The 70169-nt window shown below is 53.9% G+C and overlaps 2 protein-coding genes across 4 annotated transcripts; one reads left to right on the top strand and one right to left on the bottom strand.

Annotated features, from left to right (window-relative positions):
• The first annotated feature begins 21410 nt into the window (after positions 1-21410).
• On the top strand, positions 21411-49073 carry Ppp2r2d (protein phosphatase 2 regulatory subunit Bdelta). 2 transcript variants are annotated; one of them, XM_048338012.1, is made up of 9 exons: positions 21411-21695; positions 21772-21873; positions 37238-37335; positions 39331-39496; positions 39889-40001; positions 41683-41860; positions 43009-43173; positions 44062-44323; positions 48545-49073. In XM_048338012.1, the coding sequence occupies exons 1-9, from the start codon at positions 21689-21691 to the stop codon at positions 48822-48824; spliced, it is 1371 nt and encodes a 456-aa protein (XP_048193969.1). In that variant the 5' UTR covers positions 21411-21688; the 3' UTR covers positions 48825-49073. The 2 variants fall into 2 exon arrangements, with proteins under 2 accessions (XP_048193969.1, XP_048193970.1); XM_048338013.1 differs by having other exon boundaries at positions 21625-21695; positions 21781-21873.
• Bnip3 (BCL2 interacting protein 3) lies at positions 48516-69874 on the bottom strand. Of its 2 annotated transcripts, XM_048338016.1 has the most exons (8): positions 69718-69874; positions 61983-62133; positions 61358-61442; positions 60520-60626; positions 60303-60452; positions 57676-57733; positions 57614-57617; positions 48516-48527 (listed from the first exon to the last, which is right to left on the bottom strand). In XM_048338016.1, exons 1-6 carry the CDS (start codon positions 69761-69763, stop codon positions 57688-57690), a joined length of 585 nt encoding a protein of 194 aa, XP_048193973.1. In that variant the 5' UTR covers positions 69764-69874; the 3' UTR covers positions 48516-48527; positions 57614-57617; positions 57676-57687. The 2 variants fall into 2 exon arrangements, with proteins under 2 accessions (XP_048193973.1, XP_048193972.1); XM_048338015.1 differs by lacking the exon at positions 48516-48527 and having other exon boundaries at positions 57189-57733.
• Between the last annotated feature and the right edge of the window lie 295 nt (positions 69875-70169).

Below are 70169 nucleotides of genomic sequence, written 5' to 3'. Positions count from 1 at the left end.
AAGGACGTGCTCACAACATCGTCATCCACAGAAGGTGGCACTGCGCACGTGTCCTCCGGCAGATGAGCGCGTCACGCGTGGATTACAAAGGGCAATGATACCCTAGGCTGTGGTAACAGAATGTTGTAAAGGACGCAGCTTATAAATAACCAATGCATTCCTCTCTGTTCCCGAGGCTGGAAGTCCAAGATCGAGGTGTGAACACAGTCAGTATGGGATGGAAAGGCCTTCACTGGGAGGGGGCGGGGGTCTTTCCCCAGGCATGAAGGGAGGGGCCTCCTAAACCAGATCACCACCATCGCTCCTAAACATCTGTCCTCGTGAGCTAGTCACCTCCTCGTGTCCCTCCTCTTGGCACTGTTGCCCTGGGGAGACATGAACACGCAGACTGTAACGGCACTCTCTAAATGCAATGGACTAGCACTCAGCCTTCCTCGGGGATAAACTTCCTCATCTCTCAGATTACCTACAATGCGAAGAACCACGGAAGACATGAGGCCAGTCCCCAAAGGACAAACAGCGCGTGGCCCCCACTCCAAGAGCCCCCACGGACACTGAGACTCACAAAGGCAGGAAGGAAGTGGGAAGGGAAGGGAGGCCTAAGACGAAGAGCCCGAGAGCAAGAGAGGCCTAGAAACGACAGCGACAGTGGCACAACCGTGCAGTGCCACTCGATGCCAGGAGCTGAGGATGCGTGCCCCATGGCAGCAGTCAACACGCTCACACCACGCGTACCACGCACAGACGTCCTCACCACGCTCACACCACGCGTACCACGCACAGACGGCCTCAACACGCTCACACCACGCGTACCACGCACAGACGGCCTCACCATGCTCACACCACGCGTACCACACAGACGTCCTCACCACGCTCACACCATGCGTACCACGCACAGACGGCCTCACCACGCTCACACCACGCGTACCACGCACAGACGGCCTCACCACGCTCACACCACGCGTACCACGCACAGACGGCCTCAACACGCTCACACCACGCGTACCACGCACAGACGGCCTCAACACGCTCACACCACGCGTACCACGCACAGACGGCCTCAACACGCTCACACCACGCGTACCACGCAGACGTCCTCAACACGCTCACACCACGCGTACCACGCACAGACATTCTCAACACGCTCACACCACGCGTACCACGCACAGACGGCCTCAACACGCTCACACCACGCGTACCACGCAGACGGCCTCAACACGCTCACACCACGTGTACCATACCACAGACGGCCTCAACACGCTCACACCACGCGTACCACGCACAGACGGCCTCACCACGCTCACACCACGCGTACCACGCACAGACGGCCTCAACACGCTCACACCACGCGTGCCACGCACAGACGTCCTCAACACGCTCACACCACGCGTACCACGCACAGACGTCCTCAACATGCACACACCACGCGTACCACGCACAGACGGCCTCACCACGCTCACACCACGCGTACCACGCACAGACGTCCTCACCACGCTCACACCACGCGTACCACACACAGACGTTCTCAACATGCTCACACCACACGTACCACACACAGACGCCTCACCATGCTCACACCACGCGTACCACGCACAGACGGCCTCACCATGCTCACACCACGCGTACCACGCACAGACGGCCTCACCACGCTCACACCACACGTACCACACACAGACGGCCTCACCACACTCACACCACGCGTACCACACACAGACGTTCTCAACATGCTCATACCACACGTACCATACCACAGACGTCCTCAACACGCTCACACCACGCGTACCACGCACAGACGTCCTCACCACGCTCACACCACGCGTACCACGCAGACGGCCTCAACACGCTCACACCACGCGTACCACGCACAGACGGCCTCACCACGCTCACACCACGCGTACCACGCACAGACGGCCTCAACACGCTCACACCACGCGTACCACGCACAGACGGCCTCAACACGCTCACACCACGCGTACCACGCAGACGTCCTCAACACGCTCACACCACGCGTACCACGCACAGACATTCTCAACACGCTCACACCACGCGTACCACGCACAGACGGCCTCAACACGCTCACACCACGCGTACCACGCAGACGGCCTCAACACGCTCACACCACGTGTACCATACCACAGACGGCCTCAACACGCTCACACCACGCGTACCACGCACAGACGGCCTCACCACGCTCACACCACGCGTACCACGCACAGACGGCCTCAACACGCTCACACCACGCGTGCCACGCACAGACGTCCTCAACACGCTCACACCACGCGTACCACGCACAGACGTCCTCAACATGCACACACCACGCGTACCACGCACAGACGGCCTCACCACGCTCACACCACGCGTACCACGCACAGACGTCCTCACCACGCTCACACCACGCGTACCACACACAGACGTTCTCAACATGCTCACACCACACGTACCACACACAGACGCCTCACCATGCTCACACCACGCGTACCACGCACAGACGGCCTCACCATGCTCACACCACGCGTACCACGCACAGACGGCCTCACCACGCTCACACCACACGTACCACACACAGACGGCCTCACCACACTCACACCACGCGTACCACACACAGACGTTCTCAACATGCTCATACCACACGTACCATACCACAGACGTCCTCAACACGCTCACACCACGCGTACCACGCACAGACGTCCTCACCACGCTCACACCACGCGTACCACGCAGACGGCCTCAACACGCTCACACCACGCGTACCACGCACAGACGGCCTCACCACGCTCACACCACGCGTACCACGCACAGACGGCCTCACCACGCTCACACCACGCGTACCACGCACAGACGGCCTCACCACGCTCACACCACGCGTACCACGCACAGACGGCCTCACCATGCTCACACCACACGTACCACACACAGACGTTCTCAACACGCTCACACCACGCGTACCACGCACAGACGGCCTCACCACGCTCACACCAAGCGTACCACGCACAGACGGCCTCACCATGCTCACACCACACGTACCACACGCAGACATCCTCAACACGCTCACACCACGCGCACCATACCACAGACGTCCTCAACACGCTCACACCACGCGTACCACGCACAGACGGCCTCAACACGCTCACACCACGCGTACCACACACAGACGGCCTCAACATGCTCACACCACGCGTACCACGCACAGACGTCCTCACCACGCTCACACCACGCGTACCACGCAGACGGCCTCAACACGCTCACACCACGCGTACCACGCACAGACGGCCTCAACACGCTCACACCACGCGTACCACGCAGACGTCCTCAACACGCTCACACCACGCGTACCACGCACAGACGTTCTCAACACGCTCACACCACGCGTACCACGCACAGACGGCCTCACCACGCTCACACCACGCGTACCACGCACAGACGGCCTCACCACGCTCACACCACGCGTACCACGCACAGACGGCCTCACCACGCTCACACCACGCGTACCACGCACAGACGGCCTCACCACGCTCACACCACGCGTACCACGCACAGACGGCCTCACCACGCTCACACCACGCGTACCACGCACAGACGTCCTCAACATGCACACACCACACGTACCATACCACAGACGTCCTCAACACGCTCACACCACGCCTACCATGCACAGACGTCCTCAACACGCTCACACCACACGTACCATACCACAGACGTCCTCAACACGCTCACACCACGTGTACCACGCACAGACGTCCTCAACACGCTCACACCACGCGTACCACACACAGACGGCCTCACCATGCTCACACCACGCGTACCACACACAGACGGCCTCACCATGCTCACACCACGCGTACCACGCACAGACGGCCTCACCACGCTCACACCACACGTACCACGCACAGACGTTCTCAACATGCTCACACCACACGTACCACACACAGACGCCTCACCATGCTCATACCACGCGTACCACGCACAGATGGCCTCACCACGCTCACACCACACGTACCATACCACAGACGTCCTCAACACGCTCACACCACGCCTACCATGCACAGACGTCCTCAACATGCTCACACCACACGTACTATATACCACAGACGTCCTCAACACGCTCACACCACACGTACCGTACCACAGACGTCCTCAACACTCTCACACCACGCGTACCACGCATAGACGGCCTCAACATGCTCACACCACGCATACTATATACCACAGACGTCCTCAACATGCTCACACCACACACCACACATACTATATACCACAGACGTTCTCAACACGCTCACACCACGCGCACTATATACCACAGACATTTTTAAAGGTGAAAATGAAAAAGAAAATGTTCTGGGGAACAAAGCTGAAGGTGAGGCCCTTGGACGCCCCTGGCCAAGCCTGGACATGGACATCAGAAGGGGCCAGACAAGGAGACCGGTGCCCCGCCCCCGCCACCAGGGACTGGCGGGAGGTGCCACCCATGCCCAGAGGGAAGGAGGCTGAGCCAGGCCAGCGGAGGGCCCCATCCCTGCGTGAAGATTTGTGTAATGTGTAATTATACAAAACTTGAAAGCATAATACAAAACACAGTCGCGATGCGCAATAAACATGTAGTCCTTCCGCCCTCGGTCTCAGAAGTTCCGTGTCAAGCACTCGCTAGCTCCTGTGGTGCCCGGCAAGGCCCAGAACCCCCGTCCTGGGCAGGGGGGGGGGGCGCTGTCCTCACGGAGAGCCCACGATGGCCGTCACCTGGAGGTCAGGGGCATCGAGGAACCAGCTGTCTCCGGTTTCCACAGCCGTCCCTGCAGCCGGAGGTCTCTGACCCTCGGAGCTCACGGCGTTTCCGCGCCGGCTCCCGGTGTCCCCATGTCCACGAGCAAAGCGCGTCAACTGGGAAAATGGAAGGCCGGCTGAATTGTGGGCTGGCTGGAGAAGCGCCGCGTCCTCCCGCCGGTGAGTGATCCCAGACGCCATCAATCCGCGCTCACGAATGGAGCTGCCAGCATCCGTCATGGAAAGCACAGAGTCGACTTTTCACCCCTAAAGCCTTCATAATTGCCTTTACTATTGTGCCCGAATTTTATCTCCGTTGAAACTTCTTTGTTGGATCTACATAAAAGTGCCAATGGGCTGTATTGAAGACCTTACCTCACAATTATGTTGAGGAGATAAATAAGTACAGTTCTTGGTCCATTTAAGGAGAAAAAAGAATCAACTGCTGTCTCTGTTGTGCTACAGGATATATAGGAAGGATTCTGAGGGAAGGAACATTCAACACTGCCACAAAATAGGTAGGTAGACAGACAGACAGACAGACTGACTGACTGACTGATACAAGTGCCACATCCCTAGGTTTCTACTAGCCAGAAATAAAACTTCAATGATGTGGTTTGGAGAAAAGGCAACCACTGGTAAAAGGCTAGACAGATAGTGGCTAAGAAAAATTGAAAGAAAAAAATTACTGAGCCAAGTACCTATAGCTCATGCCTGTAATCCTGACTGCTCAGGAGGCTGAGTTCTGAGGATGGCAGTTCAAAGCCAGCCTGGGCAGGAAAGATCATGAGATTCTTACCTCCAATTAACCACCAAAAAGCTAAATGTAGAGCTCTGGCTTATGTAGTAGAGTGTTAGTCTTGAGCACAAAAGCTCAGGGACAGTGCCCAGACCCTGAGTTCAAGCCCCGAGACTGGTGCACTTGCATGCATGCATGTGCACACACACACAAACACACACACACACAAAATTTCATAAAGGATACACTACTAGACATAAAAGATCATATGGATGCTAACAAAATAACAGTTGGTACCTTTAAGACTCCCTCTCTCCAATAGATAAGTCATCTAGATCAAAAACAAAATCAATAAGGAAACATCAAAATTAACTGACATTATAGACCAAATGAGTCAACACACATCTACAGAATAGTCCACCCAAAAGTCTCAGTATACACACTTTTCTCAGTGTTCTCCAAAACAGATCATATTTTGGGACATAAAACAAGTCTTAGCAAATTCAACAAAATTGAAATCACTCTTTTCCAGGCCACAATGGGATAAAACTAAAAATCAATAACAAGAAAAACTCTAGAAAATATTTTAACATGTGCAGGCTGAACAGTTGACTTTTGAATAATCAATGTGTTATTGCAGAAATAAGGGGGAAAGTAAAAAAAAAATCCCAGAAGAAAATGAAAACACAACTTGCCAGAACCTTTGGAACACAGCAAAGGTGATACCACATGGAAAGATTACAGGCAAAAGTGTGAAAAAAAAAGTCAGAAAAATTTTCAAATACATTGCCTGATGATCTCAAGCACGTAAAAAGTCAGTAGCATGACAACCATAAAGGCAGCAGATGGAAAGAAATAATAAAGATCAAAGCAGAAATTATCAAAATGGAGGCCAAATTTTTAAGTTTTTGAAATTTAAACAAACCAACAACTAGGAATAAAATGGGCATACCTCAACATCATACTAAGGAAAAGTTGAAACTATTTCCTTTAAAGTCAGGAAAGAGACCATAGTGTTCACTCTCCTACACTTACTCAATATCGTGCTAGAATTCTTAGCCATGACAATAAGGTAAGAAAAAGAAATCAGAAACAGATAGTAAAGAAATCAAATTATCCCTGTTTGCAGCTGATATGATCTTACACTTAACAGAGCCTCTACAGAATCCACCAAAAACTCTCATGTCTGATAAACACAAAAGTGTCAGAATATAAAACCAGGGCTGGGGATATAGCCTAGTGGCAAGAGTGCCTGCCTCGGATACACGAGGCCCTAGGTTCGATTCCCCAGCACCACATATACAGAAAATGGCCAGAAGTGGCTCTGTGGCTCAAGTGGCGGAGTGCTAGCCTTGAGCGGGAAGAAGCCAGGGACAGTGCTCAGGCCCTGAGTCCAAGGCCCAGGACTGGCCAAAAAAAAAAAAAGAATATAAAACCAACATTTTAAAAAATCAATAGACCCACGGAGCTGGGGATATGGCCTAGTGGTGAGAGAGCTTGCCTCGTATACATGAGGCCCTGGGTTCGATTCCCCAGCACCACATATACAGAAAACGGCCAGAAGTGGCGCTGTGGCTCAAGTGGCAGAGTGCTAGCCTTGAGCAAAAAGAAGCCAGGGACAGTGCTCAGGACCTGAGTTCAAGCCCCAGGACTGGCAAAAAAAAAAAAAAAAATCTACAGATCCAGTAAAAGAAATAGAAAAGTCAGTGCTAAAATTCAGTTTGGAAGTCCAAAAGATTACGAATAGCCCAAACAATCCTGAATGAACAGCAACACTGGAGATATTGTAATACCTGACTTTAGACTATGCTACAGAGCTGTACAACTTACACGTGTGAATAAAATGTAATAATAAAATGAGTATAAAACAGGGCCATTTGGGATGGGAACCACAAGTAGGGAAGGCGAAAGAAGAAAGTGGAGGAGTTAATATGTATAATCAAAGTAATATATATATATATAGTGTGTGTGTGTGTGTGTGTGTGTGTGTGTGTGTGTGTGTGTAATAGGGTAGTGATGGGGTTGGGAATGTGGCTTGCCTAGCATGCATGAAGCTCTGGCTTCAATTCCCCAGCACTACATATACAGAAGGCTAGAAGTGGCGCTGTGGCTCAAGTGGTAGAATGCTAGCCTTGAACAAAAGAAGCTCAGGGACAGTGCCCAGGCCCTAAATTCAAGCCCCAGGACTGGCAAAAATAATAAGAATAATAAACATAAAATAAAATAGAATACTCAAACCAATTAAAATTGTTTAAAAATGGGGGATGGGGGCTGGGAATATGGCCTAGTGGCAAGAGTGTTTGCCTCCTATATATGAAGCCCTGGGTTCAATGCCCCAGCACCACATATGTGGCGCTGTGGCTCAAGTGGCAGAGTGCTAGCCTTGAGCAAAAAGAAGCCAGGGACCATGCTCAGGCCCTGAGTCCAAGGGCCAGGACTGGAGGAAAAAAAAAAGTGGGGAAGGGGATTAAAGAAAAAAAGTAATAAGGATAATAACCAAAGGATATTTTATGTATGTTGTGGAACTATCATGATTAAATCATGTGTACAGTTAATATAGGATAATAATAATAGGAGAAGATGAGATAAAATAGCTTGGGGGAGCAAGCACTAGTGACTCACACCTGTAGTCCTAGCTACACAGGAGGCTGAGGTCTGAAGATTGTGATTTCTCCCAAGGCAGGAAAATTCATGAGGCTCCTCTCTCCAATTAACCACCAAAAAGTCAGAAATGGCACCGAGAGTCAAGTGGTAGAGAGGTAGCCTTGAACAAAAAAGCTTGGGAACAGCTGACAGTCCCTGAGTTCAAGGCCTAGGACTGGCAGAAGAGAAAAGCGGGGGAAGCCTGGAGGAAGCTGTTAGGGAGTAAGACCAGATGGGCACCCTAGGAGGACGCATCCCTTCTCGGGTACCTCCTGGGCCTCTGGGACTCTGGGATAGGTAGACGCGGGCAGGGGGAGGGGTGGAGACTAAGCTCTAACATCTGACCAGACATCTGACCAGAAGCAAGCTTCCCCGTCAGCCTCGCTCAGCTCAGCCCAGCAGGGAGCTCAGGATTCAGCCCAGCAGGGAGCTCAGGATTCAGCCCAGCAGGGAGCTCAGGATGCTCTCTAGCAGCTCGGGCACGTCCCACCGTCCTGTGCCGTCCCTCGGAAGTTCCACACCTCTGCCGTCAGCTGCCCTGAGGACAGGGCCCTAGGCTCCAGTCACTATGCGACTGTTAGGCCCAAGCAAGCTGGGCGCCCAGGAGTGCCGCACACTAGAAATCTGCAGGTCCAGGGGCTGTGGCCACAAACACCTCTCCACCCCAGGGAAAGCTAAGGGGGGAGGGGGATCCCCAAGGCAGAGCCAGCAACGTTTACATGCGTGTAGGGAGCTCAGGCACTGACAGACGGGGCTCCGGCTGGAGGAGAGGTGGACTTACAGCACACCTCTTAATTAAACCCAAGTGACGGCCAGTGGTTCAAGACCTGGGTGGGTTTTCAAGCAGGAATTACAGCTCAACAATTGGCTCCAGGGATGTTTTTCCTCTCTAGCTGCAGACCTTTCCCTTTATCTTGCAACTCTGTATGGCCCTTCCCTGTAAATCTGGTGTCAGGTGAGGCTAGGTAGTTCACTGTAGTGACAGCCAACACAGTGTGGACACGTGGTTTATGCATGTAAAATATGTTTGTTTGGTTTACATTCACATATAAAGAGATTTTAAGAAACGAGTTGGTGTAACTCCAGAGATTGACAAGTTCCCAGACTGGCTGAATAAGCCAGTGAGGCTGGGTATGTCACGGCTATTTTAACTAACAGGAAACTCAAGATTACCCATTTATTGCTATCTGTATTATTTAGAGTCTAGTTTCCCCAAGTAAACTATTCTCCGCTGACTCTGATACACCAGTCTGAAATGACAGGTGTTGAAGTATTGAACACAAAATGAGTTTCAAATGACGGAGAAATAAGTCTTCAGATGTGGCAGAAGAAACGTCCAGAAGCGCATTTGAAATCTGAGTGCACAGGCAAGGTGGGCATAGAGACTTCTGAGTTCCAGAAGGAGGAAAAGACATCTGGAGAACAGGCAGAGTGGCCACGCCTCTCGTCCCGGCCACTCCTGCAGCGGGGCGGGAGGACCACCTTCCAAGGCCAGAACCCGAAAAACAAACCAAGGGAGAAAGGGGCCTGGGTACCAATGGCCCAGTGCTGGCCTAGGAACTGCAAGGTCCTGAGTTCAACCCCGAGGACTGCCAAAAGAGAAGAAAGTGGACCCCCATTCCTTTTTTTCCTTAGAAACTGTAGGGTTGTTTTTTTTTTAATTTTTTAACTTAATTTTTTGTCAAGGTGATGTTCAGAGGAGTTACGGTTACATATGTAAGGTAGTGAGTACATTTCTTGTCAAACACTGTTACCCCCCCCCCGCCCCCATTTTTCTCCCACTTTTTCTCCTCCCATAACCCCCCCAGCCCCACCCCCGGCCCTGCAAGTTGTGAAGGTCATTTCTAACACAGTGTCTTGTGGGCATCGCTGTTGCTTTGGTTCTCCTGAATGTTCATTCTTTACCTCAGCAGAGGTGCACCTCATCCTAAAGCAGACACGCCCTAGCAAGGACCACACCTGACACATCTCCAATCAGCCAGGGCCCGGGCCAACCCTGGGGAGGGCCAGGGATCCGCGGTCCCGAAGGCCCCTGCACCCTGGTCCAGCCCCTCTCGGCTCCCTCCCCTTCTCTGATGGCAAGCCCATCTGGCCTGAGCACCCTGTGACCCTGGCCCCTCCCTCTGTGTTCTCCAAACAAGCCCCCCCACCCCCCGCCCCCGCCTCAATGCGGGCTGCCTCTAATCCAGTCCAGATGAGTCACTGAGGGGCGGTGCACTCCCTGGGGCTCCTCCCAAGTGTGTCAGGGCACGTGGAGCTCAAGGCGAAGGGCTGACCCCACCACGGCTGACCTGGGGACGGGGCGCCAGCCCTGCAGAGAGCAAGTGACCAGAGTGGGATGTGGATCGTAACGTGGAGGTCGGATCCGGCCAGTGCCATCATCGCCCACATGGCGAGTTGTACTCTCTGGCATCGGGTCTTGAGGGGCGTGCCTGGATTCCCACAGGAAGGGAAGTCCTGTCCCAGGCGATGGGTGCTCCTGAATCCCTAGAGACAGGGGTGGGCACATGGCCTATAGGTTACTGAACCCGTCAGTCCAGTGCCTGGGACTGGGAGCTTCCTGTGACCCCGCCCCCGACCTGACCCTACTTAGGCTCAGGCCAGCTCGGGCACCATGACGCCATGCCACACGTCTCCATGTTCACGTCCTGTGTCCAGTGTCCTGACTCGTCTCTGGTCACCACGGCGTCCCACGTCGGCTCTCCATTGGGGCTGCGTTGGTTTGCTGGTGTGGTTTTTGTTCTTTCCTCCCTCTCTGGCCTGTTTCCTGGCAGTGCTGAGGGTCTGTGTGGGCTGCAGGCCTTTGTCACACCAGCTGCCTGCAGACTGCTCGCGCTCCGACGTCACCCAAGCCCTTATCAGAACCCCAACTACGTACGGGAGAATGTGGGATGTGGCTTTTCTACTAACCCGCTAACTCCGCTTCTGTAACTGTGCGCTTGCTTGAATGGGGAATCGCAGCTTTGATGTAATGACCACTGTGACTAAAAGGAAAACTGCAAAATTTTCCAGGGAGTGATTACACTGATCTGGGAAGCGTGGTAAGAATGCTGAAAGTTGAGTTAATATTCTGTCAGCCTAACCGCGCGCAAGATTCCACTTCTGTCAACGGCTCGCCTAACCTGTTTTCAACTTGCTTTGACCACCTTCACGTGGTTTGTGTGTGTTTGCCTTTTAAAACCCAGCCCTGCTGAGGCTCAGGGCCGTTCTTCCCTGTAGTGGCAAACAGACACCGACGCTGTGCACAGCTACATAAAGACTCTGCCCGATTGACTGAGTGTTGGTGACTTTGTCAAGGGTTCAAGTCCCACCCGGGTGGCCAGACACTCCATCCCTAAGGGGCTGGAGCCCCTGAGCAGCACAGCCGGCTCCCTGCGGTGGCCGGGTCCGTCCCCTCCCCCCTCCCTGAGGTGGCCCGCCCCTCCCCCGAGGGCACTGGCCCTGGCTCCTTCAGACGTGGAAACTGCTCTCAGCTCAGCTATTCCAGGGCGCAGGCCGGTTTCTAGAGTGCTTCCCTGAGAGGGGAGGCTGGGGAGAAGTCCAGGGGAACCATGCCCAGGCCCCGCTCGGCTGGAGGAGGAAGACTGACCTGCCCGGTGCGGGCAGAGGCCTCACCCCCTAGAGGAAAGCCTGGCCGTCCTGGGGGCTCCTGGGGGCTCCTCCCGCCTCCCCCCACAGACAAGCAGCAGGGGGCCGGGCGCAGGGACCCCACGGCAGCCCCGCCCAGGCCTTCAGGAAGCCCCATCAGCTCCCTCGGCCTCCCCAGTAATGCTGGGCACCGCAGGCCCTATGGAAACCAGGGGTTCCATTTAACACCAATCGCCCTCGTTCTTACTTATGTAACCGTAGCCCCTCTGTACATCACCTTTACAGTAAAATAAGAAAAAGGAAAGCCAAGGAAGGACCCAGGGGGCAGGGCCAGGATGGCAACGCCGTCCCGCAAACCCTCTTCTCTAATTTAACTGGCCTGATTGCTGGCATCAGCATGCAAGGAAGGTTCGAAGCCCACGGTCCCAGACCTCCCGAAGACTTGCTGGCAGAACTGTCTCTCACTCTGGAGAAAACCGAAGCCACATCACAAAGGAGCCAGAGGGGGGACACTCCAGCAGCGTTTCCAACAGACAGGAGGATGAAGGGCCAAGGAGGAGAATCACCTTGGGAAAAACCACCTCAAAACCCCAGTAAGTTCAACAACGCCACCATCTCATTTCGTGTGTCTTCTCTCTCGTTTCCCAGACAAATCAGCGAAAGTGAAGAACGTTTCCTTGGCTACATCCCCGAAAGTGAGGTCCAAGAGCGCCACCCTGTGGAGAGGCTGCGCACCTGCACCGCAGGCCTGCTGCCGCCGCTTTTCCACTGGGATCCTGGGGGCCCCTACGGCCTGGGGTGGCGGGGAGGGGCTGCCCTGGGCTTCCGTCTGCTCGGCAGGTGGGGAGGAGGAGGAGTTCTGCAGCCCCCGACCAGAGTTCTCCGCGGTCCACCAAGGACCACGGGCAGCTGGCCTGGAGCGGCTCCCCGTCTCGGCCCAGACAAGGTAGGCAAGCTTGGGCTAGGGTCCTCCATGCAGGCTAGGGAGTGGAGCTCCGTACTCAGCAGAAGCTCCGGCACCAGTCATACTCTGCACTCTCCCTCCCCCTCCCCCCTCCTCCCCCCAGGTTAGGGAGAAGCAGCTGTCCCCTCCGCCAGCACCTAAACCTGCTCTGCTTTGAAGTTTCAGGAGCCACCTACCCAGCTGTGTGGCCGGAGGAAAGCACTTCCTTTTGCTCCCCTGCTCCTCCCAGCCAGGGCACCGCACCCCGGGGGCACAAGTGTCCTGAGTGGGACCATCCCAGCCTCCTAGGCCCCCACAGTGCCCCCATACAGAACTAGACTTTTAAAATCTACTTCCGAAGGGCAGGCTGCCCCTGTAAGGGGCCACATGAGAGGTCTGGCCACGATTCCAGATCGAAGAGGAGACCCAGGAAAGACTGCAGGAGCACGAAGAGGACAGGGATGGGGGGAGCTGAGGAGGAGGGGTTGGCATGCAGAAGCTGGCAGGTCTGCCAGGGCAAGTCAGGCCACGAGAGGCAGGAGCTATGTCCTCGGGGCGGGAGGCCATGGGGCAGGGGCTGCGACCTCAGGGTGGGAGGGCCACTCGGGGCAGGGACTGCGTCCCCAGGGTGGAGGGCCACTCGGGGCAGGGGCTGCGTCCTCAGGGTGGAGGGCCACTCGGGGCAGGGGCTGCGTCCTCAGGGTGGAGGGCCACTCGGGGCAGGGACTGCGTCCCCAGGGTGGAGGGCCACTCGGGGCAGGGGCTGCGACCTCAGGGTGGAGGGCCACTCGGGGCAGGGGCTGCGTCCTCAGGGTGGAGGGCCACTCGGGGCAGGGGCTGCGACCTCAGGGTGGAGGGCCACTCGGGGCAGGGGCTGCGTCCTCAGGGTGGGAGGCCATGGGGCAGGGGCTGCGTCCCCTCAGGGTGGAGGGCCACGAGGGGCATGTCAAAGGAAAGCTAGGTTAAGGTGTCTGTGATCACAGAGAGCAAGACTGTTTATGTGGGAAGTCCCAAAGAGTTGCCAACAGCAAATAATCAGCCCCAACAACAACAACCCTCTAGGGCCAGGCACTGGGGGGTCCTATCGCTGTGGGGCCCGCAGATTGACAGGCAAAGAGAAACTCAGATTAGAAAAAAATTTAAGGATTTTACTGAGCAGAAAGTAGTGGTGCCCCAGGACTGCAGGTCGGGATCCAAGATACAGTCCGGGGCCCTCTCAGAAGGCTGCGTATGTACCCAAAGACTACAGGAAGTTTCCCTCTATCTTATTGTAGGGGCTTGTTACAACAAACAGGTCTTGATCTTCACTGGAGATCACCCAACAACCAGGTGGCAAAACAGGATGAAATTCTCCAGGGGGAGGTTACAGGCGTGATCAACAGAGCAAAACGAGTTCAAAGCAAACTGGGTAAATACAATGATAACTTTACAGCAGGGGCCAACTTCAGAAAAGTTTTACATTGAACACTACAGAACAGAAAAAGAAAAGTTTTACATTGAACACTACAGAGCAGTATTAGCAATGCTCTGTTGTTGAACGCTAGCATAGCAGCAACAGATTAATTATCCTCATCACTTCAATATCCATCCTCGCTTCTCAGGAGACTGAGATAGGAGGGTTCTGGTTTGAAGCCATCCCAGGCAGGGAAGTCCATGAGACTCTTATCTCCAATTAGTCACCAGAAAAGGCCAGAAGTGGAGCTGTGGCTCAAGGGGTAGAAAACGAGCCTTGAGCAAAAGGAGCTCAGGGACAGCACCCAAGCCCAGAGTTCGAGGGGGTGGGGGGAGGGGAAGAAGAAGCCTTAAGAAACAGAGCCCAGGTCCTAAGTTCAAGTCCCAGTACCATCACTAAGTAAATACATAAATAACGAGATCCTTGATGGATCTAATCACAATGTCACCAGCAAGGCGGTTACTATATAAGCACCAACTGCTTCCTTCCTAAGGACCAAAAATGAGTGACTGGAAATTGAGGAAAACACAGTAGCAAGGCGCATGTAACAAAGCGCAAAAGCTGAGTTCAACCCCAGTACCACCCACAAGTTTATTGGGAGGTTTTAGAGAGTATGCAGAGAGGTGATTAAGAGAGACTTTCTTGGGGTATGCAGGGAGAAGCAGAGGTGATTAAAAGAGACTTTCTTGGGGTATGCTCCCCGATGGACTCTCCAGTTGGGATCAGAGAGCCCGCACCTGGGCCTGGCTCAGGCAGGGTTTATATGGCTGGGGCAAAAAGGCGGACAGTTAGTCAGCGGGAACTTTTTGGTCAGCTGTGGTAGTTAGCACGTGGCTCGATCTGCAAGTCCGGGTGATCTCAGTCCGTCTCAGGCCAGTGCTACTAAGGAGCGCCGATGTAGATGGTGTTTCCGGATAGGGAGGTCGTTTATTCTCCGTGCCGGTGAGCCCTCCAGCGGCCTGACTTTTTTGGGGGGGGCGGGGGGGACTCAGAAGGGGTTGTTGAGTGCTTTGCCTATCAAGCACAAAGCCCTGGGCTCAATCAGTTCAATCCCACAAATAAATACGCACGCACAGCAAAGACCTATAGATCATCACAATGAAAACCCTTACACAATTAAAATATACTAACCAAAATAAAATAATAAAAAGACTGCAGAATGTAGCTGAAGTATAAATGTAACAAATTAAACACAAGTCCTATATGAGGAAACCATAGAGGTCTAATGAGAGAAACAGAACTGAATAGAAGTCATGGTTCGGGTTAGTAAACTCATCGCTGTCCAGATGTTCTTACCAACTTCATCCACAGACTCAATGCAAACCCAATGACAAACCAATTCCCAAGTTCACGTAAGAAGCCAATTTCCAGCATCACCCCCAGAGCAATCAGAAACTGACTGCCTAGCCTCAAGTCTTAGGAGAGAGACAGTCACCAAGTGGTAGTGGAAAATGAATAAAGGAACAGATGCACTAGTGGGATGGACTAGAAAGCCCAGAAAGAAATCCACACAGTATCACCTGATAATGTCATCTGACCTATGGCAAAGGCTGTCTTTTCAACAGAAGGTGCAGGAATACCTAGATGTCAAAAAAAAAAAGAAAAGAAAACAATAAACCTAGACATAGACACAGATCTACCCTTCACACATCTGGCTCAGCATGGATCCCAGACTTGGAGGCAAACCACGCACTGTAAGGTTTTCAGGAAGTGGCAAGGGAGTGGTGTGCTCCAGGCTCACTGGACTTCAGAAGGGACCCTCTAGGCCTTCTCAAACCCCAGTCAAGCCAAGGACATGCACAGACCTGGAGGACATTGTTTCCAGGTACATGTCTGGTAAAGAGCACAGGCTCTTTACCTGGAAGACTGTTCCAAAGTGAGATGCAGAAAAGCCCAGAGAAACTGGGTTGGTGACTATATTTGTTCCTGTGACTGCAGGGGCAAACTGCCATGTTCTCTCAATTCTGAGGCAGTGTCTAAACTCTGCATCAGTAGGCAAAATCACTGGAAAAATTCAAGTGGGGATGCTAGGTCTAACCGGCAGCATGTTGGCCACACAGTGGACAGGGAATTGGGTTTAACTGGCGCCATCTTGTCTCCATGGTGGAGGAAGGGTGATGGGCAGGCCTGAATTCCGAGAGGCAGGAGCAGGGATCTGGATGATAGGTGACTGGACCTGTCAGTCCTGTGCTTGGAAGACTCCTGAGTGTCCTGTGACCTTGCCCCAGACCTGATGCCATTACACCGGCCTGTGGGCTGTGTTTCTGGACACTGGCTCTCCACCAGTCACCACGGTGTCCCGCTTCAGCGCTCCACTGAGGTTGATCTGGTTCATTGCTGGTGTGTCTCTGCTCTTTCTTTCCTCTCCTGCTCTCATGGCTCAGTTTCCTAAGTGTTAAGTGTACTCACAGGAGTGCAGGTCTTTGTGACAGGAGTCCACCTGCAGATGCCAACTTTCTAATAAAAACTCCCAATTTAACCTCTCACGATGTGGCTTCCCTGTGGGCGGGGCTGCGCTCCCTCGGGAGGCTCTGGGACTCCTTCCTCCCTGCGCTAGCTGGGCCCGGGGGGCTGTTCACTGTAGTCCCCTTGAGCTCCCCACAGCCTTCTCCATGGCTTTCTCCTTTGCCTCTAAGTGTTAGCATTTCCCTAGCCTCGGGTCCTCAGCTCCTCCCATTAGCCCCCAGATCCACCCATACCAGAACTCCCTGCCCTAGAGCTACAATGCCCCCCCACACACACACACTCACCATTCAGACCTACTTACTTCCCCTTTAGCCCCGGAGCTATATAGCTACCACCTGGGTAAGGCACCGAGCCAGCCAGCTGCCATGTTGCTCCCTCGCCCATGGGAGATATGGCCCCATAATAAACCTCCTTATTAACCTTCTCCCCTGTCCGTGACTATCTCCGCATGGTCTCCTGGGATGCTGGGACAGATCCTGTCAACAAGGACACTTGAGATGGCACCTGGAGGCTGCCAGGACAGCCCAGGACCATACTGTCACCTCGAGGCCCTCCGGGTGACCACGCTGCCAAACCTTCACCTAAGCAAAGTCATGTTGGCCAATGCTGAGAGCCGAACACGACCCGGAGAGCCACCGGCAGCCGGCACTGGGAAGGGTTAGCTGGGAGGAGCAAGGGAGTAGGCACAGCAGCTGGGGGCTTGCGTAGCACGTATGAGACCCTGAGTTCAAGCCCCGGTACAGAAGGAAAAGGGGGAGGGGAGCCAGCAGCCACCTGGCTAGCTTCCGCAGCTGGGCGAGGCGTGGGGAGGAGCGGCAAGGCTCCTGCAGAGCGGAGCACGGCAGCACACACGGAGCACCACAGCCCACGCACGAGGAGCACAGCAGCCCACGGAGCACGGCAGCACACACGGAGCACCACAGCCCACGCACGAGGAGCACAGCGGCCCACGGAGCACGGCAGCCCACGCACGGAGACAGCAGCCCACGCACGGAGCACGGCAGCCCGCGTGGAGCACGGCACGCGTGGAGCAGGCAGCCCGCGTGGAGCACGGCACGCGTGGAGCATGGCACGCGTGGAGCACAGCAGCCCGCGTGGAGCACGGCACGCAGGAGCACGGCACGCATGGAGCAGGCAGCCCGCATGGAGCACGGCAGCACACGCGGAGCACCACAGCCCACGCACGAGGAGCACAGCGGCCCACGGAGCACGGCAGCCCACGCACAGAGCACGGCAGCCCTCGTGGAGCACGGCACGCATGGAGCAGGCAGCCCGCGTGGAGCACGGCACGCGCGGAGCACGGCAGCCCACGCACTCTGCCCGGCTCCCCCTCCCAGAGGCTGCAGCAAAGACTCCACTAGCGCCCAAGTCCTCTGGGCACCCGGCTCCTTCTCCCCCGTGTTCTTCCGCATGCAAAGGGGAGTCTGGACACGCGTGGAGGTCGGGGATGCAGCCGGAAATGCCGGCCGCTTGAGCCACCTGCGAAGTAAATCCTACCTGTGGGAACATGATCACAGGTCACACGTGTGCACAGAGCACACCTGCAGATAATCTGTTACTTTACACTAGTTATGTAGGAATGGACTTCACCATTACCTTTCCACACACGTTTACAGTATGTCCCGATCAACCCCACCCCCTCTACCACTGGCTCCTTCCTCTCTTGCCCACTTCCTAAGGTAATGCGTACGATGTAACTTACACTTCCTGGTGACTTTCTTGGTCTACCTCTGCTCCATGCTACTGAGCACCTGGATCCTTGCCAACCTTGGCAACACCAAAGGGTCCATCTGTTTTTTTCCTGTGCATACGTCTGTGGTGTGGGCCGGCTTCCCACTGTGGCTCCTGGAAGGCAGTCTCAGGAATGAGCTGCGGGTCCGCCAGGGGCCTGGGGGCAGCCAGAGAGACGTCCTGGGGCAGGGGCGTCCCTGGGAAGTCTCAGCTCTGGACAGCTCAGACCCAGGAAGGCACAGTGCTTTCCCAGGTGCTTCCCAGTGTGAGCTAGCTGGGTCCAGACAAAAGCATAATCTAAAAGTGGACTAAAACAACAGGGGTGGGAGGTGTGTCTCACGGGGTAGAACACCTACCTAGAAAGCACAAGGCTTGGAGTGTGAACCCCAGTCCTGCCCCCATTCCCTCGAAAGAATAGCACAGGAAGCTCTGGCCCAAGAGCCTCCCCTTGGACAGGCACACGGTGGCCGGAATGCCTCTCAGGCTGGGAGTGCCATGCCAGATGCCCCAGGTCCTGGGGTGCAGGTCGGGAGTGGAGCAGGTGACTGTAGAAAAACAACCAGCTCCCCGTTCCACCCCCGGGTCTCTTCCTGGACAAACTGCTGTGGGCACTGAGCCGCTTCCCCTGGCTCAGCCGGCAGAGGGCAGCAACACCCAGACGAGAACACACGGGGAGGAGAGTCCCCTGCATCGTCGAACAGTGAGGATGACAGCCTGCGAATGATTTCCTTCCTCAGAAGCTCAATATCATTTATTTGCTTGCAGGAGCTTGCATTAGGTTTTCTTTTGACCTCAAAATTCCTCACGGTTGGCTTGGCAGAAGGGGAACAGTAAACAAGTCCTGGCTATCAAGGAGCAAGAAACAAACTCCAAGAGACAAGAACTGCATGAAGGGCCCCTGATTTGAAGAAGCAGATGCTGCGGCTCTGGACTTACAGCCCCAGGGCTCCTGCCTTTGGCCAGCAAGATGTTGGCAGCAGCTGAAACAGAGCTGTTTAAGCTCTGGCCTGGGGCATGCCGGAGTAAGTCCAGGTTCTGCAAATATGCTCAGTTTCTTCCTGGGGTTCAGAGCCATGAACTGCTGGACACATTCTTACCTTTCCTGCAGTTGCTACTCCTTTTAATCTAGACAAGAGACTCAAAAGCAACCTTGTGTTATAATGAGTGGCTGTCTAGGTGTGTCCTCTGCTTCTCTAGCTCTGAAGGTGATGCCTGGGGCAGAGATCACCAGCTAAGGAGGAGGGGGTGGGAATCGGGGCTGAGACTGGAGAGGGACCAGGTGGGTGCAGCAGCGCCTCGGAGCGGCAGAGCGGCCCTATGCTAAGTGATCACATCCATCAGGCTGACAAGACCTCCCCCGGGAAGACAGATGAGTCACATTGTTAAGGAGCTTTGATGTACAAAGAGCTTTTTTCAATATACAGAATTCCTAAGTTACTAAGATAAATGAGGGAAGATCTGACATTTATTGTGCATAATTTAAATTGAAATTGGCTCCTGGTGAAGGGAAATCACAAGAAGCTGAGCTGGGTCCGTGCCTTTCCGTGCAGGGGATTCTGCACAGCTTTCCATCTGCCTTAATCTTCATAATGTAGAGAACAGAACCAGGCTGTGGAAGATTGGGAAGCTGTATTTTTAATTTTTGAAATGAAGTTATCTCCATCTGTGAATTATTTCTGTTTTAAAGAAGCACTTAAAAATGAGCAAATGTTTTCCTCTCTTTTAAATATCCAACTTAAAAATAGGAAATAGCACATTGCTGACGGTATCTCAAAAACACAGAAAAATGCACAGGTGCAGGTGTGTATCAAATCAGAGAGGAAAAGTGTGAAGCCGGGGTGGGGTGGGGGAAGGAACACAGGGCCCAACACAGAAAGGGAAAGGCCCAGGAAGTGGGTGTGCTGAGACGGGGGCACCCCCGTGCTGGAAGACTTAGGAGGGGCGGACAGAGGTCGGGGAAGGAGGGAGGGCCAGGAAGTCAAGGCCGAGACAGCGGGCAGCGGGTGGGGAAGGCGCTCGCTGCGGCGGGCGTGGTCAGGGAGGAGTCGAGCTTCCCCTGAGCCGCTCTTCCTAGAGCAAGGGGTGCGGGTGGGGTTGGCGAGAGCCCCCCCCCCGCCGGCCTGGGGCCCCCGGAGCCCGCCCGCCCGCCCGCGGGTCAGCCCCGGGGGATCAGTTGCTCGGTGAATGACCCTCGCACCCGGCGGTCGGTGTCGCCCTGGAGTTCAGGCGCGTCCCCCGTGACCTCGCCGCGCCCGGTGGAGGCCTCGGCTCCCCTCACTGGAAACCGGCGCCGTCGGAAGTTAGCACAGCTGTTTCCGCCTGGGGACAGGCGTTGGCAGAGTGTGCCGAGCGTGCCTCCCCCGGCCCCGGCCCCGGCCCCCGCCCCGGCCCCGGCCCCGGCCCCCGCCCCGGCCCCGGCCCCGGCCCCCGCCCCGGCCCCCGCCCCGGCCCCGGCCCCGCTCGAGGCCCTGCGGCCGGCCGCGCGCTCCTTCCCGCCCCCGCCCCCGCTCCGGCGGTCTCAGCACGCACCTCGGCGCCGCCGCGGCCCGACGGAAGGGTGCGTTCCACCGGGCCGGGGCCGGGCGCGGGAAGCCCCGCCGCGGGGCACCGGTCCTCGGGCGGAGCGGGAGACTCGCCGCAGTCCCGGGAGGAGGGGTGACGCGCGTGCGCGTGCGCGCTCTGTGACAGCCCACACGTGAATCCGCCCCCCGTCGGCGCCAGCCACACACGCTCACGTTTCCCTGGGGCCGTTTGGGGAGCGTGGCGGCCCCGGTGGGCGCCCACGCAGGGCCCGCCGTCCCCCGAGGAGGAGCGTGGGCTCCGGGCACCCGGCGCCCCGAGGCGCCGTCCGGAGAACGGGTCCCGCCCTCCCGTCTGCTGAGCACTCGCCATTGGCCGCTCCGCAGAGAGCTCACGCGCCCATTGGCGGAGACGCTGGGGAGGGGCGGGGCCTCCAAGCGGCAAAACATTCGACGGCCCAGGAAGCCGGCCCGAACCCTCCAGAGACGCGGGAGGCCGGCGACGGCCGGCGGCGGCCCCAGCCTCGGGGAAGGCAGAGGACCTGCCGCCCAACCCGCACGTCCCTACTGGGACCCGGGGGGACGGCGGGTCCGGCGCCGGCGGCCTGCGCAGGCGCACTGGGCTCGCGGGACGCCCCCGGCAGCCCCCGCGGCCCGGGCTGCCGGTGGAGGCGGAGGGAAATGACGTCATCCGACGGAGCGACGGGCATTGGGCGCCATTTTGAAAAGGGAAAAAAAAAATCCCTCCCCGGCGGCGGCGGCGGCGGCGGCGGCCGCCGGAACTGAGCGCTGCGGTCGCCTCGGGTCGGCCGCGCTCGGCTGGGCGGGCGCCGTCCCGCGCCGCGGCCATGGCAGGTGAGGCCTCGCGCGCGGGGCCGCGGGCGGGGCGGCGCGCGGGCGGGGCCGGCCCTGACCGCCCGTTGTGTTGCAGGAGCGGGAGGCGGCGGCGGCGGCGGCTGCCCGGCGGGGGGCAACGACTTCCAGTGGTGCTTCTCTCAGGTGAAGGGCGCCGTGGACGAGGACGTGGCGGAAGGTGAGGCCCGCCCGGGCGCAAGGTCACGCGGGAGCCGGCCGCGGGGACACAGGCCGCGCCCGGCTCGGGCCGGCTCGGGCCGGGGGTCGTGCGGCGGGGCGGGGCCGGGCCGGGCCGCCGAGGCGGGCGCCGCCGCCTCTCTCGGGGACGGGTCTTCCCCGGCCCCCCGCGCCGCACGCCCTCCTCCGGCGGCGCGTCCGGGTGCCCGGCCTTGCCCGTAACCGCGCGCAGGGAGCCGGGGCGTGAATCCACGTTGTGGGGTGGCCCGCGGGGAGCCCTGCAGGAAGCGCTGTGGCACCGTCTTAGGAGCTCGCAGGTTATATTTCTTATTGTACAGTCGTGGTTTCTTTTTTGTTGTCGTTCATCCATCTCTTTGAACGCTAGACCCTTCACCTTCTCCTAGAAATGGTCCGTCTGTCCACCATATACATCTTTCCTCCCCAAACACACAGCCTCCTCCGTATGTGCTGTCAGGTCTCGGTTGAGCCGCCTCCGGCGCTCATGACCTTTCGCTCCCTCCTTCACCCCGGACCTCTCCCTGGCTTAGCATGTGTCCCTGGATAGCATCTGCAGTTCCTCAGACCCGAGGGACCCGCCCGCCTAGGTCATTAAGCAAATGAGACCAGCGCTCCGGAATCTGCAAAGGTATACGGTTGAGATTGAACAGGTGGCCTTTAATATACCTAAATGCTGTATGGATCTAGTTTCTTCCGTTCTGTTTTGTCTTCCACGTGCCTCATCAGTGGAGGTGGGTCCACGTCAAAGCCTCAGAGTGGCTCTGTTAGAGTGAGCTGGTGAGTCTCTCAGTTTCTATTTTTAATTACACTTTTTTTGTAGAATGAACGAGCTAGAATGATGTAGTTAAGTGCGACTTTACACTTACAAAAATAGTATTCCTCTCCTCTAAAAGAAATCTTGATCTAAATGCATAGTTTGCAAACCTGAAACTGATGGGAACTTTTTATGTGTGTGTATTTGTTGGTATCTGTGTATCTGTATCCTTGGGCTTGAACTCAAGGTCTGGGTGGAACTTTTCACTGATTTGTGTATGTGTGTGTCAGTGTCAGTCCTTGGGCCTGAACTCAAGGTCTGGGTGCTGTCCTGGCCTTACTTAAGGCCAGCCCTCTACCACATGAATCACAGCTCCACTTCAGATTTGGGGTGATTAATTGGAGAAAAGAGTCAGTCACCAACCCTCCTGCCCCAGTAGGGTTTGAGCCACGATTCTCATAACTCAGCCTCTCGAGTAGCTAGGATTATAGGCATGAGCCACCAGTGCCCAGAAGGAAGATTGAATTTTGAGACCCGCCTAGGCAAAGTATGCCAGAGACCCCATCTACAGAAACAAACTAATGTCCAAAAGGGACAGAGGTATGGCTCAAGTTGTAGAGAGCTTATTTAGAAAACTCAAGGCTATAAGTTCAAAATATAATGCCGCCTCCCCCCCCCAAAAAAAAAAAGAAAGGCTAGTTTGGCAAAACTTGAAAGAGAAATGGTGATAAATAATAGGTGGATGGTCTCAGATGTTTCTGATGCTTAGGCCATCGAGGCTAAGCATGCCTTGCGAGACTTTTTCTTCTGTGTGAACCCAGCATTGAAGAGTTGCGTGGACCCCTGTGTGATGCCCAGCCTCAGCTCTCTCTCTGATGGGGAGTCAGAGACACTTAGGGGTCAAGCTGAGGGAGTCCTCTGGATGCCAGGGGGCTGTGTCCACAGAACATGGGCTGCTGGGGGAGGGGGAAGGGAGACCAGGCAGCATGGGCACGTTTCAGAGGCTAGTTTTCAACTAGTTATGGCATCATATAGCTCCTAGTGCCGGTACTAAACTGTATGCCATATGATGGTTTCTGTTTTTTCGTTGGGTTTTGCCGTGTGTCAGGTTAGCTGCCATGCTAAGAGTTTCAGTGCTGGGAGGAATTTCCATCTCTGCAACTGAGAGTGAGTTGGGTTCACAAAGAAACTAGTTATTATCCTGCTAGTGGCCAGTGCAAGAGTGACTGACCTTAGCAACTTGCTTTTCCTTTCCGGCCAGAGGGTGGAGTAGACAAGCAAGGGTCGGGTCATGAAGCAGTGAATCCTAGGGACCTCCAAAGAGAAGTGAGAAGAAACATAATTTTCTAGCAGTGTTTCCCAAGACTCAAGTTCTGAATGGTGGCTTCCTTCTTCAGAGAGGGAGGGGGGAAGAAGGGCAGTGATTTGGGCGGCTTTCTTGCTCAGTGTTTTCATCACCTTTCACCCAGCCTCTGTTCCTATTCTTAAACATGCTTCCTGGAGACGTATGTCACACATTTAGCATCTTCTGCTGGCCTGTCTCTGATAGACTGTGCTCTCCTCAATTTTGAAGGCCCGCTGTACCAGCTGTCCCCACCCTTCCCCAGAGAGCTTAGAGGACCCGACCCGAGGGCAGTGTTGCTGACCAGCATGCCAGGGAGTGCTCAGAGGGTTTTACCCTGTGTCAGTAGATCGGGTCCTCACACAGCCCCTCTGCACTTCCCACCATCAGATACAGAAACCTAGACGTGGAGAGCAGTTAATGGGGTCAGCCAGCGCTGGGGAGCTGTGGTTCCTGGCTCTAGAGTCCATGTGTGCTGCTGAGACTGGCCACTGCTGATGGAGCCCCTTGTGGGATCTCAGTAGAGAGTGTACCATCCAGAATTGAGTGAAAATAAGCCTTTGAAAACAAAGGAAGAAGATGCAGGAAGCAGTGTTCATCAACATAATACTAAGTTGTACCATCTTACAGGATAATCTTGTTTCCTGAGAGTTCTCAAATTGAGGAGTATACTGCAAGGCAGACATAGGTTGCTTGTGAGTATGTGCATGTGTGTGTGCGCGTGTGCTAAGAGATTGAATTCAGGGCCTTGTGCTCTTTCTTAGCTTCCCCCACACCCAAAGCTGGGAACACTCTACCACTTGAGCCACACTTCACTTCTGGTTAATTGAGATAAGAATTTCTTGGTTTTGTCTCCCTGAACTTGCTTCACACAGCAGTCCTCAGATCTCAGCCTCCTGAGTAGCTGGGATTACAGGCGTGAGCCACTGGTGTCTGAGGTACAGGCTGCTTTTGTGCATGATTTCAGTTGCTTACTTATAGGGAAGCTGCCAGTCTTAGCCTTTTCATGTGTATCACTTTCCCAAAGCAACTAGGAGAGGGCTAGGATGGAAAGAGTCCTTTGTTGAACCTGGTTTTCTAAAGTTTGATTTATCTTGGTAATAGCTAATTCCTTTGATCTTTGAAATTTTGTATTTAAATTCTGTGACTTTTCACTTGATTATTTTGTTTTATTTTCCTAACCCATTGCTATTTTCCTAATCTGTTGCTTTGAATTAGGCACTAACCTTTTTTTTCTAAATAAGTAGTAGCAGACATGACTAAGAGTTTGTCTCCTTAACTGGAGGCTGAATCTTGGGTGTTAAATAAATGATGCAGGTAGCCTGATAATCCTTCAGGATTAGCTTTCTTTAGAGTCTGAATAGCCTTTGGAAAGAAAGAAATTGTAGAAAGTAACAAAATAAGGAAACTTACCATCATCAGAAGTTACAGTGTTTCATTGAGTAGAAGATAAATCTAAATTTGAGAGTAGGGACAGGAAGGGGGAAATGGGGAAGGACAAAGGAAGAGATGACATTGACCAAGAAGCATTCTACTCATAACTTGACTTAAAGAATTATAACCCCTTTTTACAACTACTTAATAACAATAATAATAATGTGTGAAAATAAAAAAGACGCATCTAGTTTCAGAGATATTAAAATGTGAGATAAGGTACCTCTAAAGAGTCATCCAATTATGGTATTGGGAATACAAACTTACAGTAATTATTTTACAGTATTGTGATTGGTTTCTTCTGTGTATAAAAAATAAGGATTCAGAGAAAAGTGTTCCCAGCTACTCAGGAGGCACAGACAGTAGGATCTTGGTTCCAGGCCAGCCCAGACAGGGTGAGATGCTACCTGAAAAATAAACTAAAAGCAAAAGGACTGGGGGGTGTGGCTTAAGTGGTAGAGCCATGAGGTCCTGCGTTTAATCCCTTGTGAAGGAAGGAAAGGAGTCAGGTCATTCAGTATTAAACACTTTGGTTTTTCTAATGTTTTAAACCTCAGTGGAGCTTAGTATTTGATTATCTGAATTATTCCCAGCTGGACTTCTGAAATCAGAATTTCTATATAACATCTCTAACTAGGCCAATGAGAAAGGCCTTCAGGGAAGTGGAGGTGTGATTTAAGCAATAGAACCCCAACCTTGAGTGGAAAAAACAAGAGTATGAGAGAGAGAAGGAAAGAGAGAGAGAGAAAAAAGCTTCTTGGCAACGTGGTCAAGCAAATCAGGCTGCTTACAGTGATTTGCCTGCAAACATGATGCTCAGAATGCTGTGTGTTCCTGAGCCCAGGCTGAGGAGACACCCTTGAAGCAAAGTCAGTGACCAAGGAGCTCACATAGTCACAGTCACAAGGTGAGATTACCCATCATAGTACATCATAACCATGGTTCTCAAAGGATGGCAGGCAGGTCCAGGTCCCACGTGTGTCTGTCCTTACCTTTTGTGAGGACCTGGACTGAGTCTCAGCCTGTTTATCTATAGAAGTTACGAGAGAGAGAGAAACAACTTTGGGGACCAAGCAAGGTGCATGGCTTTTGTAACCAAAAAGGGACCATTCCTATCAATTGAGTTTAATGTGTTCAGGTTCAGTTTTTAGCTGTACTGAACAAGAAGTGTTTCTAGATTTTTCCTCACCCCCTCTTTACCTCTCCACACCTTACATCCCATCTGTTGGGTCTACCCTTTTGATTTTTCCATTAATCCATGACTTCCACCATCCCTTCATCCTTGTTTATGTTTCTTTCCCATCCTAGAATATTATCCCCTTTGCTTCCCAAGTCTGTTCTCTGCACCCCACTGATTCTTTAATCTGTCTCCAATTCCACCTTGTTAGTAGCTCTCTATTCCAGCCACTCAGTATGTGTTTGGACTCTTGACTTCCCTTTCCCCTAAGCTTCAGCAGTGTTTGGCAGTTGGCTGCATCCTCCTTCTTGATTAGCCTTGTCCCTTCAGCTTTATCAGTCCGGGTGATAGTCATGACACTTGGAAAGGCATTTTGCAAAAGGATGTGAGTGCAAACCCCATTTCTACCCTCTTTCTAGCTTTCTAACAGCTTGACAAGGCCCTGATCAGTCTCCCTTTGTGGAAACTGAGTATTGTTACCTGTGCCCATTGCAGAGTTGAGGATGTCTAGAAAGCCCTGGCCATCAGGAGCACAGATCAGGTGACTGAATCCTGTATGATGAGACAGGGTAGAAGAGCAGGTGCGGGGCTGGGAATATGGCCTAGTGGCAAGAGCGCTTGCCTCTTATACTTGAAGCCCTGGGTTCGATTCCCCAGCACCACATATACAGAAAATGGCCAGAAGTGGCGCTGTGACTCAAGTGGCAGAGTGCTAGCCTTGAGCAAAGAGAAGCCAGGGACAGTGCTCAGGCCCTGAGTCCAAGGCCCAGGACTGGCAAAAAAAAAAAAAAAGAAGAGCAGGTGCTCTGCTGCTCCCAGAAGCCCAGCCACGAGAAAGGAAGGTGGTGAGGGTCAAAAGTCAGGACAGGGCAGGATCCCAGAAGTGAAGAAGTGCATTATCCACAGACAGCAGTTGGGGGATCTCACCACAGCTGAGGCCAGAGCATGTTGGAAACGTAATAGAAGTGCCCATCATACAGACTTGAGTAGGGATGTTGGGGGAGGAAAATGTCCCAGGTGAAGAAGGCTCCGGGTAGAGACCGGAAGAGGCATGGTGCATTTGGGTGAGTGCTTGGCTTCTGATACAGGTCTTCTGGTAGGAGGCTGCCAGCGAAGATGCGGAAGGCCTTGACTACCATGCCAAGGCTTTGAGTTGGGCTGGGGGAGATTGAGCCTGGAAGGTCCTGAGCAGAGGCGTGACATCCGCATTGTGACCCTGGGAAGGTCACTCTGGCCTCTAGAGAGTGTCTGATAACAAAGGCTTAAACTGAACCAGGGCACCAGAAACCTTACTTTGGTGAAGGGCCAAGCAGTGAGTAGGTTAGGCTTTCCCGGCCATGTTGCCTCTGACATGGCTGCTGAACTTCAGTCTACCTTCCCAGAGAGAAAGCAGCTAAGGCCCACATAACAAGTGGGCCTGGCCACACTACTGGCTGTTCACGGAAGCCAGCAGTTGCCAAAGGTGCCCTCGGGTCACAGTTTTACTGACTCTGCCTTGACTTGCTGGTTCTTTAAGTCCCCGGGGAAGGGCAATGGGGTTGAATATGACTAGTGCATATTATATCTGTGTAATAAAATAGCATGGGGAATGAAGCCCACTAAGGTGTACAAGAGAGATGTAGGGAAGAGAAAGAGTGATAGAGGGATGAATATGATCAAAGTACAATATCCACAAGCATGGAAATAACACAAACCCTTTATAGAATTTTCTAGGAATTCTTTTAGCTACCATATTTTCATACTCTACTAGTTATTGAAGACCTGGACATGATTTGTCTCTGTGGTTTATATTTACCAAGGTTAACTTCTTTGAAATTAGAATAGCCTAAAATACTACTTTTTAAAAATAATAAGTCTAGGGCTGGGAATATGGCCTAGTGGCAAGAGTGCTTGCCTTGTATATATGAAGACCTGGGTTCAATTCTCCAGCACCACATATATAGAAAATGGCCAGAAGTGGCACTGTGGTTCAAGTGGCAGAGTGCTAGCCTTGAGCAAAAAGAAGCCAGGAACAATGCTCAGGCCCTGAGTCCAAGGCCCAGGACTGGCAAAAAAAAAATAAAAATAGTAATAAGTATATATGTCAAAATACTTAATAAAAAAAAAAACACATGTGCAGATTCTAATTATCTTAGCCAGAACTTCCACATCTGGCCTCTGCAGTTGCTTGTTGAAGTGTGTAGAGAAAGTTTTGCCTCACACATACATGTAGTTAGAAAGTGGTTAACAGTCTTTATATAATATGGGTATTCTAATACCACAATGCCACTCCAAGGTGGGGGCCTTGTCAAATGTAGTTGTACTTCAGAATCCAGAACATTGTAATGGAACTTCTTACACCTGTCAGGTTAGTGTTGCGCTTTCCGTGACTTTCTTGCTCGTGTGTGTGATTTGATAACATGACTCTTAGTCATTGGGAATTATTGGTACATGGAGTTAATTCTGCTCTAATAAATGTTGGCATAGGGCTGGGGATGTGGCTTGGTGGTAGAGTGCTTGCCTAGCATGCATGAAGCCCTGGGTTCAATTCCTTAGTACGTATAAACAGAAAAAGCCAGAAGTGGTGCTGTGGCGCAAGTAGCAGATTGCTAGCCTTGAACACAGAAAGCTCAGAGACAGTGCCCAGACCCTGAGTTCAAGCACCAGGACTGCCCCCCCCCCCCAAAAAAAGTTGGCATATAAGAAGCATCTGGCAGGGGAAGCCATCCTAGTAGCAGCAGATGGTACAAAGTTCCCAAAATTCAGTTTTTTCCAGAGAGCCTGGATTCTTCTTCTTTATTTATTTTTTTGGTCCTGGGGTTTGAACTCAGGCACTGTCCCTGAGCTGCTTTTGCTTAAAATTAGCACTTTACCACTGAGCCACAGTACCACTTGTAGCTTTTTCTGTGTAGTTTATTGGAGAAAAAAGTCTCAGACTTTCCTGCCCAGGTTTGGCTTCAAACTGCAATCCTCAAATCTCAGCCTCCTGAATAGAGAGCCTGGATTTTATTGTTGGCAACCAGTTGAATTATCTGCTGTGAAGTGAGAATGTCATTTTGTTCATTTTCAAGGACATTCTGCCACATAATCGAAGTCTGAATGACCAAAGTGAGTCAGTTCTTCTTTCAAATAAAACAGCATTCTGTGTGTGTGTGGAGCTGGTGGAGCTTTCAGTCAGCTCTGTAGGTACTTAGCTGGACACGTTCTCAGACTACAGCAGAAGAGCTTCATTTGTACACTGCCTCATTTACCACAGAGAGCACAGAAAAGACTACCACAGGATTATATTGAATAAAATTAGTTATCTTAACGTCCATCAAGGACATTCCTAAGTAAAACTGGCTCTTTCTCTTTTCCTGTGTGACAAATATGAGGCCCGCTGGTTAGGCCCCAGGCTGCACCATGCCAAAGAGGTGCACAGTCTGGCCGCATTGCTTCTGCTGTGCCATGCAGATGACAGCACCATGAATGATAGGTCAAGCATTAGTATTATTAAAAATGTGGCTTTGTCACCTTGTGTCCCCCAAGATGCCCTTGGGGGCCCCCAGGATCCCATGGGTCACACTAGGAGGACCACTGCTCTTAAGCAGGTTTGGAGCAGTGGGGATAATCGGACCAAGACAAATTTTAAGAGCAGCTGGCTCCTCTCATCTTACTTTTTCTGCCTCCAACAAAAGCAGGCTGGGTGTGGTAGCTCACTCCCATAATCCTAGCTACTTGGGAGAATAACTGAGGCCAGTGCTTGGCATACATGTGAGACCCCATCTGGAGGAAGAACCTGAACATGGTGACATGCACCCCCGTCTTCTGTGTAGAAGGTGTAAAGTGGAAGGATCACACTCCAGGCTGGCTTTGGATGAAGATTCAGGACTGCAAGAAAAACAAGCGAAGAAGGGCTGGGGGCGGCTTGCGTGGAAGAGTGGCTGCCCAGGAAGCATGGGGCCCTGCATTCAAAGCCCAGTACTCGCCCCGCAGAAAAGCAGACACCTCAGGATGGAGCTGTATTAAGAATGCAGAAGGAAGCCTGTGCTGGCCTGAATTCCTCAGAGAACTTTCTGTGTGCTCCTTTTTAACCATTCTCTCTGCATTCATCTCCTCATTTGCATTTTACAACTTAGTATAGAAATAACAAGTTTTAATTCCTTACCGTCTTGGAGTCCTAGTCACAAATATTATTTTGTGGCTTGCTTTCGTTATTAATAGTATGTCATCTTAGATCTTGACAGCAAACCTAGCTTTCTGTTAGGCTGTGTATTTACCTTCTTGGAGCCTGGCCACTGTCCCTCGGGCTGTATGTGTTACGGTGTTGCTGGCATTTTATACATGAGGAAATTAACTAGGCCACTTGCCAAGGCCACAGAGTAGCAGGGGTTGCAATCAGGACTTCAGTTCTGGTGCTCTGTGTCTAGAGCTCATGTTCTACAGGCTACCTTTGTCTGTGTCTTTAATTCATCCTTCCTCAAAACCAAACTGCATTTGTACGAGTGATCTGGTGATGGTGGGAGACATGGCTATTCTCTTCGGTCAGTGATTCATTGCAGGTGAGGTGCCTGTCTCGGTGTGGGAAGTTTGAGGAAGGAAGGATGTGACAGATCATCCAGAGATAGGAGATGTGGCTGGTGGGCACGCAGCTGGGCTGGAGGGAGGCCCTGGGAAGGTGCCTCCAGACATGGCCAGGCTGTAGAGCAAGAACAACACAGGGAGCCCTGGAGAAGAGGGCAGGCTACAGCAGGGGGACGCGCTCAGTGCTGGGAAGCACAGCCCAGGTAGAGATGGATGCTTGGCATGGTCAAGACACCAGAAGACATGGCTGCTTAAGGCAGTCTCGATAGACACACACGGCTCTGTTCTCAAGCCACCTTATAAAGCAGGACCATCCATCCCCGCAGAGACTCTGTCTATGGAGCACCTACCAGGTCTTCGGGCCTCTTCCCTTCAAGATAGCTGCACCCAGCTCTGACCTGGTTAGATTGTCCTTTTTTCAAACTAGATGTAAGTCACAGTGTGATGGTACTCCAGTACTTGTCTTCCTGGTTGTAGGTGGAATAGGGTGCTCATTTTGGTGTTATATGAATAATATATCACAACTTACTCTATTTAATTCCTGCCATTGACGGGCATTTGCGTTGTCTTATGATCAGAGTACTCTAGGAGTCAGTGAAGTTAGTGAAATGCAGACACAGTTCTGGTGGTGGTCTGTGTGAGGGAAATTTCTGGGTCCTAAGTTATGCATGTTTAATGGAAATTGCTACATATATTTGAGAGTGACAGGGCCAGAATTCTGTGTGGGAGCAGAATCGTTGCCGGTCCTGATATCAGCCAACCTAGGCTACACAGTGGTTCTCTGTGTGACCTCGCCTCTCTCTGACAGCTGAAGGAGCTTGAGTACCACTTCACATGCTTATTAGCCAATGACCAATTTTGATGGTACCTGTGGCGAGGCTAGGAGAAGAAAGTGACTGCATCCTCTTTTTCAATTGAGCCTGCATAGCAGTGGAAGAAGTTGGGAACCTGAGAGAATGCACAGAACTCCACAATCTGCTGATGACTGCCTGAGAGCCTTTTGAATCAGGCCTTGGACCTAACCACAGTGGTAGAAGCAGCTGAAGTGAGAGTGGCAGGTAAAACCGCCAGAGGGTTTATCTGGGCTTCCTTTCTTTTTTTTTTTGGCCAGTCCTGGGGCTTGAACTCAGGGCCCGAGCACTGTCCCTGGCTTCTTTTTGCTCAAGGCTAGCACTCTGCCACTTGAGCCACAGCGCCACTTCTGGCCATTTTCTGTATATGTGGTGCTGGGGAATTGAACCCAGGGCTTCATGTATACACGGCAAGCACTCTTGCCACTAGGCCATATTCCCAGCCCTTCTTTTGTTTTGACAGTGGCTCTGTAACATTCAGGTGATCTGAGTCCTGCTTCTTAGCTCTCGGTAAATACATTGATTGTGGGAGGCAGGTGTTAGTGTTGTCTTTGTGCCCCTGAGCACAAGAATCCCTGCACCCCCAATCACCTGATGGAGATTGGACTGAGGACATGTGGGAAGCTGCCCCACGGGTCTAAGCAGGTACGAAGTCTGCTAGGGACCCGGGCCAGTGGCAGTGGACTGAGAGGTGTAGGAAATGGTCACATTGTGTGTGATATTGAAAACTTGATAGTTTGGGAAAATGCCAGGCTAGTGTAAAGATAATGGCCTACCCAGCCCAGCATTTGCCGCCAGAGCTGTCTGCTTGCTTTATTTCTGAACTCTGGGGATCTGAGTGTCCCTTGGCGGCTGCCCTGTCCAGATGACCGCGTGCCTCCTCTGAGGTTCAGGTTGGGCCACACTCTCCCACTGTGGCTCCTCCAGGCTACTCCTGTCCTGTGTTCTTTTCCCTGCACTTGGACATCAGGACCAGGTGCTCTGAGGCAGAGCTTCACAGAATGGGAACCCAGACTGCCTTCCAGTGCTGAGGAGAGTTTGGGTCAGGGCTTCTCCCCTGGGGGATTCATGTCTCTCAAAGGCCGACCTCCCTCTCTCCCTCCCTCCGTCTGTACGTCAACCTTCAGCCTTGGGAAGCTGCAACAAGAAGACCCTCCCCAACCATTCTGCCACTGATTGGATCTCAGACTTCAGCACCACAGCTTTGAGAAATTTCTGTTCACTGTATGCAAATTACCTGTCTGCCTGGGGTGTTTGGTGACAGCCTCACAGATGGACTTGGATTGGGGTGGCCTCTGCCGTCACACCCCAACCTGGATTAGCCAGCCATTACCCTCTAGCTTGTAATCTAGCTACTCAGGAGGCAAAGATCTGAGGATGGAAGTTTGAAGCCAGCACAGGTGGGAAAGTCTGGAAGTGGAGGTATGGCTGAAGGGGTAGAGTGTCAGTAAGAGTCCTGACTTCAAGCACAGACTAGAGGACTGGACATGCGTCTCAGCAGTAGAGCACCAGCCTAGCAAGGACCGCCAGAAAATAAAAAAATTTTAAAGGAACCAAACCCTAAGTCGAAGTTGCTGTTTGCTTTTTGTTAGAATGTTGAGAGCACCTGGTATTTCACCCAGTCTTTCTGCAGCCTGTGTAAAGCCTTCAGACGCCTTCCTTTTGTGTGTTCCCTGGAAATAGTTGGCGCTCTTCTCTGTCCTTGGCCCGTGTCTGTGCCTCCGTCGTGCTGGCTCTTGTCAGCCCTTAGTGGCGCGTGGTGGGCCACGGAGCCCCATCCTGATTGCCTCTTTCTTCTCGTCCAGTTCTTGGTGCTCTGCCCTTTAGAAAAGCTCCAGCGGTTTTTGCTTTTGTTGCTCTGGTTTGGATTTCCTATCCGTGGCTTCTCACAGCAGGTTGTTTGTCTCTGAGGCCCCTGTTTGTGTTGTGCCTCCGATGCTGCCCACACTGACCGCCTCCTGGTCTGTCAGGCGGGCTGTGAGCGGCCTCCCAGGTAAGGAGTGGCACTGCCCAGATTCCTTTCGCCATGTGGTGGGGATCCAGGCACCAAGAGAGGGTGCCGCTCCCCGAGACATGCGTCGGCTGGCTCTGACCCTTTGTTTATAGCCATTCTCCCTCGCTCCTCCATCACCTGAGTCTCCGTGACTTCTCACCATGTTTACAGGCAGGCGCTGAGAATGAAGCCGCTCTGAAGCCGCCAGGAGGCAGTCTGTGATCAGGTGGTCTTCACTAAGTGAAGCAAGCCTTCGCTCCTGGGCTTCGGCATTTCACAGAGGTCTGCAGAACTGGCTGCCACACTGCACCGTTGTAGAACCAGAAGTGAGTGGCGCCTGCCTGCCTGCCAGGGACTGGGTGAGGTCCTGTGCGCCCAGCAGTTCCGTAGTGGATTTCCTGCATCTCCCTGCCCGCACCAGGTGCAGAGCCTGGCACCACAGCACCCCAACCACCCCCACACACCCCCAGCGTACAGAGCCCTAGCGCTTCTCTGGGCCTGCCTTCGCACACACACACACAGCTGCCTGTCAGTTCCCTTCCGACCCCTGGGTATGGGCAGGCTGGAGGTTGGAGGAACACACACACTGAAGCAGCCCACCTCATTCAGCTGCCTGAGGTCTCTGCCTGCGCCCAGGGCCGTCATCCAGACACGCAGCAGGGCTTACGACGGCCTCGGTGCACTGCAGAAAAATGGTGGCACGTGAGAGTTTTGATCACCAACTCACTGCCCTGGGTTAGGTCCACATTTACGCCTCTCGCGTCCATCAGTCGCAATAAACAGTGTTGATAATTTAACTTTCATTGCTTCTATAATTTTGTTCAGACACTGGATTTGATTTTAAGAGCTGGCTTGGCTCTACAGAGAGTGTTTCTAATTTTAGAATGAAAATTATTTTCCAACACTGTCAGTCTTGGGAATTTCTCTTTTAAAAGCCTTAGTCCATTTTAATTAAGTTTAAAAATCACTGACAACTAGAATATCATTAATTATATAATGCTGTATGTCCACTGAGTATAAATGACATAGATTTAGTCTCTTAATCCAACACAGAAAATTTTAGATTCATTTAAACAAATTTGGGTTATTTTGAGTATGTTAAGAATGACAGGGCTGGGGATATGGCCTAGTGGCAAGAGTGCTTGCCTCGTATACACGAAGCCCTGGGTTCGATTCCCTAGCACCACATATGTAGAAAACGGCCATAAGTGGCAGTGTGGCTCAAGTGGCAGAGTGCTAGCCTTGAGCAAAATGAAGCCAGGGACAGAGCTCAGGCCCTGAGTTCAAGCCCCAGGACTGGCCAAAAAAAAAGGATGACAGGCTGGGGATACAGTTCAGAGGTTGGTTGCTTGCCTGGCATGCATGAGGCCTTGGAATCAGCCCCACCACCACCGAAGATGGGACAGACTCTTGTAATAAGAAGCAGAGCAGTCCTTGTCCCAGGCCTAACTGAAGACTTTGGGGGAAACCATCCTCAAAGAAAGAGGCAGGTGTTTAATGTTTATTTGCCCGTTTGGGAAAGCTGTATTCATTACTATTTGTAGTTCACTAGTCCAAAATGTTTGTGTAGACCTTAAACAGTTGCACACGCTGGTCTTTAGCTCTCATTTCCTGCATGGGAGAGTAAAAAATAATTCTCCCTCTATTTTCCCTCCTTCATCCTGCTATTCTTGCTAAAATATGAACCAACAAAAAACTAATTTCATTATATTACGGCCATTTGTGGGGGTTCTTCAAGCAAATCTCAACAGATCATGATGGCCACATAGTAGTTGTGCCTGCACACACTTCTCACTCGGCAGTACTCTGAGACTTGGGTGTGTGCCTGGCCCCAGTCAGTCCTTGTGCCGTGGGTATTGGTGCCTCGCTGCAGGAAGAGCATGGCCGGCCACTCTGCACCTCAGCACTGCTGGCCGAGAGCAGACATGCCCAGGCTGCCTCAGAGCACGCTCCTAGACCTTGTCCTCATCTGGCAGCAAGTGACAGATGTGGCTGAGCCACAGGAGACCGGCGTCCTCCAGAGCCCCGCCGCACCCTTCTCTTGAAGGGTGGGGGGTGAAGCCTCTGTAAGCTGAAGAAGGAGCGTCACCAGTCCAAGGCCAGCCTGCACTACATCAAAAGATACTTTCTTTTAAAAAGTGATGGGATGTTTTTGTAGTCTGTGACCAAAGAGTTCGCCTGAGGGTGCTGCCCTGCTTTTCCAGTGCTGGCTTCTGTTCTTTGAACTCTCAGGTCCAAGCTCTCTGGATCGTTGTGTCAGAAGTCTCCACTATCAGTGAGACATTGACTTCATCCAGGCTGTCAGTCAGAGCTTGGACTGTGGATAATGTTGTTTTGTCCAGGGGGGTGGACAGAAATTTCTTTGTAGAGACTTATGACATTTCTGTCACTGCTACCTAAGAATCAGATTTGTTTTAAAAATTGACATTAGGCACAGATCTTAAAATTGAATAACATTCTTCTAGGGCCAACCAAGTTTTCTTTCCTTTTCTTGTGCTCCTTTAAAAAATTAACTTTCTAGCTGAGCATTGGTGGCTTACAACTGAAATTCTAACTACTCAGGAGGCTGAGACCTGAGGATTGCAGTTCAAAGCCAGCTAGGGCAGGAAAGTTTGTGAGACTCTTATCTCTACTTAACCACCAGAAAAGCAGAAGTGGCGCTGTGGCTCAAACGGTAGAGCACTAGCCTGGAGCTGAAAGGCTCAGGGACAACACCCAGGCCCAGAGTCCAAGCCATATCGTTAATAACTCGAGAAAACCTTGACTAGATAAATAGTGATGCTGTCCCATACCAGGAAGTAGAGCCTAGAGCCAAGAAGTCAAACCCAAATGTGCTAGTGGGCTTGCTGTCCCAGAGCCAAGAAGCAGCCCTTTATTCTTCTTTACTCAGAGAAAGTGGTGGTGGGGTGTTTTGTTTTGGTTTGATTTGGTTTTTGGTCACCTTTGGGCTTGACCTCAGGGCCTGAGCTTTGTCCCTGGGTTTCTTTGCTCAAAGCTAGGAGCCCTTGAACCATAGTGCCACTTTCAGCTTTTTCTGAGTAGTTTTTATTAAAGATAAGAGTCTCAGACTTTCTTGTTCCTGCTGCCTTCAAACTACAGTCCTCAGACCTCAGCCTCCTGAGTAGCTAGGATTACAGACAGGAGCCAACAGTGTCCATAGAAAGTTTTTATGTGTTTATCTTTCTTTGATACGGGATATTCTTTGTGACTCCTCCCAAAAGCATTAGGTTTAACTGCTTCTCTTTTATTGACAGCTGATATCATTTCAACGGTTGAGTTTAACTACTCTGGAGATCTTCTTGCAACTGGAGACAAGGGCGGCAGAGTTGTCATTTTTCAGCGGGAACAGGAGGTCAGTAACTTACAGTTCACAAACCAAATGCACTCATTCAACCTGCCTGTATTATTAGAAGAACGGAAGCAAAATTATATTCTCAGGATTGAATTTCCCCGACCTTTGGTTTTGGTTTTGTCATATTAACTATGTAGACTCTTGTTCCAGATGTGCTCTCGGAGGTGAGGGAGATGTGAGCTGTGCTGCCTAGTCCCACAGGACCATCGCTCTCATCTGGAGTGGAGGCCAATGCCCGCCTGCTCACTGGTTAACAGAGACCAGACTGGGAGGGGGTGAAATGCGGGTGCCTTATCTGGTGATAGTGATAGCTAAAGGGGCTGCCAGTGTCCCCTTCCCCAAGCTCTCCTGCTGTCCGCAGGCTTGCTGCAACGTGGCGGGCACAAGATTCCTAGAGATAAATGGCCCTCACTGCTCCACCTTCAAAGACTTGTTCTAGGAAGGAGTGCTCAGAAGTGGGGGCTTAAACTTTCCCTGAAGCACTGTCTTTTCTGGTCATTTCCACATATGAAAGACTAAGAAATAGGACCAGGACATACCCGCTCCTCTGTTATTTCCTATGAGCCCATTGGCGTTCTTAGAGGTAAAGGAAGAAGGTCATTGTTAGGCAAGAATGCCGAGGCGCACCAAGCCACTGTGATATATCAGTCTTTCCTTTCCCTTAACATTATAAAATGGTCCTTCGCTCTTTCTGTGGTATGGTGGCTCTTGTCTCTTCCACAGAGACCATCTATGCACAAGATAGAATTCTGTGCTAGCCCTTGTTCATGGAGAGTTCTCTGGGAATCCGTGGTCACCCACAATGGGCTAGATGGTGGCTCGTGTGAATGAGAAAGGCAGGAAGGTTATAGGAGAACTCATCAAAATAGGCCGTTAAGCTTTAATCTTTATTTTGTTCATGTTAGATTTTTACCATATTGATTTTTGTGATTTGGAATGGTGAGAAATTCCTTCATAAATGATACACATATTATCATCAGTCTTTCTAAATTTTCAGTTTGGTCAATTTATAGTTTTTGTTCTTACCTAATACGTAGATGGTCACATAATGCTAACAAATGCAGAGTCATAGATGTCTTAAATTGAAGACTTCACATTTAGCTCTTAGAGTTTTGCCAGTGTGGTAATATGCTTATAGAAGGTAACTAGTCTGTTATCCTAACAGGTCCTAGGATAGGAAATGAAATTTCATGGTTTCTGTGGATTATTGCTTACACCTAAGTAATTGGCTTCATTATGAATTATCACAGGAATTATGATAAAAGGATAAAAGGAGTTATGATAAAAGGACACAAAAAAGTAGTGAACTCAGAGCCCCCACTTGCTGGGTAGTCACTCCCCCCCCCCCCCCCCCGCCCCAATGCCTAGCCTCCCTGGATCTTTCTACAGCTTCTTTTTGAACATGAAAAGTCTTGTACTTAAGTGTTCACATGAGGCCGTCCACGTAGCAGCTGTGCGGCTTGTGTGCATCACTCTGCCACTGCCTGTGAATCGCCTCTAGTTGGCATGTGTTCAGTATCTAGATCACAGTGCCACAGAAGCTGGGATTTCCCCCCTCCCCCACCACTTCAGGCTTTCCTCAGCCCGGTTCACAGCCGTGGCTCCTGGGCTCCACATCTCACCAGCCCCAAGCCACTGAGAGCGTGACCACAGGACAAGCCTGGCCTTGTCCCCACGAAGCCACTCAACTGCAGCTGCATCCAGCAGACCAAATAAGTGATAACTAGGTTTCATCTGCTAGAGGGGTTTTTTTTTTTGTTTCATTTTGTTTTTGGTTGTATCCAGGATCTTTTTTAACTTCTTTCTTGTCTCAGTAAGGCAAATTTTACTTCTGCAGAAGAGTGCGCCACCAGCCAAAAATCTGGCAAGCAAGCACACAGAGCAGTCTCCCTTGTAACATTTAAAAATATATATGGTCTCTATTTAAGTCATAGTACTGTCATTTTCTCTGTATGGTGCTTTATTTATTAAGACAGTTGTCATGTTTTCTTGCAGAATAAAAGCCGTCCTCATTCTAGGGGAGAATATAATGTTTACAGTACCTTTCAAAGTCATGAACCAGAGTTTGACTATTTGAAAAGTCTAGAAATTGAGGAAAAAATTAATAAAATTAGGTGGTTACCACAACAGAATGCTGCACATTTTCTACTCTCTACAAATGGTAAGAATTCTTTAAATAGCTTTTTTATTTCGCTTTTTTTTTTATTTTGTATTGCATATTCTTTCTTATGTTTAAGTAATTCTAAAGGTTTGTGTGTGTTTTGAACTTTGGGAAGGAATTAACACCAAGGATGAAAAGTAGTAGGTTGAAAATCCAAAATATGCAAAAACAAAAAAAATCTAGTTCTACACTACACTCTTGTGTATGTGTGCCGTTGTCTTCATTTATTGTACAACACAGACTGTTGTCTGTAGCTGGAAATATTTGATTCCAAGCCTCCTGGCTTAGATCCCAGCAGAGAACTAGAGTTGTCTAATACAGCGTTCAAATAATCGTGATGCATGTGACTGTGGTTTTTCTTTTAATATAAAGAATGAGGTTTTTATTTTCAGATAAAACTATTAAATTATGGAAAATAAGTGAACGGGATAAAAGAGCAGAAGGTTATAACTTGAAAGATGAAGACGGACGACTTCGAGACCCATTTAGAATTACCGCACTACGGGTATACAACACATTTCCTTTAACTTTTTGAGCACTTTTCAGAATGATCAGAAACCATGTTCCATCAGCTGTCTAGAGAAACAGCCAGGCTCTGCCCTCAGGACTGCTGAGTGCCTTTCAGAATGGTAGCACTGCCATTCATTTTTGTGTGTGTTGAAATGAGATTCTTGTCTGGGGACTTGGCTCAGTGGGTAGAGTGTCTCTCTAGAAGTGTGAGACCCTAAATTCAAATCCCATTACCACCAAAAGATAAATAAGGGGGCTGGGAATGTGGCATAGTGGTAGAGTGTCTGTCTGCCTAGCATGCATGAAGCCTTGGGTTCAATTCCTCAATATACCTAAACAGAAAAGGCTGGGAATGGTGCTGTGGCTCAAGTGGTACAGTGCTATCCTTGAGCAAAAGAAGCTCAGGGACAGTGCCTAGGCCCTGAGTTCAAGCCCTAGGACTGCCCCCCGAAAATATACATGTATATGTGTGTGTATATGTATGTATGTATGTATGCAGTTTTGTACCAGCCTGGCCGTGAGAGTGTGGGGTCATATACAGGCTTAGGTTCCTATTTCTCTCACAGTTCAGATGGACTCTTTGGGCTATGTTTACCTGGGCAAGTCAGAAATATTGCTGTTTCAACATTATTTTCCCATACCACTTTAGTATTAGAAGAAGGGTTTAGTTGGAAGGATTCCTTATTTTTATTACAGCTGCCGCGTGTGTTGATCAGTTAGACACTTGAGGGATAATGCTGGTGTTCTTATTCCTGTAGGTTGTAAAACTAGCCCTTCTTGTTTTAGGGAACCCCGGGGCATGGTTCCCACCAGGGTTACAGCAAGAGCAGTATCATGTCACAACACACATTTCTCTAAGGTCGTTTTTGCAGAATCTTGCCAGAGAAAGCAGTTGAGATTCTCCATAGGCTTTGGGGCTCCCTTCTGGTTTAATAGCAGGACTTAGCAAGGATGCTAGTGCTCACCTTCCAGAGGTTGGCAGGCCACAGGCATTCCCTTAACTCGTGTGGTGTGGACCCCGTCCCTCAAGACAGCCCTGCCCCTGCCTGTCAGGGTGCTCTGAGCAGGCCTTGCCCGGCTATCTGTTGCCGTTTAATGTAACCACCCATCTCCTAGAAGCCTCCCTGACATCATCATGAGGGCAGGGGAGTGGGGTTGGTTTTTGTCCTGCTGTTGCCTTTAATGAGGTGTAATTGCACACCCAGAAGTGTGAGTGGCAACTGCACAGAGGCTGCACCCCTGTGGTCAGTTCCAGACCAACAAGTGGAGCATCCCTGGTTCCTTGGGTCCCTGGGTTGTCTGCCATGCCTGGGTACACTCGCGTCCCTGCTGCCATGGTGCAGACCACTGGTGCAGTAGTGTCCATCCAAGCACCTAGCTGTGTGGGTCGGGGAGGGGCGCTCCCTGTCTTCCAACAGCGCACTGCCCAGCATCTCAGTCGTGGCCACTAGGGCACACGCAGGAGAGGGAGGCCTTGGTGCTTGGAGGCCTAGATGAGGGGCAGCTGCCCTCATAGTCATCTCAGAGGAGCTGGGCGTGAACAGCACAGGCCATTTGACTCTGCTGATGGGTTATTTGGATGCTGCCTGCACAAAACTTGTATTTGTATTCTGCTCTGTATGTTCCAGTCTTATGCACCATGACCCTTGTATTTCCCTATTTCCTTCTGTTTTTAGGTTCCGATATTGAAGCCCATGGACCTTATGGTAGAAGCAAGTCCACGACGAATTTTTGCCAATGCTCACACGTATCATATCAATTCCATTTCAGTAAATAGCGATCATGAAACATACCTGTCTGCAGATGACCTGCGAATTAACCTATGGCATTTAGAAATCACAGATAGAAGCTTTAGTATCCTTCCACAGATGGCTGTCTCTCTCCTCTTCTTTGTCATGGGCATTGGCCTTCACATACTGCCAAATCTGACCTCCCTAGTGGCCCTGTAATGTCCATTCTCTGTGACTTAGTGTCCCAAAGAGGACACACTTCTTTTGCCTCAGTGGAAGTTCTCTATAAGGGATTGACCTGAAGCTCACCACCCAACAGATGCAGTCAGGGTTTATTTGACATCATTTTTTTCTTCCAACTTTACACGTTGGTAATAAGGTAGAAAATGCGGCTTAGATTAGGGTGGTATTCAGAGGTCTTGTCCGCTGGCATGACTTGGGCTCCTCTAAGGTCATGTCCTCCCCACACCTCGCCCCTGTGGCCCTCCAGTGTCTGTCCAGTCCCTGCCTGACTGCATCTGGGACTGGTGGCAGCTCCATTTTCAGTTGGCACCTCTGATCACAGAGGCTTTCCACCAAACTCGGGGCCTGCAGTGCTCAGTCCCGCGGTAGTGTCCTGAGCAGTTTCCAGGTCTCTGCACCCTGGGAACTCCCTGTGGTGTCAGCTCTGTGGGGTCCCGGCTTGGTCGCTCACTTTGTAGGCCGCTGGGCTCCCCCTGGTCCTCTCCTGCCACAGCTTGCACTTTGAGCGGCCGTGGGCATTGGTGCATCTCGTCTCTGGGCCCTACTACAACTTGAACAGTGGGTTCTAGTTTTCAGTTTCCTTAGTGTTTTCCACTGGAAGCTAAATCTGTGCCTGGCTTTTCCACAGAGCTGTATCTGCTCTTCTTGTTTTGAATGATTGATTCCTGTCCTTGGCAACCAACGAAAGTCAGATATTAGAAATGCAAAACCTTGTCAAGGTCCTCACCTGCCATCCCTGTGGACAGTGTGGGGTGCTTGCTTGCCTCTCTGGCGCGTCTCCCATATGCGCTATTGACGTTAGAGATCACAGAGAGTGGAAGCAGCAGTGGTGAACGCAGGGCTGTCGGGCAGGCGTGTCCCTGGTCTGACTCCCCCCACCTTCCCGTGGGGCTCCGGCACGGCCTGTGCGTGGCCAGCCTCCCGAGCCCTAGCGTAAGCTGGTCCACCATTCGCGAGCCCTGATGGGCATCCCTGAGCCAGTCAGCCGCTCGCCCAGCCCCCGCGCACCTCCTTAACAGTGTTCCCCAGACATTGTGGACATCAAGCCGGCCAACATGGAGGAGCTGACGGAGGTCATCACCGCAGCCGAGCTCCACCCGCACCAGTGCAACGTGTTCGTCTACAGCAGCAGCAAAGGGACCATCCGGCTGTGCGACATGCGCTCCTCCGCCCTGTGCGACCGGCACGCCAAGTGTAAGTGCCCCCACTGGCCACAGCCGCTCCCGTGACTCGAGTGGGGGAGCTCCAGCCTCAAATGAGCCAGCTCGGGGAGAGTGGAGGCTGAGTCCAAACCTCAGTGCTGGCAACAATTAAAAAAATGGTCTAGCTGCGTAGAAAACCACGCATGCGTCCTGGAAGGCGGCCGGCCCCAGCAGTGCGGGCGGAAGGCGCTCACTGGGGGCGCCCAGCAGCCCTCCGAGGGCTCAGGATGAGCACTCTTGCCTTGTTAGAATTCTTACAGTAGGGAATGTGGTGCTTGCTGTGTACCCCATTCTTGCAGTGGGGAACGCAGTGTTTTGCTGTATACCCCATGTTTTTAGTTTACTCGTCTGGGAAATCAGTCGCATACATGCTGGGTGTTGACAGCTGCCTTCAGTTTGGCCTCCTGGCAAAGGTCACAGGGAGAAAAGCAAAGACATAGGGGTACCCGCCCGCCCGTCCATCCCCCGGGGAGCACGGGGGCCCTTCCCTTACTGCCGCTGCAGCAGGGAACCACTCCGTGTGGAAAACAAACCCCAGCGTGAGCGCTGCCCTGGGTGGTGCAGCGGCGGTCGGCCAGCCCAGCACGTGCCAGGGCGAGCAGGCTCTTCGAGAGGCTCAGCCGGGCCCGCGGCCTCACAGCCGCCGCTGGGGAGTGGGGCAGGCATCTTTCCTTGGTGCCCAGAGAGCGCGCGTGTCACACCAACATTCTTGGGCTCGTGCCCAGGTCCTGCGCCCCAGTGCCCACAAGACACCCAGAGGCCTTGTCCGTGAATCCCGCGTTCCTCCTTCGTGTGCACGGTCTTGGTGAAGGAGTTCATTCTGCTGCAGCTGTAAGGTTTGTTGTGACCTAAAACAAGCTGAACGTGTTTTGTTTCACAGTTTTTGAAGAGCCCGAAGACCCCAGCAGTAGGTCCTTCTTCTCAGAAATAATTTCGTCTATATCTGACGTCAAATTCAGCCACAGTGGTCGGTACATGATGACCAGAGACTACCTGTCGGTGAAGGTGTGGGACCTCAACATGGAGAGCCGGCCGGTGGAGACCCACCAGGTGCATGAGTACCTGCGGAGCAAGCTCTGCTCCCTCTACGAGAACGACTGCATCTTTGACAAGTTCGAGTGCTGCTGGAATGGGTCCGACAGGTGAGCCCCCACCCAGCAGAGCCCCGCTTCCTGCGGGGCGCCTCCCCTGCGGGGAGCTGCGGGGACAGTGCTGGCCAGACGCTGTTCTCGGCCTCTCCTCTGATGATGTTGAGTTGGGCAGGTGGGGGTCAGAGTGGACTTTGCGCCTCACTTAGGATCCAGCTGTGCTGCTCAGGCAGCAGTGGATGCAGAGAGCGCGTGTAGCTAGCTCAGTGAGTGAGCCAGCACGGCCGCGCTTTCCTTCTCTGCATTTGGAGACCTGGTGCCGAGGCTCCCGGATTTGTACACATTTCTTTTTTTTTTTTTTTTTTTTGGCCAGTCCTGGGCCTTGGACTCAGGGCCTGAGCACTGTCCCTGGCTTCTTCCCGCTCAAGGCTAGCACTCTGCCACTTGAGCCACAGCGCCGCTTCTGGCCGTTTTCTGTATATGTGGTGCTGGGGAATCGAACCTAGGGCCTCGTGTATCTGAGGCAGGCACTCTTGCCACTAGGCTATATCCCCAGCCCTGTACACATTTCTTAAAGAGGCTATTTCTGATGCTGTTGGGAGCTAGGTCTTTAGTATTATAACAAAGAAATTAGATTTCAGGTGATGGAAGGAGGCCATCTTCCATCAGCATATAGACTTTTGCTTAGAATTAAATAGTTGTTTCTGGTCACAAGTGACATGACGTGGTAGGACAGCCTTCAGCGGAACATAGGCACAGGCAAGGTGCCCTGCTGTAGTCCCAGTTCCGAGAAGACAGGAGACGGAGGATCCTAAGCCTGAGGACACAGCCTGTTCTATACAGCCAAACGCGTTGACACCTACAAGTGCCAGCTGTGACACTGTCCCTTGAGAAGCCAGTTGAGTTCACAGACACACAGGCCCAGAAGTGAAGACAGAGCTTGGAGCTCAGAGGAAAGTGGGCCGGGTAACGCCTGTCCACCCATCAGCTGAGTCTTGTGCCTGCGGCGACACTGAGGTCTGCTGAGCTTTCGGGATGCAAAGCCTCGGGCCGAATCCGAGGTTTGCGGGTGTCCGTCCCAGCTGCCACTGTGCAGATCCCAGGAGGAGGCATGTTGCGCCTCCCCACGGGCGCTCCACTGGGCATCTGGGGGACACAGCTTTCCGTGTCTGTTTGCACACCCATGTGCTAGCCTGCAGTGTTCAGTGGCATGGCATTCCACTCCGGAGATTATAGCAGGCAGCTTCCTGCTCGGGCCCGGGTTCTCACGGGTGACCCGGGGTCAGTGAGGCTGGGATCAGAGCGCCACACGCAGCCCAGAGGCCCCTCTGCTTGTCGTCAAGCGGTAGACAAAGCTTCCCCCTGCCCCTCCCTGCTCTAGGTGGAGAGCACTCTGTTCCCCAGGAGGGAGCACTCACATCTTGCCTGACCTAGTGAGGACAAGGTGGGACCCTCATCCTGTGGTGGACCTCCCTCCACTCCTGTCGGGGTCTCAGGGCTCCCCACGGTAGAGCTAGAAAAACAGCCCCTGGGCACGAGAGACTACAGACGTTCTAAGAATTTAGATGTTGAGATTTCAAAGTACACAATAGAAAATAACAATACTCAAAATAGTTACAGAATGAAGAAAGGAATCACAACCTGAACAAGAAACCACAGACTTAAAAATGGCCCTAGGAATGTGGAAAGAAACAAGAACTTGTAGGAATGGAAGATGCAGCCCACACAGTCGGTGAGGACTTAGCAGCACATCTCAGCTAAAGGGCTCTAGAGTCAAGGAACTCGCCTGAAATAGAGCCCAGGGAGCCAGAGGAACAGAGAACATGAACGGCTAAGAGGCCTGTACTCAGGAGTACAGAGCTGTGGAGAGAGAGTGTGCAAAGTGATCATGAGACCCTTGTTTTATTACTATGCACTAAAATCAAGTGGCAATGTCCAGGAATCTTCTGTAGCCTGCAGGAGGGACAGAACCACGGCCAGATGAGTGCAAGGGCATCCACGCCCACGTCACAGAGATCGCAGGACACCCTAAAGCCAGGGAAGATCTCCCCGGTGACTTGGGCCTGTAATCTTAGTTATTCCAGAGGCTGAGACTTGGGGCTGGGGATATGGCCTAGTGGCAAGAGTGCTTGCCTCATATACATGAGGCCCTGGGTTCGATTCCCCAGCACCACATATACAGAAAATGGCCAGAAGTGGCGCTGTGGCTCAAGTGGCAGAGTGCTAGCCTTGAGCAAAAAGAAGCCAGGGACAGTGCTCAGGCCCTGAGTCCAAGGCCCAGGACTGGCAAAAACAAACAAAAAAAAACAGAGGCTGAGACCTGAGGATCCAAGGTTCAAATCCGGCCTGGTCTGGAAAGTCCATGAAGTTCTTGTCTCAGCTAGTCAACAAAAAGCTGGAAGTTCCAGCTGTGGCTCAAGTGGTAGAACACCATCCTTGAGTGAAAGCCAAGCCAAAGAAGAGAAAATAGAAGGGAGTGGAGGGGAAACCCTTTGTGGAGAATAGACAGGAGGCTGGGAATCGGCTTCTTCACAGGGAAGCCCACCTGGGTCCCTTGTGTTGCTGTGACAAACGCCTGAGCCTCCAGTTGAGTTTACAGTTTGAGAAGCTCAGTGCAGGGTCTGGAGCCGCCCAGTCTGCGGAGCCTTCATGGAGGGCCTCGTGCTAGGACCGCATGGCAGGAGCCTGAGAAGGGGGAGCAGCGATTGGTGACATGGAAAGCGCCAACCTACAGCCCTGAGGGACCAGGAAACCTAGATCCTTTGTGAAGGCGATCCCTGGCCACCCCAGACGCCTGCCCAGGCCGCGCCCCTCGGGGCATGCAGCCCTGGAGTTGCGTCTCTGTGCTCTGCCCACAGCAGAGCGGCATCTCGGTGCTGTGTGGAGAGAATGCCTTTTAAGGCACAGATGGGGGGGTGACAGCACGGAGGGAAACAGACTGAGCAGAGTCCCAGGGCGCAAGTGCGGCTGCTGCACTGCACCTCCAGCTGGATGGAGGGGGCTCGCTGGGGGCCCGTGCCCAAGCCAGGCCGTCCAGCAGAGCCAGTGCCTCTTGGCCGACGGGTCTCGGTTGGCCGGCCTGAGGTGACCTGTGCCAGCAGCCCAGAGCCCTCCCAGCCTTGAGCCTTGGGCCTTGAGTGTGGAAGTCTGAGACCGATCTTGAACTGGGAAGGATGGTTTCTGATCTGGATCCCAGTGGCTCCCACCTACAATCCTAGCTGCTTGGGAGACGGAGCTGGAGGACCCCAGGTGGAGATCAGCCCTGGCAGAAAAGCCCAGCAAAAAGCTGGCCTGGAGGGGTTGCTCCCTTGTAGCTGGCCAGCAAAGCGGGCCGGTCAGGCCTCTGCCCTGTCCCCAGTGCGCAGTAGACCGGCAGGCGCCCAGGGTCGGGGGAAGAGCCCCGAGTGCACGGTGACGGGAAGGCGGAGGGCTCGGGGGTGAGGCTGGGGAGAGCGGCAGGCAGCGCCACGACACGGGGAGCTCAAGGCAAAGGGGGGCAGGGGGCGCCTGGGTCAAGCTCCTGGCGGCGTCTGCCATCGTCTCGCCCTCAGAACAGCGGAGGTCGCAGGCTGACCACTGCGGCGAGGCCACGGGAGGGGGCGCGTCCACGGGTGGCGCTTCTTGACTGCGGGGACCTTTGGAATCCATTAGCGCGGACCCTGATGAAAACAGCGGAGAGCACTGCACGCTTGGTTAGGAGAGGGGCACCCTGCCACGCACCCACGTGCCCCCCCGAAGAAGACTCGCGTGTCTGTGGCTGCGTGGGAACGCGCTCTTTTTCTGGAGGGGGGGCCAGCCTTGAACTTGAGTTAAAAACACTAAGGCTCAAGCCCCACAATGGGCACAGAAAGGGAAAGGGAAGGCAAAGACGAGAAAGCGCTCTAGGGTTACAGGTGTGTGAGACCACTCTGGCTGGAAAGAAACGGTTTATAAAGAGAGCTCATCCCGGCACACCCGTGTGCGAGCATGCGCGCTGCGCTCACAAGCTGGCCCTCGGAGTGGACGCCCACTGCCCACAGCACTGTGTCTGGGAGGAGCGGGCCAGGGTGCCCCCACCACCCGCCAGGCACTCCCGCTCTGCCCCCCCTCCTCGCCGTGCCGGGCACTGACGCTCTGCCCCCCCACCCGCTGTGCCAGGCACTCCCGCTCTGGCCCCCCTCCTCGCCGTGCCGGGCACTCCCGCTCTGCCCCCCCATCCGCCGTGCCGGGCACTCCCGCTCTGCCCCCCTCCTCGCCATGCCGGGCACTCACGGTCTCGCTTCTTGTCTTGCACAGTGCGATCATGACGGGCTCCTACAACAACTTCTTTCGGATGTTTGATAGAAACTCTCGGAGGGACGTTACACTGGAAGCTTCTAGAGAAAACAGCAAACCCCGGAGCAGCCTGAAGCCCCGGAAGGTGTGTGCGGGCGGTAAGAGGAAGAAGGACGAGATCAGTGTGGACAGTCTGGACTTCAACAAGAAAATCCTGCACACGGCCTGGCACCCCACGGACAACATCATTGCCGTGGCGGCCACCAACAACTTGTACATATTCCAGGACAAAGTCAACTAAGGATGCCCACGCGGGACCCAGCCCAGGCGTGGCCGTGGGGAGGGCCGGCCTTCTGTCGCTGCCCTCTGCACCCAGAGCAGTGACCGCTCCCCGCCTTCCTCCAGACTCGAGAAAGAGGCGGCTTCGCCGCGGTCCTGGCCCGGGGAGCGATCGGTGCTGCTGCTCAAGGGGAAACCCCACTCAAAGAATTGGTGGACATTGCTCTCTCATGGCCGGTGTTCAAAATAAATGTATTTATTTACGTCTGAGCCTTCCTTTTCAGTTGATAGACCAAAAGCCTAACGTCGAGAGTGGGTCTCGTCGGGCCCCCTTCTCGGCCTCCCCCGGGCCTGCTCTGGGACATGCCGTCCGGGCCCAGGGTCCTCGCTGGCCCTCAGGCCAGGCAGGCCCGCGGGGACCCCTGCTGTAGCTACGTCACACCCCGTGTGGCCACTCAATAAACACAACACACTAGACTGTGTTTTTAATCCAAGCAAACGCATTGTGTTTATTCGCTTGGGTTGACTGGAATGACATTCTGCAGAACTATCTTGTGAGCAAAGGGAGACGTGCACTCTCCCTGGACCGAAGGGTAGGGGCTGTGCCACATTCTGGACTCTGTAGCTGTCCCATGCTGCCATTGGCTTCTCCAGACACAGTTGAGTCCACTTCTGAGGAAGATTACACGGAAGTGATACAAAGTTACTGCTATAAAAATTGCTAACTGGCTCACAGTAAGGCCTCAAATTCATTACCACTGAAAAGGTGTGTTCTTTTTTAAAAAGTATGGGGAGTGGACATACCTTTAAAAACTGCCTACATCACATGCATGCTAGATTGCATACTGCATTTCAAGCCGGCAAATTTAATTTTAAATGTGTGACCCGGTGCCTTAGCTTACTTAAGTGACCTTTGATATCAGAAATCAAGGTATACCAACACGCGTGACTCAAGTGTGGGATGCCCAGTCCCCATGGGGACAGCTGAAGTCACTCCAGGCCAGAGCAAAGGGTTGCTACCCTGACACCAAGCTTGACATTGAGACCAGAGAAAACCCAACTCACAGGGGCTGGGAATGTGGCCTAGTGGCAAGAGTGCTTCCTCCCATACATGAAGTCCTGGGTTCGATTCCCCAGCACCACATATATAGAAAACGGCCAGAGGTGGCGCTGTGGCTCAAGTGGCAGAGTGCTAGCCTTGAGCAAAAAGGAAGCCAGGGACAGTGCTCGGGCCCCGAGTCCAAGCCCAAGACTGGCAAAAAGAACGAAAAACCAACTCACACTGCAACCCCATGGCCGCACATGGAGTGACTTGTGGAGCAGCTATCCCACAAAGCTGGTCCTGCGAGGACCATTCTAGTGACACAGGACTGCATGCCTCAACAGTTTGGCCACAACTTTTACTAAGTTCTAAATGGCGAACTGAGTTTGCATCTTCCCGATCACCTGGGGACGCAACGGGGAGGGCCTGGCTCGCCCTGTGGGCTCAGCTGGTCCACGGTCCTGTGGGGACGAACCCATCCCTGGCTTGCGCACAGCGCAACGCCATGCCAGCCTTGTGCTTCCGAGAGGCAGGCCAAGGAGGAAGTTCCACCCTGTCCCCTGCGTGTCCCCTTGACATGGGGCTTTTTCCATTCCCTGAGATGGGATTCTTAGGGTTTTTATTTAAATGGATGTTTTGTTTATAGGCAAGCTTATGGAATGTCTGTCCTTTTTCTTAAAATTTTTGTTACAGGTTAGCTAGAAATCTGTTCTTGGAAGTTAATTCTGTGAATTATTTGCTAATAAGTCTGGATGGGGGGGTTGTTTTAACGAGAAAGGCTCAGCTTAGGTGAAAAGGCTTTCTTCGTGTGGGTGAGATGGTCACGATCAGTCTTACCTGGTGAGACCACGTCTGGCCACCGGCAAATGCCAGTGGAAACGTTCCCACTCTTCCCGTCACTGAGAAGCCTCCCACACCGAGTGCCACGGCGCTGAGAGGCCAGGATGGCTGCTCCAGAGTCAGCAGAGTGCAGCCGACGTAGAACACGCCCCACGCCTAGCGGCACACATGTGGGCACCAGTGATGGGCTCAGGTTTAAACTTGGGATATTGGGGTCCTCTGTCGAGTGGAGGCCAGATCCTGCTTAGCCAATGAGAGACGGGCTCTAGGAAGAAACTGCTTTTGTTTGCTGTGGCAACGGAGGTTCTTTCCTGTCCTAAGCAAGCTCTCCACCACTGAAACATCCCCCATCAAGAAGGCTCTCGCAGCACCATGCCGAGCTTGACCTTGCCCTTTTAGGAAGGAGGCCCCCCTTCGGAGGAAAGCCTGCAAAAGCACCCACAAAGCAGCCTTCACCCTGGCGCAGGATTCCCGGGGTCGCCAGGGCTCTGGCAGCTGGGCCTTCACCTGGACTGAGGACACGCTGCTGCAGCTCCGCCGTTGAAGACTGGTGCCGGCGTGCAGTGGCCTGGGGCAGGATGGGAACGCGCGCTGCGGGACGGGAACGCGCGCTGCGGGACGGGAACGCGCGCTGCAGGACTTGGGCTCTGGAACTGCTAGGGCCAAGGCTTGGGCCCTGCGCGCACTGTACCCCAGCGCGTCTTAGTTGTTCTTTTTAAATCTTCGCAGCGGATTTGCCCCATCCGCCCTTCCTCTGCTCTGCCTGTCCCTCCAGCGGTTCTGAGCGAGCACGCACCTGAGCAGCTGAGCCCGAGACCCAGCACAGGATTGAGAGGACCAGGGCCGGCCTCCAGGAGGGCCTGGGCCACCGGTTCCATTCCCTCATAGCTCTTCACCTGACACAGGGGAGCAGGCCTCTAAAGTGTAAGAACGTTTAGTCGTCAGAGGGTGGACACCAGCATAGCGGGGGCTCGCAGCGGACAGGAGCCCGTGCTCACCAGGCCGTCCGGCTCCCCAACACCCGAGGGCGGGCGGGCAGTCAGCATCGTGGCCGACCCAAGAGCACTAAGGCATTGTGAATGAAGGATGAGTGACGCGGTGAAACCCAGGTTAAGGACGGTCCCTCACTGCTGACTGAAGGAGCGTGGCACGCTCTCATTTTCCACTCATGCGTTAATCGTTAACGTCTTGAGTCCTGGGGTCTCCAGTGTAGCAGAGTGGGGCAGGCCGTGGGGACGGGAGCCACGGCAGCGGGGTCAGCACTGGGGCAGGCCGTGGGACGGGAGCCACGGCAGCGGGGTCAGCACTGGGGCAGGCCGTGGGGACGGGAGCCACGGCAGCGGGGTCAGCACTGGACCCGGCCGTGGGGACGGGAGCCACGGCAGCGGGGTCAGCACTGGGGCAGGCTGTGGGGACGGGAGCCACGGCAGCGCCATGGCCCGGGCTGTGAAGAGGCCCCGAGTTCCTGTGCTCAAGTCCGGTGTTCTACCGCTTGAAGCACAGCCCCACCTCCTGCATTTGGGAGGGGGACTGAAGCTAAGAGTCCCGCGGACATTCCTTCCAGGCTGGCTTGGAACCGTGATCTTCCTCACACCTCAGCCTCCTGAGTCGCGCACAGGAATGAGCCAGCTGTGGCCGGCAAAATTGCCTGCTCTCTTAAGTAATTTACTCCAAGAAAGTGAGAAGTTCATTACAAGTGCAGCATGCGTAACTCTAAGGTTATATCAGGAATGTACTTTCTTAATGAAGTTTTAAACTAGCGATACTGGGCTGGGAATGTGGCTGAGTGATACAGTGCTTGCCTAGCATGCATGAAGCCCTGGGTTCAATTCTCAGCACCACATAACAGAAAAACCAAAAGTGGTGCTGTGGGTCAAGTGCTAGAATGCTAACCTTGAACACAGAGAGGCTCAGGGGCAGAGCCCAGGCCCTGAGTTCAAATCAGGACTGTCTAAAATAAACAAAAAATAACTAGCAATACCTATACAGTACAGTGAAGTCCTATCCCTGCCTTTGAACCTTGTACACATTTTGTTTTGCCAGTCCTGGGGCTTGGACTCAGGGCCTGAACACTGTCCCTGGCTTTCTTTTGTTCAAGGTTAGCACTCTACCACTTGAGCCACAGCGCCACTTTTTTTTTTCTGTTTGTGGTGCTGAGGAATCGAACCCAGGGCTTTATGCATGTGAGGCAAGCACTCTACCACTAGGCCATAGGCCTTGTACATAACTTTTGCTGTTCTTGGGTGTGCTTTCAGTTTTGCTAGACACAGGTATGTGTTTTACTTTCTCCCGTTTCTACACAGCGCTATTATCCTGGGGCCAGTCGTGTCTCGTCCCTACATAGTGGGCCCTGTTTCCATAGCATGCAGCTCAAGCTCATTCAGCACCTGGGAATCTGCTGACCCACGACCACCATGAATGCAAGGGGTCACTATTACAAAACCACCCGATGGCTGGGCACCAGTGGCTCACACCTAATCCCAGCTACTCTGGAGGCAGAGATATATGGATTGTGGTTCAAAGCCAGCCTGGGCAAGAAAGCCCATGAGACTCCTGCCTCCAATTAACTACCAGAAAGCCAGAAGTGAAGCTGTAATGCAAAGTGGTGAGCACTAGCCTTGAGTGGAAGAGCTCAGGGACAGCACCCAGGCCCTGAGTTCAAGCCCCACCTTTGACACTGACACACAGAAAACACCAGGAGGCTCTGTGGGCTTAGAGGACCACTGAGGGCTCCTGTCAGACGGCCTGACAAGGCCCTGAGGACCAACTCGAGTAATTCTGCTAACTGCCTCGTGGCATCCGTTTTACTTGTCCAGGATTCTCAGTGCAGCAGTCGTCGTCCTCCAGTGTTTCTCTCATGTCCTTGACACTTTGGAGAGTGTAGAAGGCTGTTTTGTAGGACCCCCTACTTAGGCTTGTAATTTTTTCATGTCTATGCCGCTGCACTCGGTGCCATCTGTGTCTAACGGGCAGACAGTTCCGGGGCTTACCGCATGCCGGTTTCCTGTTCCCTCCCGTGTTGTGAGTTGCACAAAGGTACCGCATGCCGGTTTCCTGTTCCCTCCCGTGTTGTGAGTTGCACAAAGGAAGGAGTTTCACCATCACCTTTCAGTTCCGGGGCTTACCGAATGCAGGTTTCCTGTTCCCTCCCGTGTTGTGAGTTGCACACAGGAAGGAGTTTCACCATCACCTTTCAGTTCCGGGGCTTACCGAATGCAGGTTTCCTGTCCCCTCCTGTTTTGTGAGGTGCACACAGGACGAGCACCCACCCCATCTGTGCTAGACAGTCATTTCCCCGTGACCCGCCCACACCTGCTTCTGGCAACCCTGGGAGTTCTTCAGGTCGGACCCCCTGGACCCTCACTTCTTGTACTGTTGTGAATCCGAGGGCCAGCACGGTCTCCCGGTAGCTTTTCTGCTGGCTAATTGAAACCACATTCACAAGCAGTGGCCTGATGTCAAGTCCCAATTACTCGGGGTCAGGTGCCAGTGTCTCATACCTATAATCCTAGCTACTTGGAGCAGGAGTTACAGGGATTACGTTTCTAGGCCATCTAGTGCAAAAGGTCTGCAAGACCCCATCGTCAATGCTACACACCTGTCATCAGCTGTGGCAGCAACTGTAAACAGGATCAGTCTAGACCCAAAAAAAAGTGGAATCTGATCTCAAAACCTAAGTAGAGCAAAAAGGGATGGAGATGTGGCTCATATGGTAGCTTACCTGCCTAAAGCAAGTACAAAGCCCAAGTTCAAACTCAACAACTGCGAGAAAAAAATGGGACTCTGTAGTGCTTTGGTATTTTATGTGGTGAATCAATAATGGTGCAGTTGCGTGTATGATCAGTAGACAAAGGATGATGATTTGCCAAGCTATGCAGAAAGGCTGCTCCTACCAGCCGTTGTTCTACCTGCAGGCTAGAAGCAGGGGGGTGGGGGGGTCTTCTAACTCCACATCAACACGCCGGAGGGAGGAGGGGAGGTGCAAAGGTGTTGGCACCCAGCACGCACTTCCTTTATCACCACTCCCCACACAGAACGCAACTATTGGCACAACTTCTGTGGCACTAAGTGTAAGGGGGCCTAAGTAACAGGAGGGGCGCGGCCCTGCCAATGGCCCACTCCACATGATACACAGAACAAGCAGGTGACTGTGATGTAAAACAAGCTCGGTATAAAACCAAAAGGAAGTCGCTTGTCCAGTGAGACTTACTGCACCTCACTTTTCCTTTTGGCCTTACTGGAGATTTGAACTCAGGGCCTCGTGCTTGCTCAGCACACACTGCTAAGCCATGCCTCTGGCCCTGGTTTTCACTGGTTATTTTTAGAATGGGGTCTCACTTCCCATCAGGGTTGGGGTTACGGGCACATAGCACTGGCTCTCGCTTCCTTTCTGAGGAGACAGGAGTCTTGTGGGCCTTTCTTCATGTGTTGGCCTCGTACCACAATGCTCCCCATCTCAGCCTCCCATAGGGCTGGGGAATGAAGCGCACCCTTCTGTACCCAGCGAGGAGTTGAGAAGGAGTCTCACAAGCTTCATTTAACACAACTTCTCTGCCATGGCTGGCCACAGAATTTCAATGCTCTCACTCCCAGCCTCCCAAGTCACCGGATGACAGGTGAGCAGACTCTAATCCCAGCCACTCAGGAAGCTGAGACCGGGACGATCCCAATACAGAGCCAGCCTGGGCAGAAAAGCCGCCCTCTCCAATTAACCAGCAAAATACTGGACTGGAGGTGTGGATTAAGTGATAGGACACCAAAGATCATCACTTACAGTTAACGTGTAATATTTTAACACCTGAACAAACTGTTAAACATGAAACAAACACAACAGGATATACACAACTATCAACAAGGCAGCCCTTAAAAAATGATGCTATAGGGCTGGGGATATAGCCTAGTGGCAAGAGTGCCTGCCTCGGATACACGAGGCCCTAGGTTCGATTCCCCAGCACCACATATACAGAAAACGGCCAGAAGCGGCGCTGTGGCTCAAGTGGCAGAGTGCTAGCCTTAAGCAGGAAGAAGCCAGGGACAGTGCTCAGGCCCTGAGTCCAAGACCCAGGACTGGCCAAAAAAAAAAAAAAATGATGCTATAGTCGGGCACTGTTGGCTTTAATCCTGACTACTCAGCAGGTCTGAGATCTGAGGATTACAGTTCAGAGCCAGCTAGGGCAGAAAAATCCACAAGACTCTTGTCTCCAATTAACTACCAAAAAAAACAAAGTGGAGTTGTGGCTCAAGTGGTAGAGCACTAGCCTTGAGTAAAAAAAGTTCAGGGATCGCATCCAGGCCCTGAGTTTAAACTCCAGGACCAGCACATTATGAAAAAATAATTTTAAGGTTCAGTGGGAAGGAAACCTGCCACATGGTTCAGGCAGAAAGGAGTTTATTGGGGGGGGGGGTGGGTAGAAAGCAAACTGCCAGCCCACACAAGATAAGACGCGTGGGGAGACAGAGGGGAAGGAAGAAGAGAAAAAGAGAAAAAAGAGAAAAGCATAAGAGAGAAAAGGAGAGAGGGCGGGGACCGCGTTGAGCCGGATTCTATAGGGAAAGGCGGGAGATCTGGCCAGTGGATTGGATGTGACCTCAGGGAGGAGGAGGTCACCGCCTCCAGGTGTGCCGGTTACCTAGGTAACGCAGGTCCTGGGCGCAGACTTAACCAGGTGGGGGCATCTGCATGGAGCCCTCCCAGGGTGGAGCTTACAACAATCATGTTATAGAAAAAAGATGAAGAAAGAGAACGGGAAATGGGCCTGGTTTAATAGGAGCTTTTACATTTGTTTTAACTCATCCAATGATCGCTCAACGATTTGGCAAAGCGTCCTGATTTTGCTATTTCCAGTCCCTCAGAGGACACAGGGCTGCTGACAGTGAAGTCGACTGCTAGGGGCACACACACCTGAGCACAGGGATTCACGCTGCGACCCAGCAACCACCCAGGGCGAGGGGCAGCCTGCCCGGCCGCCAGGCCCGAGTCCACGCCAGGAGCACACTGCGCGGCCCCTGCACACGCACGCACGCCCCTCGCGGAGCACACTGCGCGGCCCCTGCACACACACGCACGCCCCTCGCGGAGCACACTGCGCGGCCCCTGCACACACTCGCACGCACGCCCCTCGCGGAGCACACTGCGCAGCCCCTGCACACACTCGCACGCCCCTCGCGGAGCACACTGCGCGGCCCCTGCACACACTCGCACGCCCCTCGCGGAGCACACTGCGCGGCCCCTGCACACACTCGCACGCCCCTCGCGGAGCACACTGCGCGGCCCCTGCACACACTCGCACGCCCCTCGCGGAGCACACTGCGCGGCCCCTGCACACACACACACGCACGACCCTCGTGGAGCACACTACGCGGCCCCTGCACACACTCGCATGCCCCTCGCGGAGCACACTGCGCGGCCCCTGCACACACACGCACGCACGCCCCTCGCGGAGCACACTGCGCGGCCCCTGCACACGCATGCACGCCCCCCCGTTTCTGTTTTGTACTCAATGGTTCACATGGTCAAGTATTCTTTATAGACAACCGGCTTTCACTTCAATTAAATACATCACATTTTCTACAACAGTGTAATCATAAGGCCACAATATTCCCTTTAGGTAAACTTCTTACTGCAGTGAATTGACTATCCACAGTATTCCTTTGAAATATAAAGTGTATTAGCTCCATTAAAGTTAGTTAATTTTTAAATAGTACATACATCATAACTAGTTCATTAACGTTATTTATACTATTTATATCTAATACCCAAAGGAAACTTACTACCCAAGCGTACAGCAGGTCTCATCTGCCATGCTACTCGTGATCCCTGGTGTAATGACAGGTCAGCGTGACTTCAGTGTCTACTCTCGTCTACTACAGAGGAAAGCCGCATTTACAGAACGGAGAAACACAAGTGGCGCAGCCCCCTGGACGGCGACGGCTCTCGGGCTGCGCGGGCTGCGCGGGCTCCGCGGGCTCCCACGCCGTCCTCGCTGCGTGCCGCCGGGCGCCGTCAGAAGGTGCTGGTGGAGGGGGTCAGGCGCCTTCCGATGTAGACCCTAGGCAGAGGCAGCGCAGTGAGTGAGTGCACTGGACCGCGGCGCCCGCCACGCCCGCCACGCCCGCCACGCGGTGAGGGGGACTCGCAGTGAGTGAGTGCACTGGACCATGGCGCCCGCCACGCGGTGAGGGGGACTCGCAGTGAGTGAGTGCACTGGACCGCGGCGCCCGCCACGCCCGCCACGCCCGCCACGCGGTGAGGGGGACTCGCAGTGAGTGAGTGCACTGGACCGCGGCACCCGCCACGCCCACCACGCGGTGAGGGGGACTCGCAGTGAGTGCACTGGACCGCCACGCCCGCCACGCCCGCCACGCGGTGAAGGGGACTCGCAGTGAGTGAGTGCACTGGACCGCGGCGCCCGCCACGCAGTGAAGGGGACTCGCAGTGAGTGAGTGCACTGGACCGCGGCGCCCGCCACGCCCGCCACGCAGTGAAGGGGACTCGCAGTGAGTGAGTGCACTGGACCGCGGCGCCCGCCACGCCCGCCACGCGGTGAAGGGGACTTGCAGTGAGTGAGTGCACTGGACCGCGGCGCCCGCCACGCCCGCCACGCCCGCCACGGGGTGAAGGGGACTTGCAGTGAGTGAGTGCACTGGACCGGGGCGCCCGCCACGCCCGCCACGCGGTGAAGGGGACTTGCAGTGAGTGAGTGCACTGGACCGCGGCGCCCGCCACGCCCGCCACGCCCGCCACGGGGTGAGGGGGACTCGCAGTTCAGGCTCCGGCACTCACTGCTGAGGATGACTGCAGGTCATCTCTACAGTCACCGGTTCGTAACTCGTGTTACCGGGAATTTTAGAGACATGGAGTTATGAGCTAGCAGACAAAGCAGGGCAGTGGCAGGCGGGGGGGGGGGGGGGGGGGGCTCCCTGGCGACGCGCCTGGCTGCCTCGTGCAAGGCTCTGGTTGGTTCCCCAATACCATTTAAAAAGGAGGCCAGGGCTGGGCACAGGGCTCGGGCTGTGATCTCAGCTACTCGAGGGCTCAAACCTGAGGGCTGCAGTGGGGAGCCGGCAGGGGCGGGAGACTCTGTGAGACCCTCACCCCGTGACTCACCAGAAGAGCCCGCAGCGGAGCTGTGGGTCGAGGGCGAGCCCCGGGCCACACGCGCACACAATCATCACCAGAAAAACCGCACGACACAAATGCTCTCGCTCGCCCTGTGCTGATGTTTAGATGGCTCACACAGTGGTGGGGACACCACGCCCACCGGGCAGACCCACGACTCACCAGGGAAGACACCTCCCCTCCCTGCCTGCCGTCAAGCGTGGGGACCGCGTGGGGGGGTGGGCAGGAGGGGCGTGTCTTCTGCACGAGGCTAGGAGAAGCCTGGCCCGACAGGACCGCGCAGTGTCAAAAAACAAGACCACAGGGCAAGTCCCCGAGTTCGATCCCTACTACCACCATAAAAAGGAAACAAATGAGACTGCAGACCCTAAGCTACCTGGGAACTCTTTGTCCCTTGCCCTAGCTGGGACCTGACTGAAGAAACCACCCCATTTAGTTTTTTTTAAATTCATTCATTCATTCATTTTTTTGCCAGTCCTGGGCCTTGAACTCAGGGCCTGAGCACTGTTCCTGGCTTCTTTTCACTCAAGGCTAGCACTCTGCCTCTTGAGCCACAGCGCCACCTCCAGCTTTTTCTGTGTATGTGGTGCTCAGGAATCGACCCCAGGGCTTCATGCAGGCTAGGCAAGCGCTGTGCCGCTAAGCCGCCATCCCAGCCCATCCTGGTCATTTAGAAGGCAGAGCACTTGGCTTGCCCAGAGCTGCGGCTGGCTGGCTCTGGGGAAGCCCCGGATCTAGTATCTAATCAACGTTTTGAGTCTAACCCCAACACACACTGGCCAAAATGAAATTGAGGGAGGAGCTGCCCACCAGGCAGCCGGTAGAGAACCATAACAAGAACATGGCAGGGCAAACTGAACAGGCTTCATGTGGCACGAGACGGCTGGAGAGCCCCTGCCCCACCCAGGAAGCCATTTCCACAAGCAGGTCAGCTGTATATGCAAAAAGACTCAGGCTACATGTGAGGCATAAGGCCCACGTTCCCAAGGCTCAAGAATGAGAGGCCTGGGGCTGGGAATATGGCCTATGGAAATATGTGGTGGAGTGTTTGCTGTGTATACATGAAGCCCTGGGTTCGATTCCTCAGCACCACATATATAGAAAAAGCGAGAGGTGACGCTGGGGCTCAAGTGGTAGAGTGGCTAGCCTTGAGCAAAAGGAAGCCAGGGACAGAGCTCAGCCCCGAGTTCAAGCCCCAGGTCTGCTGGGACAACCAAGCCACCTGTAGGCCTTTTTCATCCTGATGCGAAGCCCCAAACACATGCCCTGGCCAACCTAGGCTAGAACCCACACCGAGGTCGTCACCGACGCCACTCGCTGCAGGGCCCCGTGAAGCCACATGGCGGGACAGAGGCGCAGGCGAGCCCGCGCCCCGGGGGCTCCGGACCCCCTCCTTCCCTGCGCTACAAGAGAGCTGAGGCAGCAGACCCTGTCCTACAGGAAGCACGGCAAGCCCAGGGGGAAGCCCACCAGCCGGGAGCCACCGCCACGTCACCTACCCCAGTCCAATGGCCAGCAGATGAGAGAGCAGCAGAGAGGGAAGGAAAACCTTGAGGAACTCGGCGGAGAAGATGCCCCCTTTCTTCATGACACTCGTGTTCCTCATGCTGAGCGTCGCGGTGCGCTTCGGGTGCTTGAACAGGAACTCCCTAGGGGAGTGGTCAGTCAGCCCCTGTCTGTCGGCAGAGGCGCCCACCCTCATCCCAGAAGACTTACTTCGGGGGGATATTTTCAGGCCGGCTCGACCAATCCCATATCCAGTCTGAGTTTTTCTTCAAGATGCTTTCAACTTCTCTCCTTCTCTCAATATAATCTTCCTCGGACTAAGAGCAAATATTTTATTACACAGACCAGCCCGTCAGTCACACCAGACCACATGAGGCCAGCAAGCAGAATGCAGAGCCCAAGACACGCATCCACCCAGACGTGCCGAGGCAGAAGCCCGGCACTCCGCCTCCCAGGACGGCCCTCGGGGGCATCCTTACTGCCTTCGGGAAGCCATGGGCAGGAGGATGGTGACTAGGGCACTGGTTATAGCGGAAGAAAATGAGAAAAAAAGCCCAAAAGGGCTACATCAGCAAATACTACATCACAAGCAAGGTGCAAAGACGCTGACAGACGGAGGGAGGAGACACTCAGACCGTAACTGTAGCTACAATTAAAAATGAGGCGAGCCGGGCGCTCGCGGCTCACGTCTGTCATCCTAGCTACTCGGGAGGCTGACATCTGAAGATGGCAGTTCAAAGCCAGCCCAGGCAGGAAAGTCTGTGAGATTCTCACTCCAATGAACCATGAGAAAATCAGAAGTGGTAGAGCACTAGCCTTGAGCTAGCCTTGGGCAGAAGCACTCAGGGACAGTGCCCGGGCTCTGAGTTCCAGCCCCACAGCTGACCAAAACAAAAAGGGCAATAGGTCCTGAGCCACTCTATTGGTGGCCACCAACTCCCACTCACCGCCCAGCCCACGGCCACCAAGCCGTCTTCCCCGTCCTCCCTCCCCCCGGCCGCAGGCACGAGGCGCCCCGCAGAAGCCAGGCCTCTGCTCCGCAGCTTACCTGAGAGCTATTTTTTTCCCCAATGCTGTGTGTGTCCGCTTCAGAAACCCTGGTGGTGTCCTGCGGTGTCTGTGAGCGAGGTGGGCTTAGAGATCGAGTAGAAAAATGAGCAGAACAGAAAAACTACGTGAGCATCGTCACTGGAGCAGAAATCCCCAAACCCCAAAGGCGGGGGCTGCCCGCTGTCCGCCAGGAAGGACAGGAGGCTCCTGCTAGCGTGCCTGCTCTCCTCCTGCCCACCACCAGAGCTGAACCAAATGGACTCTTCCGGCACACGAGGGTCTGGCCGGCAATGGCTGGCGCTCAGCCTCCGCTGCACCGCCCTCGGGACCCCTGACCTCCCCGAGCCCACCTCGAACCTCCGATTCTCTCCTATGTGCTGCTGACCAGAAACCACAGCTCCCACACCACCAATGAGGGCCCAACTTTGCAAAGCGAGCCACAACAGGGAAGGACAGAGCTGGGGGCCCTTCTGCTTGTTCCCAGCTTTGCCAGGTGTTGCCGGAGGCTCTCGCAGTGTAACCTCAGGCACAGAAGCCCACCCTCCACAACTGTGCACACACCCACACCCACACCCACCACTACTCAACCCCAGTGCTGCCACACACATGCTACGGAGACCTACCTGTCACAGTGAGAACTCTTGGAGCTACTCCGTCCAGATTCATGCTGGGCGTCCAGAAGTATTTTTTCCATGTCACCATTATAAATAGAAACTGAGGCTGGAACGCTGCTCCCGTTCCCATTATTGCTGAAGTGCAATTCTACCCAGGAGCCTGGAGGCCAAAAGAGGAACGGGGAACACACGGACTCACTCGGATTTGGTCATCACACATTTATAACCCACCCACTCCAGGAGCACCGACGGTCGCATGGACTGAGCCCGCTCCTCCAGCTCCTCCGCACACGCCCTCCGTGCCCACAGCTCCCGCCCCACATCCAAGAGGCCAGCCCTGGGCCTGCGCCCAGGCGTCTGCATCTCTTCCCTCCCTTTGTTTTTAGCCAGTCCTGGGCCTTGAACTCGGGGCCTGAGCACTGTCCCTGGCTTCTCTTTGCTCAAGGCTAGCACTCTGCCACTTGAGGCACAGCGCCACTTCTGGCCTTTTTCTGTCTATGTGGTGCCGGGGAGTTGAACCCAGAGCTTCATGTATAAGTGGCACTCTACCACTAGGCCATATTCCCAGCCCCTCTTCCCTCCCTTTATAGCCTACAGATAATCGCTAAGTCTAGAGTCTCCAGAGACTCCTTTGGTCTTGCACTCAATTTTTTTTTCTGGTCCTGGGACTTGAACTCAAGGCCTGGGCGGTGTCCCTGAGCCTCTTTGTGCTCAAGGCTAGCACTCTACCACTTGAGCTTTTTTTGAGCAGTTTATTGGATTGGAGATAAGAGTCTCAAGAGGACACTTCTGCCTGGGCTGGCTTTGAACTGCCATCCTCAGATCTCAGCCTCCTGAACAGGATTACAGGTGTGAGCCACTATCACCTGGCTTTTGCACTCAATTTTTAGAAGAAAAAAACTGTCAGGCCAGTCATGGTAGCACACACCTATAATTCCAGCATTTGTGAGGCTGAGACAGGAAGAATCCAAGTTCAAGACCAGCCTGTACTACGTAGTAGTGACACCCTGACTCAAAAAACAGAGGGACTGGGAATGTGACTTAGTGGTAGAGTGCTTGCCTAGTATGCACTAAGTCCTGGGTTCAATTCCTCAGCACCACATAAACAGAAAAGGCCAGAAGTGGCGCTGTGGCTCAAGCAGGTAGAGTGCTTAAGCTTAAAAAAGTCTTTTACCACTTCCCCGCCATTTGTCTAAGATCAAGCATAGTATGTCCTGTCAGTTCACCATGCGATACAGCTTCTAAACTAAGATAACATGTTAAACAAATTATTGGAATTAGGAGATATAATAGGGCACCATTAAACTTTTCTAAAAAGCTTTAAACCTCAGTTGGAGCCCACGCAGGCCTGAAACTTGCCGTCCTCCTGCCTCGGCCTCCCAAGTGCCAGGATCGCAGATGTGAGCCACCACATCCAGCCAACATCTGCTCTCAACCCATTTCCTCGGGCCACGAGCACAGCACCGGTGAGAGCCAGGCAAAACCCGCCTGCGTGGCTTTTCTGCATTGCTTTCTGCAGCTGACCACGTTGGCTTACAGTTGTCACTAAGCAGAATGAGTTACTTTCCCAAGAAACCTAACCCCAGGACGCTCAGCTCTACATCATCTTTAAAAATGAAGGCTAAACTGAGTTTGGAGAGGGAGCGTTAATGGTTCAATCCCTCCTTCCACTCAGCCAAGTTCATCTGCTGTCAGCCTGTGACTATGACCTGTTTCCTGTAGTCTAAATTGTCCAGGAAGGACATGAATTGCAAGTGAGGAAGTATCTAAACCCAAGTGACTACTGGAGAAGCCCACCGTTGCCTTCTCCCTGTATTGGTAGGAAAGGCAAAATTTGTAGGAATGAACCACGAAGGCACTTGGTGTTTCATGAGGACAAACACGTCAGATTGTAAAACGTACAACTGGAAGCTGGGCTCCGGTGGCTCACACCTGCAATTCTAGCCACTCAGGAGGCTGAAATCTGAGGACTGAGGTTAGAAGCCAGCCCCGCAGGAAAGCCCACCAAACTCTTATCTCCAATAAACTACTCGGGAAAGGCCAGAGGTGACGCTGTGGCTCTGGTGGTAGACATGACCACAAAGAGGTTCAGAGACGGCGCCCAGGCCCTGAGTTCAAGCCCCAGGACTAGGAGGAGAACAAAGTACACGTGTAAAATGTATGGACGGCCTCTAGTCGCACAACGCTGGCCTCCTGGGCTCCCTGCAGGACCTTGACCCTTCACCCCAGGCTGGGATTGGTTTGCTTCTCAAACATCTTGCCGCAAACAAACTAGCTTCTCTTTGCAAAGACGAAAGTAGCAGTATGATACCTTTTCCCATAACATGTATTTTTGGTACAATTTGTGGAAATTTCTGAAAATACGGAAATTCTAGGAACATACAATTTTTTGCATGTTGAGAGGGGAAATTATTGAGTGCGTGAACATTAAAAGCATGTGCAAGGCCGGGGTTGGAGCCCAGCACTGAAAAAATGAAGTGAATAAAAGAGCACTGCTTTACTGTTAGCTCTAAGGCCCGCTTCCAGTCTGCAGTCTCAAAGTGTCTGTTGTACTCACTTCAGGGGGATGTTTACCTGGCAGCGGACTGCTGACTAAGCACACTGCCTAATGCTGCTAGAAAACCCTACTTCCTTCCCTGTGTGGCCACATCCTACATCCGGTTACCATCGGTCTACAGGTCACTGTGGCTCCGCTTCCCCACCAGGTCCCCTCTCAAGTAAGGTGTGGCCTACTGCCCTCCTGCGCTGTGGCGCTTCTTTAACAGAAATCACGACACACGGCTCTCCAGTCAAACCCCAGTACCATCGGAAGAAAAAAGAACAGCCTTACATACTACAAAAACAGAGTAAGCTAACTAATTTTGTGGTTCCATTTGTACTACATGCACCATAACCACCCCGAGCTAGACTCTGCCGTGAGGCCGACACGGCCACACACGCGACCATGCGGTCAGGGGAGAGCGGTGCGTGCACGTGGTGCACTGGAGAGCATGGCAGTGCCACCGACGCCCCTGGACTCGGTGCTTGCTGCAGGGCCCATGTCACAATAACCGGAAAGAAACCAACCAGAGGCCCAGGCCCGGGGGCTGGCGTCACAGCTTAGCGGCCGCAGGGCCCAGCTCCGGTCTCGCTGCTGCACGCCAGCAGGGCTGATGGTCCAGAAGCTCAGAGATGGACACCCCCGCTCTGGACATCCTCGCCTCCCCACGCAGAAGCGCTGTCACAGAGCTCAAGGCCAGGCCCAGTGGTGCATGCCTGGATCCCAGATACTTGGGAGGCAGAGACCAGGAGAATCAGGGTTTGGAAAGGGTAGCCTCAAAATTAGTGAGACCCCCAATTCAACGAAGCAGGGCAGCTACACCCAAGGCTGTGGTCTGAGGCTAGCCTTGGGCAAAAGCCTAATTAAAGCAAAAAAAAAAAAAAAAAAGGAGCGAGAGAAAAGGCTGTGGTGGCTGTGGTGGCCCTGCGCCTGCCGCCTGCCGCGCCAGTGTGAGTACTGGTCTAGAACACTCAGTACGCTCAGCTCCCCGTGGGTCCCCAGCCCTCCTCTGCCCGAGCTGAGATGACAGGCAGCCAGCCAGCTCAGGCCCACGGGCCTGCAGAGTACGTGCGTGGCCTCAGCTTTGGGCAGCTCCTTTTCTAGGTTAAGCCACGTAGTTCAGATTCTGGGCCCGGCTCCCGTGGCTGACAAAGGCTTGGCTCCGTCAGTGTGACGTCACAGGAGCAGGAGGCTGTGCTGTCTTCTTCCAACTCCACTCCTGCGGAAAATGTGCCCTTTCCCAGCTCAACAACCCACTGGGCAAAAGCATGGGGTGTCCTGACTGTCCAAACCATCCTAGCACCACACCCCCAGTCAGTGTCAGCCAGATCCCAGTTCTCACAAGCCCATACTCCCCAACCAGCAGCAACAGGATGCTCGATCCACCCATACTTCTGCTACAAAATTAAGGCTTTCCACACTCGCTCCCCAAATCTGATAACCCGCTGAAACACAGAACTCACAAACACGTTACATTTCAAATTGCCAGTGAACTTGAGGCTCCAAGATTTTTGCTCCTGTCATGAAATAACCCAACCTCCAGCCCCTCCCTGGCAGCCCTGAGTCTCTATACACTAGTGACCAGCCCCAAGTTAGAAGCTGTCTGTCCCAGGACCCCAAGTTACCTCATTAGCATAAACAGTAATGAATTCCAAAGGGACTATGAACAAGCACTCCACCAGGAACAAAGACCACTGTGTCTGAGTCCACACTGTACCGACAGTGCTGCACAGACTACACCTATAAACTTCAGAGGAACAAGTTCAAATCACCGTTATGCTTCCTAAAACTACCTCAGAGTCCTAAGCTTACCTTAGAGAAGGGGGTGGGGGAGAGAAGAGAACCTACTCTGGATGGCTACAGTGGAAAGCACGGGTCCCAAAGCTACACCAGAGGACTGGCTTGCTAAGGAACTCATCACTAACCTCCGGCCACTAGACAGGAAGCTGTATTTCCTGGAAAATGAGTAAATCTTATGCCGCTACCACCTACATTTTACAATTGTTCAACGTCTTCAGTAAAAAAAGATTTGGATTGACTTAACCTCTGAAAACTTAAATGTACCTAGTCCTAAGAAAGACTGGGGGGGGGGGAGGCTGGGAGGCTGGGAAGGTGGCTTAGCGGTAGAATGCTCGCCTCGTATACCGGAAGCCCTGGGTTCGATTCCTCAGCGCCACATATATAGAAAAAGCCAGAAGTGGCGCTGTGGCTCAAGTAGCAGAGTGCAGCCTCGAGCAAAAAGAAGCCAGGGACAGTGCTCAGGCCCTGAGTTCAAGTCCCAGGACTGGCAAAAAAGAAAAAGACTGGGGACACTGCTGGTGCAAGGCTAGCTCTGGGCCCTAACCCTATCTCCCTGCACCCACCTGCACGTGCACACATGCGTGTGAGCGTGTGTTACTGGGGCCTGAACTCGGGCCTCACACACTCACTTTTCCTCTCTCCACGTCTGGCTCTCCGCTGGACAGGTAAGCCTCTTGGATTTACCTGCCAGGCTGGCTTCACACCCTGATCCTCAGATCTCAGCCTCCTGAGTAGCCAGGATTACTTGGGAGCCACTGGGCCAGCTTTCCTCCGCTTCTCATTTATACCTGCCACCAAGATTCACCAAGTGGACCTTAACTCCCTTCCAAACATGGTTGAGGCTAACAGAAGCAAAGACTAGGCTACTGACATTTACATATTATAAAAAGACACTGATAGACTGACTTTGGACCATATACAAGGCTGGTTATTTTTTTTTTCAAGGCAGGGTCTCACCCTGGAACTCAGCCCCTTTCAGTTCTTAACCCATTCCTTTGTTCTCACCTTTCCCCCTCTTGTTTTGTTAAAAAAAAAAAAATGTCAACTGAGTACAGCACGTCAGGTGCTCCCAACAGTGACCTCCAGTGACTCCCCTAGCAGCTCAGAACCCGGGTAAACCACAGACTTCCCCCAGGCACTGGCAGTCACTACAGAGCAACTTTGTAGCCTGGGGGGTCGAGAGAACTAGGACCCCTCCCTGGAATGTCCCCGAGGAGAACCACCTGCGGGACTTTCCCTCCCTATCCAGAGGCGGCCACCACCATCCACCGGGAAAACAACCCTTAGGGCCTCTGTGCTGCAGGGCACTGACCGAGATGAAGCAAGCCAGGGCTGAAGCGAGGCCCCGCGGACAGTCACCCCTCCCTCCCCCAAACACCAGCTGAAGTGAGGCCCCGCGGACAGTCACCCCTACCTCCCCCAAACACCAGCTGAAGTGAGGCCCCGCGGACAGTCACCCCTACCTCCCCCAAACACCAGCTGAAGTGAGGCCCCGCGGACAGTCACCCCTACCTCCCCCAAACACCAGCTGAAGTGAGGCCCCGCGGACAGTCACCCCTACCTCCCCCAAACACCAGCTGAAGTGAGGCCCCGTGGACAGTCACCCCTACCTCCCCCAAACACCAGCTGAAGTGAGGCCCCGTGGACAGTCACCCCTACCTCCCCCAAACACCAGCTGAAGTGAGGCCCCGCGGACAGTCACCCCTACCTCCCCCAAACACCAGCTGAAGTGAGGCCCCACGGACAGTCACCCCTACCTCCCCCAAACACCAGCTGAAGTGAGGCCCCGCGGACAGTCACCCCTACCTCCCCCAAACACCAGCTGAAGTGAGGCCCCGCGGACAGTCACCCCTACCTCCCCCAAACACCAGCTGAAGCGGCTGAGCAGAAGGGTGGAGAGGGGCTGCTTCCTGCAGAAGAGGCAGAGGGGCTGCGAAACCTGGAGGGAATAACTGCTGGGAACCCGCACACAGGGTTTCTTCCCTAGAAGGGGGCTTTGGGAAACTTTTTAAACTTCCAAGTTTCCCAGGTGGGCGGGGAGAGAGGTTAAGGGCCTTGACTGCAAGTAACTGAGCACCACTCAGATCTACCAGGTGGCTAATTCATTGCTGGCTTCTAGAATACCAAGTTCACACCTCCACCTCCCTTTTGCTAGGTGGCCATCTTGTCTAACGCACCTCTGCGGGGTGTCTACCCACCCCCACCCCCGTACTTAATAGCGAGCCCCTGATTTTGTACCATAGCTGCTGCCAGTCTTATTCCTCATTCTTCAGACCTCATTGAACTGTCAGACATAGGCTAGGTTCAACCAGAATATAGATGTCTGAAACCCACGCCCTAAATTACAGCACTCCAAAGAAATAATAACCATCTCTGCTACCTTGCAGCCACAGCACCCTTTGATGAGAGCCAACTGCAGGCACAGCAGTTACGGACAGGGCTTAGACGGTGAAACCCTGCTTCTGGAACCGAGGGCGCTCGGTGGGCACGGCCTCCCACCCCCCCTCGGTGACCCCAAGTCGGCGTCCCAGGCCTTCCTCCCGCCCTCCTTCTGCACTTGCCAGCAAGCAACCTGGGTAGAACAGCCAGGGGCAAGAAGGAGCACAGGTGACGACCTTGGTCTTGCGGTTACCTCCGGGGGCAGCACTTGGTCCCGGGTGAACCAAGTGCAGAGCGAGCGTTTCCCCTTCGCCCGCCCGCCCGCCCGCGGCCAGGCCACCCCGGCCCCAGCTCTCCGTCGAGTAAACAAGAGCGGTGAAATCACGGCGGGCTGGGGCGGGCGGCGAGGGTTCGCGTTTCCTGGGGCAGCTGCGGCCCCACGTGACCCGGCGTCCCCTCCCACCGGGGCGCCACCCGCGAGTGCCCGGCCGCACGTAGGCTCCGCGGGGCCCCGGTCCTCGCCAGGCGGCTCCGGGCTGTAAACATCTTTTAATAGAATTAGCGCCGCCGCACACAGAAGCCGCCTGGCCGGGGGCCGGGGGCCGGGGGCCTCCCGGTGACTCAGCGGAAGGGAACGGAGGGGTGGGAATCCGGGTCACCGGGGGGGGGGGACCCCGCGGGAAGGCGCGCCGACCGGAGGACCGCACGACGCGCCCGGGGCCCGGGGCCCGGAACCGTCCCGGCGGAAGGACGGCGCGTCCCGGAGCCGGGCGCGGGCCCCGCTGACTTTCCACACGCAGGTCCCGCCGCGCGTGGGGCTGGTCAGCCCGTGCCGGTCCACCCGAGCGCGCGGGGCTCACCGGACGCGGGCCGGGACGTCCCCGGGGGTCGGGCGCCCGCGCTCCCCGCGAGGATCCGGATCGCCGGGCGTCCCCGCGCGCGAGCCCGGCCTCCCGCCTCCCTCCCCGCCCGGGGCCCGGCCCCGCGCTCCGGCCCCGCGGCCCCCGCGGCCCCCCGCGCCCTCACCCTGCAGGTTCTCCTCCTGCAGCCCGGGAGCCCCGCTCTCCGACATGGCGCCGAAGGCCGCGGGCGGCTCGGTCCCCGCCGACGGCGGCTGGGCCTCGGGGGCGTCGGGCACGCACTCGGAGCGCCGCGGAGGGCCGCTCTGCGCCGAGCCCAGGCCGCGCCAGGCCCGGAGACGCGCGGGGCGGCGCGGGGCGGCGCGGGGCGGGCCGACGTGCGCGGGCGGCGCCGCCCATTGGCTGAAGGGCAGAGCCCGAGCGGCGAGGGGGCGGGGCCTGAGGGCCGAGAGGCGCGTGCGGCGCGTGCGGCGCGTGCGCGGGGCGGGGGCCGAGGCGCGTGCGCGGGAGGGCGTGGCGCGAGGGCCGGGCCTCGAGTTGTAAACAGGGGCGGCTCCGCCCCCCGCGCTCCCGCACGCGCGCGGAGCGCTCCGGCGCGGGGCTCGGCCCGGCGTGGGG

This window comes from Perognathus longimembris, chromosome 2 (genome assembly GCF_023159225.1).
Source record: "Perognathus longimembris pacificus isolate PPM17 chromosome 2, ASM2315922v1, whole genome shotgun sequence".
Lineage (NCBI taxonomy): Eukaryota > Metazoa > Chordata > Mammalia > Rodentia > Heteromyidae > Perognathus > Perognathus longimembris.
This window is presented reverse-complemented; position numbering and strand designations above follow the sequence as displayed.

What these genes read in the sequence shown, in the direction of transcription:
- Ppp2r2d (XM_048338012.1), top strand. An exon ending in TTTTCTACTCTCTACAAATG is followed by an intron (nt 39,497 to 39,888) that starts GTAAGAATTCTT and finishes TTTTATTTTCAG; the next exon opens with ATAAAACTATTAAATTATGG. An exon ending in AATCACAGATAGAAGCTTTA is followed by an intron (nt 41,861 to 43,008) that starts GTATCCTTCCAC and finishes AGTGTTCCCCAG; the next exon opens with ACATTGTGGACATCAAGCCG.
- Bnip3 (XM_048338016.1), bottom strand. Translation starts at nt 69,763, where the DNA reads ATGTCGGAGAGCGGGGCTCCCGGGCTGCAGGAGGAGAACCTGCAGG. An exon ending in GGGAAAAAAATAGCTCTCAG is followed by an intron (nt 60,627 to 61,357) that starts GTAAGCTGCGGA and finishes ATTTGCTCTTAG; the next exon opens with TCCGAGGAAGATTATATTGA. An exon ending in CTGCTGGCCATTGGACTGGG is followed by an intron (nt 57,734 to 60,302) that starts GTAGGTGACGTG and finishes GCCTCTGCCTAG; the next exon opens with GGTCTACATCGGAAGGCGCC.